The sequence below is a fragment of the Condylostylus longicornis genome, unplaced genomic scaffold (genome assembly GCF_029603195.1).
Source record: "Condylostylus longicornis isolate FDR11 unplaced genomic scaffold, ASM2960319v2 ptg000034l, whole genome shotgun sequence".
Lineage (NCBI taxonomy): Eukaryota > Metazoa > Arthropoda > Insecta > Diptera > Dolichopodidae > Condylostylus > Condylostylus longicornis.
The window spans coordinates 1,573,043-1,645,131 of NW_026578003.1; the positions used below are offsets into that span (position 1 = coordinate 1,573,043).

The following is a 72,089-nucleotide window of genomic DNA, read 5'->3' on the forward strand; positions in this document are numbered from 1 at the left end:
CCTGTTCGCTCCTATTTCTCAAGTTTCGTTAATCATGAAATACGAAAATTTATATCTGAGTTTACTTTGAGAATAAAATAGCTTAATGACCTTTTGGGATATATCAACTCCTTAGAACTGGATTTTTACTACCGGTTCATTTTAGATTTCTGATTATTTTTAAGAAAATAATTAGCCGATTTTATTAAAATTTTATTAATTCTGTCGTACAACATATATGAAATTAAATGGCTGAATTTACATTTTTTTAAATTTGAGATAAATGATGACATTTCTTGAAAATTGAAATTCGAGTTAATGGTTCTTAACGAAATTAACTGAAATAAAAATTTCTATAACAACATTATTGACTCTAACTAAATCACTAAATTACAGAATACTTGATTGGACACGACTTAAATATCTAAATAGTTCGTTTATTTTGGTAAAGACTGGCATTCCAAATTTGTTGATTTCTTTTCATTTTTTTATTTTGTTTTTGTTTTTCAAATTAATGAATCTAAAAATAAATCCCAATCAAAAATTTTTGTACAAAACATAAAAAAAAAAACGAAAAAAAAACAATCATAACAAAAAGGAAGTTGGAATGAACTGAAGAGATCATTAAAAACACGTCGTTCCGTCAAAAATAAATATAACAATGATATAGAGGAAAAAAAGAAGAAGAAGATAACAATAAAGAGGCAAATAAAAAAAAAATGAAGACAAACTCCACTTGTTGCAATTTAAAATCTCACTAACAACGACAGGAGTCGTTATCTTCCAATTTTCTTTTTTTTTTTGTTTTCATATTTTTTTTTTTATAAAGTTATGTAGTGTTTGAATATACTGCATCGTTATTTCTAATTGACATTTTGCATTTATATATAATATACACGTATATAACGAAGTTTTTCAGTTTCCCAATTAAGTGGTCCCATTCATTTATCGTGGGCAGTGTTTCGGTGAATATTAGGCGGATTTATATCTTAGGTTTTATATATAAAGGTTTTATATATGTATGTACATTACTTATATTAATTTTTTTTTATTATTATTGTTTTGCTTATCAATTATTCTTCTTTAAATATAAAACAGGGCAAAAAAGCCCGGGAGACTTACATACACATTATGTATATACATAATGTGTTTGAAATTTTAATGAACCACATACGTAGCATACTTAAAGAGGGATAATATGATAAAAACCAAAGAATAAAAGTGAAAACGCAGCAAAAAAAAAAAAACAATATAAAATCGGAAGAATTTTGAATTTTTAAACAAAACACTTAAAAAACAAAACAAAGAAAAAAAAAAATAAATAAAAAATAATCAAAGTTCATTTTTTACCCAAAAAAGTCATAATTTTTTAACTACTCTTTTGTCATTTTAAAGCAATCATGTAAGTATATATTATTATTTTATAACAGTAAAAATATTTTAAATTTGATAAGCAAGGCGATCTTTGAGTTTAAATGGAATTTTTCTACAAAAAAATAATTTCCTAGTTCAAATCAAAGAGAAAAAGAGCAGCAATTTCAATTCTTACAGCTCTCTTTATACTATTAAATTAAAAGTATGGGTTGTTTCCCCTATCTATTTTCCCCTTATCTATTGAAATCGGTAGTTATGTGGTCAAATTATAACATATAGGGAATCTCGAATCCAGTTATATGTAAAGTGTTGCAGAAGATTATGAAAATGTTTTTCGAATACTTCTTTTCAATTTTAAGGAATTTAGTAAATTTCAACCTAGAAAAATGTAAATTTGAATCTTAGTAGAGTTCTATTTTGTGTTTTGCGAATAACTTTCGCTAAACTAGGAAATACAAATTCGGCCGGTTAAGTTTCGGTCGTGCTGACTACATCAAATTTTTCCCTTTCATTCTTGTGATCCCTGAAAAGTTCATCAGCCAGTTTAGATAACAACCAGAAATTACTTAATTTCAAGAACTATCATATAATTAGTTTCGTAGATATAGTAAAAATTGTAAAATTGGCCTTTAATTCGGTTTTCGAGCTCTGATCTTCCCAAAAAATTTTGTAGGTTCATTGTTTTAGTACTCCGAATTTAAATAAGAAATTTGAAGGAAATTAGTAAAATTAGCCCGCAAAGAGGTTCAGTTCCCGAGACGTGATAATTTCCTGACAGACTGACATTATTCTCAAAATAGTTTCTTTATGCTTTTCTACCACGTTCGTTCCCAACAAAAACTCGACATCCGAAATTTGGTGCCATCCTACATAACCTCCCTTATAGAATACGTTACGATCAGTAAAAATTATATATAATTATATAAAATATTTTATTTCCTACTGATTTATTGTCAAAAGAGAAAAAGAATTGGTATAATCGACAATATATACAAAATTCGACGATTTCGACACTAAAAAACTAGCACATTACATGTCCGAGTTCATTTAACATTCCTATTTCTCTTAATTCCTTAATTAATTTTCTATTTGCAGTATTGAAAACGTTTCAAATATTTGATATTCACTGTTAATTCGGTATGAAAAGAAGAAAAAATACAAAGGTAAAAAAATAAAGTTTCACATCTCATAAATTGGATACATAAACTTATTACTAAAAGTTAAGCACATCATCAGAAAATTTTCCAAATTATTATTATTGTCCATTATACTTGTTATTGTTGTTGTTGCAGCCTGTTACTGGTACATATTATTTCTTACATTTTATTTTCTTGTTTTATAAAACAATCAGTGTTGCATCACGCTGTTATATTTTTAATATAGCTGATGACTGATGATGTTATTATTTTACTAGTTGATTTAATGAATTCTTTAATGCTTCAAACATTGGGAGGTTAAAAAAAAGGACTTCACTTTTTCTCACATTGTGAGCCTTGTTCTGAATTATTTTTCGTAATACATGATACAAAAAAATTTTTTTTTGGCATTTATCTCTTAGTTCTCTGAAAAATACCAATAAAACAGGAGGTAAAATGTTAAAGAAGAAATCTGGAATAAAAAAAAAATAAGTTTCTTTAATTTAATTTAAAAGTAAATCACATAGTTTTCAAGTTTTATTAAGATGAAAATTTTGATGAAGATTATTTTGTTCATAGATATTTTTTCATGTTAAATTATTAGTCCTTAATATTATTTTATACAGATACGTTTTTGGTTTTATTTATTAAGAAATAAATTATTTAAAAAAAAAAAAGTTTATTGATGAATTGATTAAGATTATATTTGGAGTTGATTACTTAACAGCCTACATAGTAGTAAATTAATAAAGAGTTAAGAGTAATAAAATAAATTTGTGATATCTACTTGATTTTAATGTCATTTTCCATTAATTAATTAATTTTAGAAGTAAAATTAATTAATATTGAGATTTCAGTACTAGTTCTAAAATTTATTAAATTAAATACTGAAAAAATACTATTTAGATCATCTTAATTGCTAAAACAGAATAATTTAACTTGAATTGAGGTTATTTAGCAGTAAGAGAGAGTGTTATCCCACGATTTCCCATATTTGACTTTGTGAATCTTTCAAAGCTTTTTGTTTTTGTTAGTTCCGCTACAAGATTAAATTTTAACCATAAACTTGCAAAAACTAAGCCTTCAATGATAATTAGTTAATGATTTAGATCTTCCAAGAGTTAGTTCCGAAAAACAAATGGTATGTAGTACAGGACAAATTTTTAGAAAAATTTTTCAACAATTTTTTTAACATTTATACAACTGACGATTTTTTACGAATTTCAAAGATTTTCAAAGCAGAAAAAAAAATATGAACCGAAAGTTTTACAGTTCTTTACGGTATTTGCATAATTGTCCATACTATATATAATTTAGCGACTTGTAATCAAAAGACTTCGAGAGATGTTAGCCCAAAAAGGAAGTTTCTTGAACTTTATTTGTTCGAAGTCTCCGATTTAACTAAAACTGTATCATTTTAATTAGTCAGCATTGAATAGAGAACTATTTACAACTGAGAGAAAAAAAAAGAGGAATAAATAAATGGCACTTAGCTTCAATTTAGCCCAAATAATTTGGATTTCTGTAAGAATTTCATTAATCAAACCTATCGAAAATAAAAATGCTTATGAAAAATCCTCATATCACTTAAAACTTTGTCCGTTGTTTAGTGATTACCTATAACAAAAGTATAAATATCGCACCAAGTCGCTATTATAGGAAAAAGTATATAACACGGCTCCTAAATTAAAATAATTTCCAGTACATTGATTTTCAATTCAATTTTAATTAGAATTTTATATGTACATAATGTATGTGTACTATATGTATAAGTATTAAATATTTTTTAATTAAAATTTCATTTTCAAACTAGTACGAAAATTAATTAATTTATTGTCAAATTCATGATTTATTTTTATGTCTATTTTTGACATTTCAATTATATAATACAAAAATAATAACTTCAATATTGTAATCTGTATTAAGATTTTTCAGATTTTACGAAAAACATTTTTTTTCTTAAATCATCATTATCGTTATTATTATGATGAAAAGTAACCAATGTAAAATGACAATCAATGCAAATTGATGTTTTGTTAGTAACAAATCAAATGAAATTTTATTATAAATTCTAGGTACGTTTGTGTATATGTACGTGCATGTATTATAAATAAAGATTTTCATATATATAATATATGTAGGTATATAGAAATATGTAGTAAGTTGCCTGCATTCACAAATATGTAATCAAAACTAGGTAGACAATTTGATATGTAGGGTGTGTGTATATTAACACATGAGCTTGCGTTAATATTGTCAAAATTATTATGCATACATTCATACATATGTGAAAAGCACATAAGAATATCATAAATATGTGCAGTGTATAACAATAGAAGAATTTCAAATATAACAAAAATAGGGATTTCTTTGATCAAACACAATTTGTGATTATGAACAGTAATGGCACTGAAGTTTTTAGAAAAGTTTCATCAATTTAATCGTTTGAAATTTTGGTGTTACTTTTTAGCACTTTTCCAAAAAGATTTTAAAGAAAAGTGCTTATTAGTTTCACTCTGTCTACCCGTCCGTCCGTCCGTTAGTCTGTCCGTGTGCCTGTTTACACAAAACTTCTACGCTCTTGTAGACAAAAAGCTAAAATTTCATACGAACATAGATCTTTACTAGACACTTATTTCCGTAGAAGACCTTTTTACCTATCTCCTCTAAAACTTATAGACACTCAAAGACCTAAAAATGTCGTTTTCTGACTACTTATTTGAAGGAAACCATAAACACTTTTATAATTTTGTTAAGGCAGAATAGTAGCGAGGGGCTTTTTCTACCGCTGCATAGCATAACTAAATATTTAAAAAACAAAATGGCTGTTAAAATTAACCGTTATCTCAAATCCGTTTTTTTCGAGTTTTTGATAATGTTTTTTTTCTAAACCGTACGGTTAAGGAGTTTGAAATTTAAGAAGTTTTTTGATATTGATAAAGAGTTTATATCGTTTGAAAAATTTTTTTTTTCCACCTCCAACCCTTCTTAAGTTATCGCCTCTTGAAATATGGAAAATTTTAATTTTTACCATCTTATATTTCCGAAATTGCAAGCTTTTTTAAATATCTATAAATGCAGGGAGCTAACGGTAAATATTATGTTATCAAAAAATATAATTATTTTCCTTAACTCACCTCACTTTTCCTTAATTTTTTTTTGTTTTATTTCAAAGATTGCTAGCATTGCTCATCCTAAATGTAGGCAATTTTAAAATATATTCGTATATGAATGAAGGTATACATACATAGATTATTTTTAAAAGCAGCATTTTCACTTGTTGAAGGGATGTGTTTCATCAAACATTCAAGTGCTTCAATACAAACTATTTGACCCAACTTTATTTTGTTTAAAATCCATATAATCTCGCATTGTTGTAGCACGAAAATGTTAGTATTTGACCGAGTTCGGGTGAACGAACATATAAAGTACATTATGTTCTTTTTTCCTTTAGTTTAGGCACTGTAAAAGTTTAAGACCACATTGGATAATACTGATATACCAAATTCTTAAAAAAAAACTAGCGTTATATTCGTGCTAAAATGGTAAAAAACTATGAATCTATTCCCTAGAATATTATAAAGTGTGAGAATTCATTTCTTTTGCTTCTGATTCCAAAAAACTCAGTTACATGCAAAACCGATTTCAAGTTTAAAAAAAATAATTTTTCATATTTTCATATAGCAGAAAATTCATTCATTTATTCGCCAATTTAAGCGAAAAACAGATTTAAGTTAATTAATAGAAACCTAAAAATCCTGATTTGAATTTCTCATTTATTTCCATATAATATTTTTGATTGTTATATATTTTTATTTATCGGGGGTAATGCGTACAATAAGGAAGGTATTGTTTTAGAATTAAATTTTCGAGTTAAAATTGTAGAAGAAATTTGCATACTTGGCGATGGAAAGCTTTGTTCAAACCAAGGTGGGTCCGAATGTATTAATACTACGGAGATTTCTGTAAATACCTCTATATCTCGGAATCTATTAAATAAAACAACCAGTATCCTACAGTACATTTAATTTAAGTTTTTCATTAATTTAGCATGCCCGCGATCAAAATCTCTATTTATTTCATTATCACGTTAGACCCGTCCTCGTGTCGTTCTTTATGCTCTGCTTTGTTACGTAGTATCTGCTCTTATCATGTTTACACTTCCGATCCGAAGTTGAGGTGTAAAATTTCGGTGTGTGCGGAAGTTTGTCTAACATTATTTTCGTATGTACATTGTTTGTACTGCCGCTTCTTTACTATTTCGTCCTTTGGAATGGTAAGAAATATTTGTTAATTAATAAACTTATTGCATTTTAATTGCTACTGAACGGATTTGAATGGAAATTTGTATAGTTGAATTTCTTTGTGGAATGTGGTAAATTTATAGAGTTTTGAAATGTACCCAGTCAATTCAGGGGTTTAATGTACATTATATTTTCACTATGAGCCGAGCTAAGAAATCGATTTGTTAAATATCATGCTTTTACTACCTACATATATATACTAATCGGAAAACTATATTTTGGATGATCATACGCTGTTCATGCCAAATAATCATTTTTGTGATAATATGGTCTTAAAATTAAACGGCTGGTCATTATTTCTTTGTAAATTTCAATTTTTATTCAATTTTATTTCATTTTTGAATTCATTACATTGAATTGATTTTTACACGTTCAGTATATTTTAGTAAATATAAAATGAATTATATTTGTTATACTATAATGTACATTGTGTGTATGTCTATTTATCATTTAGTTATATGGAATATATCGACAAATTTCTATTTTTCAAATATTAAGGAAGCCATATTATGTGCACTACACATAATTTGGGTGTGCACATATATATAACAATTATAATAGTTGCATAGTGCTTATAGTGACTACAGTAGCATATGTAAGACAAATAGAAAGTGCATGTTCATTAAGAATAATGAACTTGTAAATAAGAATTTTATAAATCAGTTGTTCTTAAATGTTATGTGTGTCCACATAAATTGTTCTTAAAAAAAAATAACTTATAAAATTTTATTTAATTAAAGAGAAAAAAAAAACGGGAGAAAAGTGATTTTGTTCGATGAATGGAGAAGCGCATTATAAATTGCTTAATTCATAAAAATACCTCATACTCACATATCGAATATAATGATACAAAGGAATTACAGACCGCATTGCATACAATAACGTAGGTTATGTGATGGCAACAAATTTCGGATATCGAGTTTTCGGTGGGGGTGTCTTTCTCTATAGTATCGGGAAGCGTAAATAAGCAATTTTTATAGAATGTCGGCCTATCTGACTGAGAGTTTACTAGGGTTCTTAAAATTGTAATGAAGTCTTTAAAACAGTTTTTATAATTTTCTGTATTGCCACTAAACTGGACTAAACGGTCATGTTAAAAATGTAAAATATTTTATAAAATATTGACCAACATAACGAGTTATACAATCTCTGCCTTCAATAAAATTCAGCTTAAATCAAAAATTCAGTGTTGCCACATTAATGTGAAATGTAGCTTGACAATTGTTAATTCTTAATATTTGAATAATCATTGGAATTATGTATTAAAATTTTATAATATTGAGAATCATTGTTAAAATTTTTCATATTTGTACATGATTATTTTCTAAACAATATTGTTTCTAACTTACTTCTATTTTGTTAATTGAAAATCAAATACACAATATTAAAAATCTAATGATTGAAAAACATATGAAAATTTTTCCACATTATGCAAGTCTATATATACATATATAACGTAGAGTACATAATGGACATAATGCATGTCTGGCTGTGTGTGTATTGAAAATAAATTTACTTTAATTTAAATTTAAACCAAATTTATTTGCGCTAGTTATGTACGAGTACAAAAAATTATGAATGTGTACTTGAATATTGTTAAAAGACTTATAATATTGTGCTAATGAATATCTCACATACATATGTACAAGTATATACATATAAATGTTAAAATTATGTGGATATGTTTTTATTTGTTATACTCGTATTGTTATACTGATTTTTTTTTCCTTTTGAGCATTACTAAAATTGAATAAAATGATTAAGAGCTATAAGATTTTTACGTATTTTGAAGACATTAAGCTATATAAGTAATTCTATATTATAAGTGTGTACATACATACAAACATGTGTTTATATGTTTATTATTTTTTGCTATACAAATTTATTTATTATTGGTAATCAATTCCATTGTTAAATAATTAGAGTTGCACGTATATTTCAAGCAAAAAACTCTTTTATTTTGAATCTTATAAAGGGACCGATTTCTCTCTAATCCTATTATTCGAATATGGTAATTTTAACTATTGTTTTTCAATATGTATTATTCCTTTAGGCTTTACGAAAAAAACCCTATTACAATAAAATACTTAGAAAATGATAAGACTTGCCTATGACTTGCAGAGACTGCGGCTATAATTTTTATTTCTATGGAAATAAATTATTGTGACGTATGAAGTTTATCACACTGCAGTTAATTAAATTACATGAATCAATTTTGCCATAATTTCGAAGAACCCACTTCTTTAAACATTTCAATCACTCATCATCTTAAAAATACAATTTTTTTTCCAATTTATTTTACCAAAACTAATTGCCAGCGAGATATGCCTGCTACCAAATATGTTGTGTCTGCTACAAAAATCGTTTATGAAAAATTTAGAATTCTATGTGTAAAATAGACCGAAGGGTCTCACAATTTTTCCATAATTATTTATTAATTAACAATAATTTAAAATTTGATTTTAATTTTAATTCATGTTTGATTTCAAGAAATTATAAAAGCCAAACAATTTCATTTTAATTTCGATTGAAATTTTCTTTACACACGCAAGTATAATTTTTATACCCTGCACTTTGCGAAGGGTATATTCACTTTGGTATGGAGTTTCTAAACACTTGAAGGAGTCGTCTCCGGTATAGACATGTATATACTCGTATATTCTTGCTCAGCGTAAAATTCTGGGTTGATTTAGACATATCCGTCTATCCGTCCGTCTGATCGCACGATAACTCAAAAACGAATAAAGCAAATACAACCAAACTTTCACAAGTTGCTTCTTTTGTGCCAACGACGACTTCTATTGTAATTTGACCAATTCGGGCAACGGATCACATTTTGCAAAGATATGTCCAATTACACTTTACATATGTTCTGAAACTTTTATTGGAATGGCTGCACTGGTTCAGGTAACTGCCATACAACTCTGAAAGTTAATTTTAAATATTTGAAAAAATAATAAAGCTAGATTCATAAAACTCGGCAAAAGTGTGTCCAATTTTAGGTCAGATATATTTCTAAAGTTTTGATGGAATTGCTTGACAGGTTCGGTTAGCTGCCATACAACTCGGAAAGTTAATTTTAAATATTTGAAAAAATATTAAAGCTTGTCACGAAATTCGATGAACGTGTGTCCAATTTTAGGTCAGATATATTTCTAAAGTTTTGGTGGAATTGCTTGACAGGTTCGGATGGCTGCCATACAACTCCGAAAGTTAATTTTAAATAAAGTTAGACAGTTGTGTGCCCAATTATAGGTCAGACATAATATTCGCGCAGTTTCTATTAAGTGGTTATTTCTAAATATTTCAAAAACAAATTTTGAAACTCAGATTGCCAAAGTAAAGGGTATTACACTTGTTAAAAATTAGGTTTAATCCAACATTTTTTACATAAAGGAAAACGAACAAAAACCCTCAATTTTAAAAATATTTTTTTTATGTTTTTTTTTTTCAAAATTTTAATTAAAAATATTACTTTCAAATTACTGCAATTACTTAAAAATAGGAAAAAAAATGAAAAAACAAATAATTTTCAAATTAAGGAATTTATTTAATTAACAGAATCCAAAAATACCGAAAAACAAAAAAAAAAGGATATAGAATTTGGTTGGCTTTTATGCCCTCACACACATATCACAAAATTTTCAATTATTAAATTCCCAGAATCCAGAACGATAAATTTTGTATGCTAAATGTGTACAAATGTACAATGTAAATGTATATACATACATATATTTAGATTCTATTATGTATAAATATATTTTTCATTTTTCAATCATTAGAGATGATATTATAAAATATTTGCACCTCATTGTAATTTGGAATTGAGTATTTTATATAATGTAATTTTACCATATGTATGTATATAGAGTGCGTTTGCATACTGAATTTACAATAGAAATTCTACAATATCTATAGTTTTTTTTTTTTTTTTTGGATAATCATTTCTAATCCTTTTGTTGATGAACATTTCGAGGAAAATATAATTGGAATTCTATACACACGCATACACAAACGTTCACGTTTCAATACATATTCAATTATGTGCCTCCATGTATGATTTAAAAATTCTTTCAACTTTTCTCCAAAACACATTTTTTTTTTTTTATTATTTACTCGTTTTTTATTATTATTTATACGTATATATAGATAAAATTATTAGCTTCCCACAATAAACACTAACTACATGAAGTAAAAAAGTAAAAATGAAAAAAAAAAGAAAAAGAAGTAGGATTGTTTTGTTTAGTCCTTGTTACAAAAATTTTATAATCAAATTCCGTACGCATATGTGAACATAAATTAACCAACCATCCATATGGAAAATTTAGTTAGGTATATATGTATATAGAATTCTAAAATATTTTTTAGTTTTGCTTTTCTATTCTTGTGTTCCTTTTTGTTAACAATTACACATAACATTCATAGTCAGTCAGTCACATCTGTTTATATTATTTATATGTTCCATTTCCATAATCCATCTGTTAAGGCCCAATAAACTACATCACCTTGTATTCATGTATGGATGTATGTTTATTATTATATTTAAATGAATGTAAATGGATTTCATCAATTTTATGTCCAAATTTATATATTATTGTTAAAAAGATTTAATGAGAGAATTTTGTTTTATTTTATTTTTTTTTTTAATAATATGTTAAAAAGGATGTGTTTTTTAGTTATACAATAATATTATAAAACAAGTAAAATATTGTGTCCGATATAATAAATTTCCTTATTTTTAATTGTTATATATAAATGATGTTGTTTATATTAATTATACATGATATGTGTATTACAATTTTAAAATAAATAAAGGTGTCGATATAAAGGTCTCCAATCATCAATGGATTAAATAAATTATAAACGACAATATCAAGAATTACCAATAGAAGTAAAATATGTTAAGTCAGATATTTGAGGAAAATAATTAAGGTTAAAATTTACTTAGTAGCAAATTAACACATCCTTTGCATTTTATATTTAGGACCAACACGAAAATAATTGAAAACGAGCACTTATTTAAAATATTTAACGTGTAGTTCTTTAAAATTTCATATCACCTGTTGGAGAATTGTCTGGGCTGTGGAAGATTTTTCAAATGTATACGACGGTTGAAATGAATGGCATAGTTCCGGCATTACTGCAAAACACTAGGCGATTTATAGTTCCTTGGCTTCTAAAAGTTTTTTAAGATAAATTTCACTGTGCTACGTACCCATATAATGGAAACGTTTCAAAGTGATCTTCATGCCAAAAACTGTAAATTTTAATTTGCTCCTTTCAAAAACAGTAAATATCACAATTTTTTTCTATATATAAAGCACACTAATCCAGTTTCCCAGGGAAATATTAAGTTCATTTTGACCCGTTTCCGTTCCGTTATATTAAGTTCACCTTAACTGATTGTCATTTTTGGAAAATTTGTACGTAAGTGTATGCTACCCTATTTGTATGGCAATTTGATGAATTTTCAGAATACGGTTTCAGCAATCGGAATTTCGTCAGTAAACATAACGATTTCGTGCGTATCTACGAAACTAATTAACAGCTTCATGAAGTAAACCTCTATCAATAATCAAATTCACAACTGCTTGTCGATGTGTGCCTATTCTACTAATTTTCTTAAAATAAGTATTCGGTGTTGACCATTTCAAATCTTATTAATTTATATTTAAAATAGTTCACTCATAATTTTAATTATGTATTAGAATTATTAAATTGCATCTCTAATTGACTTCAACTTAATATTAGTGATATTTTTCTTTAAAATGCGGTGCATTGATTTAGTAAACACACATACAAAAACACGCACGTTAATAATTTATTTTTATTATTTTTTTTAATTTTCGAAGTTCCCTTTAACTTTTTTCTTCATATTTTTTTTGTGTTTTTTCTTAATTTTCGTTGTTTTTCTTTACTTGTTCTTTGAAATTTCAGCGATTCTTGCATTTATAATATTAAAAACAACATGTTATTGCCGCGAAAAAAAAAAAAATAAATTAAATGCAATACAATCAGTTCACGTTCCATATGGACGGATCAGAATTTCAAGAATTTGATTTAATAAGTCTAGTCTTTTAAGAAAAAATGAAAATGAAAAGAAATGAAGAACAAGAAAAATTTATAATAAAAAGGTGTGCAAAAGAGCAAAAGGGTAAAGAAACAGAAAATCAAAATAATTAGTAAAAAAAAAAAAAGAACGCCAAATAATAAGAAAGAAAATTAAAAAAAAAAATTAAGAAAATCGCGAGAAATAATTCTAGTAAGAGCAAAATGAGGTGAAGAGAGGGAAGAATAAAGAAAACTTATAAATAACAGAAATTAAATACGAAAACTAGAAATAAGCTTTTTAAATAGATTTTTCAGGATCAAAATGGACTTTGAGTATTTAAAATGCATAAGCAATGCATTTTTCTTTGTTTGAAAATGGTAAGGGGAGAAATGCACTTTAATTTGAACTGGAACTCGTTTCTCTAATAAGACCATATAATAGTTAATTTAGTACTCTCTCTCTCTCTCTCTCTCTCTCTCTCTATTAATTGTATGTTTACATGTCAACATTAATTTTATATACACACAATGTCACACTGCTCTAATATTATGCGGACACTGACATTATTGTACATTTTTCTGTTTGCACTGCATATCGACTGCATTATAGTGTATTTCTAGTTGTATTTTGTTGACCTTAACTGGTTGAACAAAAGACGAAGTATCCGAAGAAGTAGGTAACATGATAAAATTTCGTCGTTTTGTTTTTTTTTTTTTCATTATTTTATTGAAAGCGTGGCTTTTATAAGATATTTCACTTCTATTTCAGATCTTTATCACCCCCTTTTAAAATTTTCTGTTGTGTTGTAAAAGATATTCTGGCGGATTCTTTTTGTTATATTTTTTTTGTTTTTCTTAAATGTTATTGTTTTTATTCTTTTTTTTAAAGGATTTATTTATTTCTTTGTTCTTATTATTGTTATTTTTATTATTATGGTTGGATTTTTTTTTTATCAGTGTTGATGTGATGTTGTATGTTTTGCAATTATTCTTTAGTAAAAGTTCCTTAATGATCTTCCAGTTCCTCTTTTGGAATTTTAATGAAAACATTTTGATATAATTAGAAAAAAAAAAGCAAAACAAAAAAAAAATTTTTTTGTGTTTTTTTTTTTTGAGAGTTTTGTAGAAATAATGAAAAATAATGAGATTTGTTGTGGGAAGAAGCGGTATTTTTTTTTGACAAACGTGGGCATGATATGCAGTTTGATATTTTGTTTATTGTGTTGTTGTTTTGTTTTTATTTTAAATTATTTTTAAAACTAATTGGATGAATATTTCATTGGATTTGGTTTTTTTTTTTTTTTGTATTTTTTGTTGTTGCTTTTTAAGTGCATATGATTTACATGATTTTTTGTTTGCAGTGTTAATAAACACGTTTTCCATTTTCTTGTTTCTAAAAACAACAATAATATAATTATGGACTCAAAGTGATCTAAATATTTACATATATGTATGAAAAGTTTATTTGATAAAAGATGTACTGTTTTATCTCCGCGAAGAGGAGTGGGAGGGGGAACAACCATCTAAGACATTTATTGTTGCTTGCAAAATTGTTTCGAAAAAATAATATTGGGTGCGGTATATAAGAAATATTATTCAATTCAGAAAATTTTCTTAGTCCTTAACCGAAGACGCTCGCCTCAATCGGATAATAATGGGGTATTAATGTTTACGAAGTCTAATATGAATAGAAAATACGTTTTAAATATTTAAACAAAAAATAGTTTTCAATAATAATAATAATAGTTTTGAGAAGCTTGGTTCACAAGAGAGCGTATTACCTATGGCTAACCTACAATAACCTCTAGTACCACATTAGAATTACGAAACTATTATTTAATATCATATAAATTGTTGTATACACTCTATGGGGCACCAGACCTCAATCCCAAGGAACATTATAGGATTTCTTAAGATATAGTCTGTAAACATAACGTAACTTCGAAAAATATAATGAAAAATACATACACCTCTAACAATAAAAGACTTACTTTGACTTTTTTTTTTTGTTATAATTTTTTTAAATAACATAAACTAAAATATTTTATTTTTGAAACGATAATAAAAAATTGAAAATTTGTTAAACAACATAATTAAATTTTTTCTTTAATGTAAAATGACGTATAACAGCGCTAGGTGTACGCAGAGCTTTTCTCCCAAGTATATTTGATATACAATATACATACATACATGCATATACATTATATAAAAAATCACACATTCTATATACATTATTACAAGTAACGTCATTCAATTACATCTTTTCATAAAACCAATCTATGTAGGTACTTACATACACTTGTTTTCCGTATCCAATAATTCCACAAAGAAACTAAAAAAACAAAAAGAAAAAGTGAAAATTTTAAAATAATTAAGTTCCTAAATAACTTCATTTTATATTTTAAAAAGTATTTGTTAAAAAAAAAAAGAAAAACAAAATATTTTGTATGCAAAAAATTTTATGGCTCTAAAATTTTCCTATTTTTAGCTAGGCTGCGATATTGAAAATATTTAATGAAAATATCTAAATTTTAAGATATTTTTGTTCGATAATAATGCACGCAGCCTCACATACATTCCAAATTTATAAAAGTATTTCTTAATTATAATTACCATCACGGAATTATGCATATCATATAAGTATGTATATATGAATGTTTGATTTGTTATATGTATGTATGTAAATAACATTAAAAATTTTCTAATTGAATTTCCACGAATATTATTGCAAAATTATATATATATATTATTGTATGTAAATATAAATGTATGCATAAGTGCCCTATAGCATATTTTGTATATTCATTATACTTGCATAATATAAACGAGAAAGCTAATATACACGAAGAGAAAACATATACGTGTAGGTATTATGTATAGAAAGTTCGAAAAATTTTACAAGTTAATCAAAAATATCTTCTATATTCATAATGTTAAAATTTTTTTTCTATATACATACATATTTACGTCAAAACATCATCATCATAATATTTCTGCGTTTTTTAATCAACATTCATTTAAAATCACAAAAACAAAAAACAAAAAATATCTGAGAAAATAATGATGAGAAAAATATTTTATCTATACATTGAAAATATCTTTTATATTTAGAAATTAACATTTTTAATGAACATTATTATTATCTTTTATAAACATTAAAATAAAATGTATATTAGTGTTTGTATACATACATATATAATGTGTAATATAAGTGAACACTCTAGAAATTTACCAAATCTAGGTACGGTAATTTCGCGTTACTTTCAACGAAAAACCAATAATTTCAATGATGGTATAATAAAGAATTCTTTTATCCTATACTATATATGAACGTAAGTATATATATATATAGAATATAGTAAAAAGCTTCCAGAAAATTACAATATACAAAAAGTTTTTAAAGCAAATAAAAAAAAAAATCAAATATTTTATATCCTGCTAATGGATAAATGAAAATCAAATGATGCCGTGCCACACATATGCAAAACAATGCAATTTTCTTTATACTTATTGCTAATATGCCATCTAATTGCATATAATCATATACAACGAGAGATATAAGATATAGAGAATTATATACAATGAGAGATTGTACATATTTGAATATTGTGAATATGATGAAAATATACAATATTATATCCACCATGTATATGATGTATAACAAAAAGAAATGAGTGTTAAAATTATATTAGAAAAATCTTATATTCAATCAATATAACGTGAACGTATAAGTTCCATGTACAATGTTATATACAGATAAATTTTATAAAATTTACTAATTTTCTCTATAAAATCAAAGTAATAATAATGATTATTACAATAGTATTCAAAAAAATTTATATAAATGCATTTGTAAATCATCTTAATTATATACTGCATATCGTAAAAGCACAAGTTTATTGTAAAAATAGATGTTATATAACAGGGGTGGCCAGACTTGGTCATGGTAAGAGCCAAAACTCAAAATTTTGAATTTTTTGCGAGCCGCAATGATATAAATTATAAATTATGTAATATCTGGTTGAAAATGTCTTAGTCCTACAAATAAAAAAGAGTTAGAATTAAAGAAAAAAATACGATATTTTTATACTTTACTGGTTGATGAATGTGGCTTGGTGTGTATTACAAATTTATGAAAATCTGGCTTATAATTTGTGAATGCCGTACGTATAAGCTCAGTTAAATGTTCATTTGTTAGCTGCGACCGGTGCTTGGACTTAAAAAATTTGATTGTAGAATATAATGATTCGCAGCAATATGTTATACCGAACATTGAAATTAACTTACTCAGTAAATATTGTGGAAATATGAAGTCTTCACCAATAATATCAATTTCAAATGGATTTACAAGAAAATTTATACAAATTTTAAATTTTTTTAAATCTTGAAATCGTAAATTAAAATTCTCCATCAACTCCTGCAATCTATCCACATATTCTTTAAGCTTTTCATTTTCTATTTCCGACTTTTTCTTTCAATCTCGGAAAATGATTGAAATTCATTGTCATTATATCATTTTTAAAAAGTACCATTTTTTTTGAAAACTAAAGATTGTTTGCGTGAGATCAGAAATAGTTTTCTGCTGACCCTGCAAATCTAAGTTGAGTGATTAAGAATTTAAGCTTTGACAATATATACAAATTATTTTTCCATATGTTAAGTAAGCGTTGACAAAATTAAAAACTGTGGGAAAAGATATACTCTACTGCGTTTTTACTTTTAGTCAAATTTCTATAAAAAAAACTTTTTTTGGGAATATTTTTTTTTCGACTTGAGCTGCACTAAAAATATTTGTTAATTTTTTCTTCGAGAGCCGCATGAAATTGGTTGAAGAGCCACATGCGGCTCGCGAGCCGCAGTTTGACCATGTTTGTTATATAATTTAGGCATATCCATAAAAAGTCTATACCTCAAAACTCAAAATTCAGATTATGTTAATAATGATGCAAATTGAAAAAGATTTAACGAGATTCATTTTTTTGGTTCTTAATTATAGTTAGTTACTTATATAAAAATTATAGAATAGAATTTACTAATTCCTATTTTCCTATATAATATGCGAGTGTAACAAGATGAAAGGGAAAAGTCATATGAAAATATTTTTACTATAAAATTAAGATATTTTTGTTTGAATACAGAACAATTTTAAATGCATTGTAATTGTAGTTTAAATTAAATTACGGCGTAGAACTTAGCGTATTTGTAATTAAATGCTTTGATTAAATTATTTACTTTCATCTCTATCATATTACTTAATTAACTATAGAAAAAATATAGAAAATTGAAGTCTTTATTTAAATTGAATTATGATAGTCTTGAATTTAGGTTTGTGTAGAATTTCTACCTTTTCCAATTATAAAGGGCTGTAATTTAAAACGCCAGTATATGAGAGGCAATTTTGACACAAAAACTAAAATTTGAAAGAATTGAAATATGAATTATTTTCTATTTTCTTAATCTCGTGCCTTCTTTTCTCATGGTATTTCTTTTTCACACCATTAAAAAAGATGCATTTAGCTTAAAAAATATAAGCAAATATGTTCAATTAGGCTAAACGAAGTTAAGTTCAATTGAAGTTCAGTGTTCAATTAGGCTAAGAGTTTAATTTCAAAACATTCTAAAATTTTCCAGTTGGAAAAATCCTTCCAATTTTATTTGATCTTAAAATACCTTTAAGATCGCTTGAATTATTGTTCGAAGATATTTTTTTTGGAAATGATATTTCGAAGTACAATTATAAAAACATTGTTGGATATTTTTTTTGGAATACTACTACGCTTAAAAGATTCTGAAGATTTATAAACACTTTGTTCAACTCCTTTCCAATTCTCCTCGAAAATTTCTGAATAAAATTTGTTTTAATTGCTAAAATATAGTCCTAAAATTTATATGAAGTTACAGAATTTTAGAAATTTAAAAAATTAGAAAAGGTGCTTACATTTTAAAGATCATAAGATCTATATTCTTACACATCCTGCTTCATATTTTTTTTCTTTCAACGTTATCCTTGTATCCATTTGCATTAAATATGCCTTTAAAATATAATCAACGGCATAATATTTTGTGAACATGTGTAAACGTATTAGATTATTTAATTAAAAAATTTTCTAAATAATTTTTAGTGTTAACATTTAATAATAAAATTATGGAATTTCGGCTTTATAAATTGAGCTATTTTATAAATTACATACATATTCATAAAAATGTATTCATGTATAATGAGTATAAAAGTTATAAAAGTTTTTAATTCTCTGTATCCGTACATTTCGTATAGATTACCTATACATTCCTCTATATATATATATATATAAAATTATATTATCAATTAATATTATGAGTCTAAAAAATTCCGTGAAATTTCGAAAAATTTGTATTAGTGAGAAAATCTATTTCATAATTATATAGAAACTAAAATGCAGAAAATTTTTTTTTTTAATGATTTTAATCTCAACACCTGATTTAAAGTTAATTAAATTGTCTAAATCATTTTCTAGAATATTATTAATTTTATAATTCCCTTTCTATATAAAATAAATTTTTTTTTCTTCCATTTTTTGCATTGCGCTATAATAAAATCTAAAATTCTTTTTCATAATAAAAATTTTCTAATCCTGCAACTTTCAATCTCTCAAAATGGTAAAAACAAAATTTGAAAAAAAAAAACAAAAAAAAAGAGACCATTAAATTAACATTCGATCCACTTTTGCATATTTTCAGTTTTTTGATCAAAATTTGGAGTAATAGTTTAATGGTTTAACATGGTCTGTCTGTCATGCCAAAATGAAAAGGAAGTCACAAAATATCTGCCCTCTATTCTAATAATGTTCTTCATTTCCTCTTCGGCGAAAATCTTCACTGAACTAATTATTTTTCTCACTTCTACTAGGTTTTTGTTGTCGTTATCAGCGGTAACATAAGCTCAAGGCAAACAGCGAAATTGCAACCAGTCCAAGCTGTAAACATATAAAAATTTGTCCAAAAATATTAACGTCTTAAAAAAAAGGCGTCTTGAGAAGCTCTTCATATTCGGACAATAGATACTCCGCAGTTTTGCTTTTATCCGTGTAAAGCTAACGGGTCTCATTCTCCGTTTTGCAAATTTCATAAAGATTGACCATAAATATAAAACGCGCATTGAGTACACCGTTAATTGAGTAATTTACTCAATTGAGTATATCTCAATGATTAGTAAATTGAGTACAAAATAGTTTCTGTTTCGAATACATGGTCATGGACCCGGGATTTAAATGTCTATACCTTGAAGACAGTTCCCAATAACAATCTTGATCAATCCGAATCAAAAATGGATTCAAAATTCGAACGTAAAATTGAAATTGCAGTCAACATCAATTTTGCCCATTATATTTTAAAATTTTTGCAATTTTAAATTCGGAAACCTACATCAATATACCAAATATAATTAACTGGAAATGTCCTTTTTTGTTTAAGTTAATATTACGTTCACTTATTGAAAGTTTAACTAAAATTTCATATTATAAAATCAGATATACGTAGATTTTTATAGTTTATATTATATTTTATTAATTATTAATATTTTATATACTCATAATTACATTATAATATGAGTGGTATGAGTATATGTGCATAAATTTATTATAATATGGAGACGGGATATATTTTAAATACACTATTATTCGTATATAATTATAAAGGTATACATACAATACAGTATTTTATTAGGATATCTTTATTCCGCGAAAATTATATCCTTGCTATAAAAATTCACAAAAAGCAAAAAAAAAGTAAAACAATAAAGTTATAAATTGTGAATAATTAAAAAATACAAGTATTAGAACAAGAGAATATTTTAAAGAGAAACAATAACCATAAATGAAAATAAAAAAAAGAAAAAAAGAAAACGCGGAAATAAAAGGAAAATTTTTCACTAACAACTATATGGTAATAATTTGTTCCAATAGTTATATGCATTGAATACACATACATCGCCACATGCATAAATAAATATATGAATAGGTACCAAAAATTTTTACTAATGCACTTAATACAAGAACAATATTAACAACAGCAGCAAAATAAAATTTGACGAAATATTTTGAATATAGAATAATTAAAAGGGAAAAGAAAAATGTGTAAAATAAAAAAAAAAATATCCTTTTATAGGAAAAAGGCAGCACGGGTTTTCCTATATAATATACATACAACAATATTATATAAGTATATGTATTCTGTATATGTAGCTTATAGTATATCAATAAAAAATATTATACAGATTCAATAGTTTTTCCTCTATACTTCTCTAAAAACTATAATATTATGTACATAGATAAAATGCGGATATTTTCTATTATATAAGAATAAATTATTCGTGTACATATATGTGATTTTTAATGCACTATATAACCATACCCCTAATAATGTACCCTACATACATATATATTCTAGCTCTAGTATAGACGCACAAATTTACAAAATCCAAAAAACTTGTCATCATTAAAAATTCTATTCATCAAAAAAAATATATATATATTGGTTGTATGTACTTGAATATAGTTGTCGCACATGTTATTTTGTGATGTGAATTTTAAATTTGTACACGTATGATTTACTTAAATATATATATATACATTTTATGATGGTACATGAAATATTAAAGACACATATAGATATTAATGCATACATTGATTTCAAATAATATACTTTATATATGAACGTGATATATAGGACTATAAAAGTAAATTAATTGTGATATATACTATTTAAATTGTAAATATTTTCATAAATTTATGTGTGTATGTATGCATTCAAATATATACAATCATACGATATAAAATCAATGTAATAATTTTATTGTAATTTCTATACTACTATATTAGAAATTACTATAACAAAATATATTATATTAGACACATTAATAGTATATTAGAATATTGAATATTATATATATAAAGTATTTTTTAAGCACAATAAAATTATCATCATCATTATTAATCAATTGAATCAACATCATTTACACATGTATTATATATGTAATAATTATTATTATTGTTATCAGAAATCATTAGGTACTATTATCATGAACAGTCATCAAGATCCTTCCATTTTTTTTTTATTTTTTTTTTAAATTTTTTATGTTTAACATATTTTGTAGAAAGATACAAGGTGCGGTAAAACAATATTTGGTATATATAGAAATTATTCTTTATTATAATATACTTCGTTTGTGTTCATCCATAGAACGGAACAGTATTACTGCGATGCGAATATAGTGAATGCAACACTGAAATATTTTTGTCAATCAAAAAATTCAACACAAAATATATTTATGGCAATATATGTATTGCAGAGTGTGAATTCATTATCTTTAATTTTTGAAAACTAACAATTGTATAACTATGAATATTATAATTTGGAATTTTTGTCGGACATCGTTTATACATTCTGAGAAATTTTATCGTCAATGCAATATAATATTATATCTCGCATATTCAAACTTTTTTAGAAATAATTTTCTCCTAAAATAATAATAATTTTCAAGCATTCTTTGTCATTATTACAAATAACACCATAATTCAATATGTCGAATACGTGTGCGGTTATTAAAAGATTTAGTTTATTTAGCTGTTTAACACAAAATTTACCTTATAAATAATTTGTTGTTTCTATTACAGTGAGAATAAATTGTATTAAATCTTAATATATGCGATAAATATTATATTGATTTTGTTCGGGGATTGAAACACTGACTAGATTATGGTAAATTTGATTCACTTGAAGAAAACATCCTTCGGAACAAAGTTTATCGGGAATTAGAATCAATTCGAAACTGCAAACGAATTGATTTTCTAATAAAGTGCTATACACTTTGTAGTTAACGGCAGAAAAGGCAGAATATTTACCGGTTTTAGGGTAAAACTAACAATTATCAGCCGTTACAAATTTGTGCATGTGTTAGGTCTATGCAATTAAGCCTGTGTAGACAACGATTACGAAAAATATGGCATTTTTTTTGAATATTTTATTTAAATTGTTTTTGGTCTCCCCTTTTCTATTTTGGAGATGAAAATTATTAATATGTAATGAAAGTTAAGTATTAGATATTAAGAAAACTGAGTAACCATAAAAATTTTATTAATTTTACTATTTCATCTGACTAGATCTATATATAAACCTGTCATAAATCTCATATTTACATGATTTTCGAGTTAAAATTCTTTTGAATTAGTTCTTTATTATATAATTATGTTCGAAATATTTGATATATATAGCAGATTTTAAAAACTTTATATAATTTCAAAATTTTTTTGTTTTAAAACTTCTCATACCGCACATTTAAAATATTTTTTATAACAATAAGAAAAATAAGTTTTATATTTTGTATAACATTATGCATATGATAATTATGTACATATAACATAAATGTGTATTCCACTAATTTTGTAAGAACATACAATTTTATATAATATGTAAATAAGTATACGAGTTCATGCACATGTTTACATGTGGTATATATATATACAGAATCGATAATGGAAATAAATGTCATTTTCATGTAACAATATAATAACAATTACATTGACAGAAATAGTATATTAAAAAATATAATATCTTGGTATATATGTACAACATATATATACAAATTGCAATACAACATTTATTATAAATTTCTAAAGAGTTACTTTATATAGATATATATCATTTTATGTAAGTATGTTATATTTAAACAATAATTAATTAACGATAACGAACTATATTCTCAATGAGACAATGAGACATCATTTAGATAATTGCAAATAGTTGTATAGTGGAGCATTATGGTTAATTATTAAAACAATTAAGTTAGTTCCCAGGCGTGTAAAAATAATTCTTCTCGTATATATTTTGTAATATTTTCCAATTTTTTCTTTTTTCTTGTTCTTAGTTGTTTTTTCATCAATTATATGAATTTATATTCACTATTGATAGAATAATGAGTATTATTATGTTTTCTTCATATATATGTACGAGTATATATATGAAGAATATATATATATATATATATATATATATATATATATATATATATATATATATAAGTAATTCATTATAAACTATAGAACATACATGAATATACCATAGATTTTATATATATATATACATACAAGGAAATAATAAGAAAAATCAAATTTAGTAATTCAAATTTTAAATTGAGGAAATTATTAATTGGTTAAACAATATTTTAAGAGTACCCGCATTAATAAAATTTAAAAGAAAAAAATATTTTCGAATTACTATGTAAATTTTTTTTTATGCACATAAAATATAAGAATAATATACTGTAGTATTTTACTACCTACATGGTTTAACCAATTTTAAGCCTCATTTTGTAAACCCACACTAGATTTTATAATAAACAACTCCAATTAATTCCAAATTTTAAATTTAATTATTTAAAATTAAAAATACATTTGCATAATTTTTTAATTTTGATCAAACAACCTTTAAAATCTGTTCTAATTTTTAATCTCATTTAATAATTAACTAATTACAAAAATTTATTAACGAAACAATTCCGAATTCTCCATTCTCTATTTACATTTACAATAATTAACTATATACTTTTTAGTGCATGAAAATTTGAATAAATCAAATTCACAATAGAATATATACGAATAATAAGTATATTCTTATATTCTTTTGGGGGATAATCATTTACTTTATTTGAATTGTATTAAGAATTTAATACAAATTTTAAATGTTTTTTTGTTTTTTTACAATATTTAAAATTATTATTAAGATTAACTTGCGACAATCCCAAGTGATCATGATTGTATTATAGTCGAATTGTAACAATGTGGTGTATTTTGTTATACACACAGTATGAAAAGTATATTTGTTCTAAATCTCGTAATAAAATTATTTAAAAATCGAATTTAAAAAAAATTTCATGATTTTTAAATTTTAAGAATTCGTGCTGGGGAATTGAAAATTAGCTCAGGAAATTAATTATAATAAAATTCGATAATATAAAATTTTTTGTCAAATTGTAATTTAATGGAGTGCAGTACAATTCACAAAGTATGTTTCTCATCGAATGAATATTTGAATAGAGTACCATAATTTATTTTGCGGTTTAGACTATAATCAATGCACTAGTAATTAAAATTTACTTTCATGTAAAACTCAAATTTCTTGTAAATTAAAAGCTAGACCAAAGAACTTTACTGCGAGCCCAAAAAAGAACCATACATATGTAGACGAAAGAAGTTATGAAATGAAGAGTGTAATAGTTTTTTGAAAGTACCTCCACAATAATAATATAAAAAAAAATTATTTTAATTTTTGGAAAAATTTCACCATTTGCCTTGCATACATTCTACTAGAGCTCAATTATTTATTTACCATAAAATAATAAGCATTTTCTTTTGAACAAAAGCCTTACCATATTCATTCAACTATACAATATAGAAAATAAAACAAAAAAAAAAGAAAAAAAAATTCTATATCAAAATATTTTAAAATATTTTCTAGAAAATTAAATATAAATTTGAAATATTGCGGTTTCACGGAAATTTACTCTTTTTAAAAAAAAATATGAGATTTAAATTTTGAAAATATTTTTACATACACATAAATAATTTCCCGAAATTCAAATATGTGCATCAAAATATATTATGCAATATAACATTCAAATTTTTGGATACGTACACAAAATATATAATAATTCAGATGTATGTACATATTCATAATCTATATACTATATTTATAATGTAAATCAAAATGAATAGATCGAAAATAATAAAATTGAATATACACAAAATATTAGAAATTTTCTGATAAAAAAAAAAAAAACAAAAATGAAAAAACAAGAATAAGTTGAATTAATTATTGTCTATAAATACTGTAAAATTTTTCATTATGAATACTTTGTATATAAAAGTATATGTAGTTGTATATAATATTCTTGTTTCATGTAATAAACACTCTATGTAAATATATAGAAAATATTGTAAAAAAATTTTAACAATATTCGTAATTAAAAAAAAAAATTAATTGATAATTAAAGAAAAAATATAAAGAAAACGAGTTGCATACTTTTGGGATGAGTAAATGAGAAAAATTTAGAGAAGCATTAATATAACAGTTAATAATTGAAAGGTTAAGTTAGTGAGTTAAGATAAATACATAATTACATTTTTTCGCATTTTTTCGTTTCCTGTTCGATTTTGTAGAAATTTTGAAAAACTTGTAGTTTCAGGAGTATATGGTGCCGAAAATTATAATTTCACGAATTTCGTGAGGCGTCAACTTTGAAGGGAGTGGAGGTGAAAAAAAGCATTCTCCAAACAAAATAAATTAAAATTTCAGTCAGTTATAGAAAAATAATTGAAACTTATCGTCTAGAGGATTAAAAATTTGGAGAAAAATACGGATTTAAAATAACAGTTAATATTAACGGCCATTTTGTTTTTTTTTTTAAAGTTCAATTGAGTTACATCACGGTAGAAAAAGTTCACTTCTAATTTTCTGCGTTTTCAGAATTGCAAAAATATTTGTGTATTTTGTAACAACAATTAGTTAAAAAAATGCGTTTTTAGTGTTTTGAAGGGCTATAACTCTTAGAGTGAAGGCAGGTATAAATTTTTTTCGGCTGAAATAAGTTTCTAATAAAAATCTATTTGTATATAAAATTTTAGAATTCTATCTTAAGGGTTGTAGAATTTTTGTAAACAGACATATATGCAGAAACACGAACAGACGAACGAATGGGCAAAATGAAACTAATAAGCACTTTTTTCAATTTTTTTTTTTGGAAAGCTGTTAAAAATAACATGTTATTTAAACACATAATAGAAGAACATAATATAAAGAAATTCGAACCGATTATCTATGTTTTTAAAGAAATTTGTAAAAGCTTACAGTTTCGAAATAATATTTAGATTGACCAAAAATTTGCAGACGATAAGTCGAGACATAAACCGTTTATTAATGTCTATGTAATTTCTAGAATTTTCAAGAGCTAGAATTTATATTTAAAAATTTTAATTAAGAATTAATTACATTGTTCTTAATATTGTCTACTGTATAAACAATTTCGAAACTGTATATGATTTCATTATGAACTGCGACAAGAGTGTTTTAAGCTAAACTACCATTATAAAATTTTTATTAAGTAATAATGCAATTATAACCTAAATATAAATTCGAATAGCGACTCAAGTATTTATTCTGGACTCGGGACTCTGTTTATTCTAGCATTTAATTAAAAAAAAATAATTATAGTTAAATTTTTTCTTACTTTTCCATTCGCAACATTGAGAATATTTTTTTTAATGCATTTATTTTTTCATAGTGCATTTTAAGTTCAACTTGAACAAAGTATAAATTCATTCCATTGCTCTAAATTAATAAAAACCTTAAAAAACGAACATTAAAAAAGAATTAAAATTTATGCTGTCAAAAATATAAAAATTATTTATACTTACATTATAAATATATTACGTACTTACATACACACACATGTACATATTGTATTCGTTCATCTTTATGCAATTTTATATTTGAAAGTTTAACTTTGATCCTTTTCACTTCTTTGAACCCATATAATGCTACAAAAATTGAGCTTACTGGTGTTACTGGTAATTAATAACATGTTTAGGTAAAATTTTGTGAAGTAATCATTTCCTGTTTTTTTTTTTTGGTTCTTGTAACTGGGTTGTTGTCCTTCACTCTTTATATATATATATACATACTAATATAATTATCATCAGTATTATTTTTATCAACACAAATTGAATGTTAAAAATATATGGTTGGTCCGGTTTTAGGGTCACTTTTTGCCTTTTATGTTCCACCTGTATTACTTTTATAATTTTTTCTTTCCGTGTTTTACTTATATTTCCTTATTTTTTTTGGATGTGGTTCCTTTTTGAAAAGATGAATTTTATGTAATATGCATATTTGGTTGTTGGTTATAGTTGGTACTGATATTTTGTAAAATATTGAAAACAAAATATTCATTTTAACTTCAGTTATATGAGAAACAGGAACCTTTGTATTAAAGAATTTCGGAGGTAAGTCAAATTATTTTGTTCCTTTAGCTTTTAAATTAACTTTTATTTTGTCTGGTTTTTTACAAAAATAAATTTTAGTTTTGATAAACGTGTAAAAGTATTACCGAAATAAAAGGATTTTCAAAAGTAAATTTAATTAAAAATAATGTTTATCTCGCTGTGCATCGAGGAAGGAAGGACATCAAAAGGAAGAAAAGCAACGATGTGAACAAAAAGTGAAAGTAATTGATTTTTTTTTATTCTAATTGTAAGGTATTGAAAACTTTTCTAATTTTGCAATTTGAATTAATTTTTCTTTTATAAATTAATAACTATTTTATACTTTTGAGTAAATCTCTTGTAATCCTTTGGTGTGTGAAAGATTTAAGGCTTATTTCATTAAAAAATTGTAATTTTTTTTGTATTTGGTGGATTATAAAAGAGAGTTTCTGAATTAGAATGTAAAATGAGCTCTTTAGACATCTACTTATATAATTACATATTATAATTATGCTAGACTCAACAGTTTATTCCATTAGCCCCGTTTATTTTGCTAGTCGCATCACTTGAGGTTTTGGGATACAATTGAAAAAAATTTTATTTTCCAGTATAAAATTTCGAATTTCGGAATTGATTTTATTCTGAAATTTATAAGATTTTTGAATAAAAAGCCATGACCAATAGGAAATGGACAATTTCCCAACACGGATATATGTACATATATGTATACATTAAGTTTGCATATAAGCATGTTCGACTGTAGTTCAAAAAAACATTTTGAAATTTCAATGAACTTGTAAAAAAATATTCGTATATTTTTTTGCTAATAAAATGTAAAAATTTTCAAAAAAATTCAAATTGAAGAGTTAGTTGGCAAGAATAGACATAGTTGAGCGTGAGTTTATCTGGTAGTTACCATATAAACTCAAACAATCCAAAGGAGTTTTACTGAAAATAATGGCCACATAAACAAATTCGTTTATTCAACATTTCAGCTTTGTAGCCTTAATAGTTACTGGAAAATGAACAATCACTGAGCTGACAAAGTTGGGAAATTTAAATCACTTTTATGAAATATAACCGTATTAATAATATATTTGCTTGTAATTTTTCAAGTTATATGGCAGCAACCGAAAGGAACCAAACAATTGGAACGAGTTTTATCAAACACAATAGCCACAATAACATACCATAGCTTCTATAATCTCTGGGACATAGTAAAATAAATTTTGAAATTGTTTAACTATGTCCCAGAGTTTATTAAATTTTGAAAATTTGGTGAGTTTAACTGAATTAGCTTTTGAGTTATCACTGGGACGGGCAACGGACAAACGGACAGACAAAAACATATAACCATTATTTCTTAGCTTTACAAACGGTAAGGCAAATTTAGTGTACCCTTCGAACATACATGCGTACGGGTATAAAAATAAAAGAGGTAAAAGTCTTTGTATAATTTTTCAAAAAAAAAAAAAGAAATTGTAAATAATTTTTACATATTCGGAAATTTTTTTATTTTCCAGAAAACAAAAAAAGAAAAAAAAATGTAAAAACAAAGAAAACGTGTAACACATGAATTCCGAATTAAATTCAGATCATTTTCAAAAAAGAAGAATAAATGGAAGTGAAAAATATTTACAGCATCTTGGATCTTTAGATCAAAGGATACAAAGATAGAAAGAAGAATATAGTGAAAATTAAAAAAAAATTAAAAACTTAAAAAAAATATTTAATAAATTCAAAAATAAAACTGTAAATTTCCAACATTTCAAAAAAAAGAAAACAGAAGTACAAAAGTTTTTTTTTAAAATGAAAATTGTACACAACGAGTGTCCTTTTTGCTATTTTTATACCCGTACGAACGCATGTTCGAAGAGTACCGTTTGTAACGCTAAGAAATAACGGTCTTAGATATAGATTCAAGTATATGTTTTTGATCGGCGTCGAATTCTGAGTTGATTTAGCTTTGTCTGTCCATTCGTCCGTCCGATAACTCAAAAACTAGTTGAGCTAAGTTCACCAAATTTTCACAAATGATTTATTGCCGTAAGTGCCAGAACCCTATTTAATCCCATTTCTCAGAAACTATAAAAGCTATGGTATTGAAATTTCACGCAAACGAATATATTAGTAGGGCCGATGTGTTTCATTAAATTCGTAGCTCTTTCTGGTAGCTACCATACAACTTCAATAGTAGTTTGGAACACACAGTATTTTGAAAAACACTGTACTGAAATTTTGCATAAATCAATATGATAATACGGCAACTTCAAGTCATAGTCTGTCCCAGAGTCAGTTATGGCATATTTCTTCGCACATAGGATAACAAATTCGTACGGGTATCACAGAGTTGACAGGGTCAATTCTATTTTTTTCTCGTTTTCTTTACATTTAAAAAAAAAAATCGTAATCTTCGAAAGTGTTGTGTTTTTCATTCCATGGTCCCAATATACACATACGTTGACTTCTTAATAAATTCATTTTAATGGAAAGTACGCTAAATTTCTTTTTAATAATAATAAAGCAAAAAAAAAAAATAATAAAAAATTGTAAAAATTCAAAAAGACCCAAAAATTATAAAGTAAAAAAAAATTTTTTTTTCTGTCTGGTTTGACCATTACCCCTTTTTCCGTGTAACAGTTTGTTACAAATCAATTTTCACTTCACATACACCACTGGCTATATATTGAATGATATTTACATATGGATGACCAGGTTCTACTGTATATTAAGGTATTGTTAATAATATTCTAGAATGGAAAAAGTTTTCATCCTGACAATTAAAAGAATGTGAAAAGAGAGAGCAATAAATAATTTTTTTGTGTATAAAAAATGCCGTTAATTTTAAATTTAAAGGCTTTATATTGAGAACCTGTAACATGATCTTAAAGTCATTTTTAATTCCTGCAAATGGTTTTGGTACTCGTATAGGAACATATACTCATATAGAATGAACATTTTTTTCTGAGTATATTTGAGTGAAATCTTTGAGGCACATATAATCTCGAATGGTGCCTCAGATAATGTGGTAGTTATTTTTTTGATTGCATACTAACTATTTGAGGTGGTGTGCTTAAATAATTACAATATAGCGATAATTATTTAAAAAAATCTATTATTGTAATAAATTTAGTAAAAATTATCTCTTTTTGTTGTTATTTCCAAAGTAAAGAAAGAGATAAGCATAACACCATCTGTGCTTCCTCTGTTCAAACAACTTTACTATATTCTCACAATACTAAGCAGCTGTGTTATATTTTATAAAAGGTTTTCTATTATCTTCAAAATTTAGTACAATTTTATTTTGCCATTGCAAACTGTAAAAGATTTCTTAAATTATTTCTAAAATTTTCTGTACTTCACATACCCGGCACATCATAACTTCAAGGGACTATACTAAAAATTAAAATTTTTTGGGATGCAACGGTATGGTAGCCGTATAATATGTATATTGTTTGAATTTTTTTTATTCAAAACATTTGGCAATATACGGTATAAAGAAATTATTCACTAGAGTTAAAAATACAAACAAAAAATACACAACAGAGAGTTGAAAAAAAAAGGATCATACAATCACAATATATAAGAATTAATAATAGAAAAAAAAGGATATTTATTGGAATACAACGACCTATTTGAATAGTCCTAATAAAAGTCAAAAAAGCCAATGATAAAATAGTAAAAAAATTTAATCGAAAGGAAAAGAAAAAACAAGAACAAAAATCAAAATATCATCGGCAGGTGCCATATGTTTCGAATTTTAAATTTTTGTCGGTGTGTATGTATTAAATGCTTTGCATCAGTTATCCTTCATATTAGCTCTTTATTTTTTTGATTTTCTTATTTCATTCTTTCTCTGTATATAATATGGTAATATATAATTTATGGAAAACTTTTCGAAAACAGAACTTTTGGATTTAAAGTATTGTAAGAGGTGTGTGTTTGATGAATAAATGACAAATTTTAGGGTGACGAACAAAGCGTTGATGAGAAAAGATTAGAAGATTTTGAATAATGAGCAGTGGTTAGCTTAATAATATATTTTCCTAAAATCTAGTGCGTCTCCCACTAGGAGCGTATCTTGACTTCATAGATGGTGAGTGTAGGAGAAGGAGTGGGGTTTTGTGGGCGGAGGTTCACACGCGTAGAGTGATCAAAACAATGTGGCCTATCAGGGACAAAAGAAGGACGAGGTTGCTGTTAAGGTATAGTAGGGCTGATCTCAGCACACTGGTGAGACGGGGCATTACCTTTTGGGGAAAATGGTCAGAAGGCTTGAAGTCGCTACGACGGATGGATGTCGTGGATGTCAGAATGTGTCGGAGATGGAGGATTTTGAGCATGTTTTCTGTGCCTGTCCGTCTTTAATGTGGAAAAGAAAATGTGTCTTGGGGGCTTATTTTTATGACGGCCTGGGGGACCTGTCCGGGGTGTCTATCGCGTGGCTTTTGGGCTTCGCAAGGGAGGTTGGCTGGTTTGGATAGGGGTCTGGGGGTCGGATTGCATGGGAGTTGTTGAGTGTTGGTTTTGTGGGTTGCCGATGGGCCTTTTTTGTTGGGTGGAGCATCCTCTCTTACTACTACTACTACTACTACTACTACTACTACTACTACTAATACTAAAACTTAATTCTACTTTTGTCAGCAATATTCTAAAGCAGAAAATTTAAAAACTGAAGGAATCAGTTCTTCTTTTAAAAATAGTTGATAGCACTGCACAAATGACAATAAATTTTTGAAACTTTATTTAAAATAATAAGAAAATTTTTGAAAATTTTATTTAAAATGATAAAAATATTAACTAACATTGACTCCTCCCTCTTAACTTTATAATTATAAATTTTAAATTGTATTTTTAGGTTATGTCAGTTTCTGATTATTGGCAAAATTAGTTTTCATGCTGACAATATATGAGTAGAACTTGGAGAATATGGAAGTATATGAGAGTAGTATGGGAGTACTTGGAGATCTAAATAAGATCTGCCAACATGAACTGAAGTGTACAGCTTTTCCAGTTAGAATATAAAAAATTAAAGTTCAATATTATTTATCTTTGAATTCCGATAGTAAAAATAAAAAATAAACAAGAATCTTTAAGAGAAACAAAACATTTAACACAAAATTTATTCATAATATAACAATAACAATTTCAATAATATTTATAACAAATTCTTATTGAATGGCGACAAGACCATTAAAATAACTGACTATTTGTTTTCTTTTAATATTTATATCTATATCTGTATTTCTTAACAGTTTTATAACGATAACCATCATCAGCTAAAATATGAGCTGGTTCTGCTTCAGCTACAGAATCAATTTGTTCTCCAGCTTCTTGTGGTGGTAAATATTCACTAGATGGTGCAATTTCTTCTACAATTGGTGCTGCTGGAGCTGGTGCTGATACAATAGCATCTTGAACTGGTGGTAAATATTCTGATGATTCTTGTATAGCAGTTGGTACTTCTTCATGATGATGATGTTCTTCTACAACATGTGGATAATTATAACCATCTTGACCAGCTAAATGTGAAACATCAGCGGCAACAATAGTAAATAAGGCAAAGGTTGCAACTAAAAGGAATTTCTACAAAAAAAACGTATGTATATGAAAATATTTACAAAAATTTTGTGTTATCAAGTATTTATATTTTACCATTTTGATATTTTTTTACAGTTGTTTCTTTAAGATAAGATCTTTAATAGAGAAATTTCGTATTTGAACTGATACAGATTGAAGAATTCGCGTTGTTATTTATACTCATATCAATTCGTAAAAAAAAAAATTTTAATCTAATTCAATTGACCTTAAAATTTATAACTATATTTTATTTAAAAACAAAAAAAATATTATGAATCAATTAGTAATGCCTTTGATATCGACTTGAATTAAATAAAATAAACGAAAAGAAAAGTAAAGCTAAAAATAGATTGAGACAAGCCCCTAAAATTTTGTTTGAAAACCACAAATTTTATAGCCTTATTTTATAATATTTCAAAAATTAATTTTTATTTATTTATTTTTTTTTACCATAATTATTCATGTTTGAAATTTAAATAATTGTTATAATTTAAATGTGATTTTCAAGGTGGTAAAACAAAAACGTGGGCAATTTTGCCATCATTGATACAAAAATTATTTTTTAAAAATGATGAACGGTTATTTTAATTATCCGCTATCATTTCCTCTAAGTCTTATAGATCTAAATAAAATTTAAATTAAATTATAATCTTAATGTTACACAAAATAAATTCAAGTTGTAGAAAATTAAACTAGAATCGACACAATGTATAGATACTTAGTAAATAAATTTTACTTTCAAAATAAGCTTCTTCGTTGCTACCAAAATGAGAACAGAAACCAGTAAGTTATATTCTTTTACACTATAATTTAACTTATCATTTAAAAAGAGCGATTATCGACAGCATTTCCGTGTTAAAATTCCACAGCTCTATGATGCTAGCTTAACAAGTTACAATGGAAGACAAAGATGAATTTTTTCCTTATATTTCTAAAAATTCAATGCAAATTTATTGAAATATATTTTCCGAGTACCATCTACAATATTAAAATATTTTTAAAATTAATTCAAAAAATTTTAATTCTCAAACCGTCAACAGCAGATAATTTCCTAACATATGTAAAATGCCTCCTTATAATTTCTTATATGTGTGCTTAAGTTGAAATCAATCATTCAATTAAAATTTTTATAAACGTCAATAAATTTGCGTAAATTTGGAAGAATTTATAATTAATTTTAGTAAACAAATAAAATTTTTATACCCGTATAAACGTATGTTCGAAGGGTATACTAAATTTGCCTTACCGTTTGTAACGCTAAGAAATAACGGTCTTAGATATAGACTCAAGTGTATGTTTTTGATCAGTGTCGAATTCTGAGTTGATTTAAATTTGTCTGTCCATTTGTCCGTCCGATAACTCAAAAACTAATTGAGCTAAGTTCACCAAATTTTTACAAATGATTTATTGTAGTAAGTGCCAGAACCCTATTTAAATTCGATCGGGTTACTGGTTCGGGCAGCTGCCACACAACTTCAAAATTTATTAACTATAAAAGCTATGGTATTGAAATTTCACACAAACTAATATATTAGTAGGGCCAATGTGTCTGATAAAAGTCGTTGAAATTACTTGGCTACTTCTGGTACTTGCCATACAACTTCAATAGTAGTTTGGCACACACAGTATTTTGAAAAACACATAGTACTGAAATTTTGCATAAATTAATATGGTAAGACGGCAACTTAAAGTCATAGTCTGTCCCACAGCCAGTAATGGCATATTTATTCGCACATAGAATAACATATTCGTACGGGTTATCACAGAGCTGACAAGGTCCACTCCATTTTTTTCTCGTTTTATTTATTTTACTTTTATTTACAAAATATTATTATTTAATCGTAAATATTATATTTTTTTATGAAAATTCTAAAACACTTTAGAACGTCATTCTGCGAAATAATTCGAAAGTTACAAAAATTTTTGAGTGAACCTGTCAGTATAATAATTGCTTTGCATACACGTAATTCTTGTACAATTTAAGAAATATTTAGAAAATGCAATTTTTAGATAATAGACTGGGGTACAATTGGCGTAGATGCAGGAATTGTAACCTGAACTTAGAAACTCTTTCTATGTTATCTACATTTCGAGTAATGTAAATTTTATTAAATGTAATTGTTGTTAAAACAGAAAACTATTTTCCTAATAAATAAATATTGAATTATTACTGTAAACAGTTACTGAATGTAAGTAAATATGTGTAATTGTAGAAATGTTTTCTGAATGGTGCAGATAGTGTTATACTGGCAGAATTTCTAGAAATAAACAACACCTAAAGCAACATGTTTTAAGAATCTCAATTTTTAATTCAATTAGAAGTGCAGTCTTATCCCGTTGTTGAAAGCTGTTTGTTTAAGTTTGTAATTCTGCAAATTTTCTGCTGTAGAACTTGCATTAAGAAAAATTATTCATGTGTTCAAGTTTTTTCTTGTATTTTTGATTTTCATATTAATTTCTTGCAAATAGACGTTTCTATTACTGGTAATACTCTTTTTGGTTACAGTCGAATTCTAAGTATATAAGATCCGTCTTGATTAATTTTCTCAATGAAAATTAATTTTATATGTTGCAATTCAATCGCTTTATTAAATACAAAAATATTTTAATGCAATTAATTCATTAATCAATTTGTATCACACATACATACATAAATATTTATCATTAATAAAAGCGTACGAGTATAAAGACCAATTACTAATTAAAATTTTTACGAGGAACATTATTTTTTTCTTATCTATTTAAATTGTCATTTTCATTATATTTACGATTAAATAAAAATGTTAACGAATAATTTTTGTGATCTTTACCGTAAATTTATTAATTCATAATAATAATTTTTACCGATCTCATTGAATACAATAAGGGGGGCTATGCGATGGCATCAAATTTCAGATGTCAAGTTTTGATGAGAACACATTTCTCCATGGTGGGCAAACGTAATTAAACAATTTTCAGCAAGATGTCGATCTGCGGTTTGTCAGTCTATGTGTGCACGCCCTTATTACGATTTTATATAAATTTAAATACGAGTTTATTTTATGGTTATGGCACGAATTGATCAACTTTTGCGATATGTCAGGCCCCGAGGACTGAATCTTTTTACGGGAAGATTTTACATTTTTCATCATTTTTAAGAAAATATTCATCAGTTTATTTAATAAATAATCAATTAATGTATCAGAAAGAAGACGGTCGGAGCGCTGAAGAAGTTTTCCAGCGCTGCGGCAAGCCAACGAGCTCCTGGGAGATTATCACCAGAAAATTATAGGGAGGGGCAAGAATCAGATGAGAGTCCTCACCGTCATTTTGACGGAGCATTGTAGACTTAGGGTCTGGAAAATGAGGATACTTGCGAATTCTGTGGGGAGTATAAGGAGACCTCGGTGCACCTCTTGGGGGAGTGTGATGCTCTTGCTCATAGGAGAGGAGAGGTGCTGGGGGATCAGTTGCTTGAGTTCATGAGGAGGGTGGGTCTCGAGCGTTTGTTTTAGACAGACGAGGTCGCGTTGCACCGTTGCCTCCGTTGTACAAGTCTACAAATCTACAATATATAAGTTCAGGGCGTTACAACAATTAACTAATGCATTTTTAACATATATATATTCGCAAACCGCACTAGGGGCCGCATTAACATTTTGTAACATATCAAAGGAAATAATTGATAGAACGTGTTGAAATTTAATATTTGAGTTCTATTTACTACTGAAAGTAACTTTCGAAATTTTCTACCGATTTACTACCGGAAAGTAGCTGGAAATTCGGATGGCTTAAAGTGAAATTCTACTAAGAGGTAAATTAAATTTAGTTCCTTAAAATTTGAAAGAAGTATTCAAAGGGCAATTTTATAATATGTTGAAACACTTTCGCTAAACTATCTAATACAATTGCAGTCGATTATGTGCTGATCACATCAGATTTTTTTTAAAAAAATTCTTTGCGATCGATTTTTTCTGACTTAATTTTTGAATATAATTAATTTTTTTTTTCGTCATTGTCACGTGAGGCACATCTTTAATACCTAATATATAAATAGTTAGAGATTAAAATAAATAATATGCTTTAATATAGACTCTCATAATTAGAAAAAAAAAAAAAACAGAAAACGAGAAACCGGTTTAGAATGTGACGCATGTTTGCAATAAAATAATTAAAATGGGCAAACGATATTAAAAAAAATGTTGCCGAATTCAAAATCAGAGCACAAAATGTAAATATAAAAAAAAATATCGTAAATAAAAGTTAATTGTGAATTAAATGAGATTTTTTTTTTTTTGCTTATTTTAGTTTTCTTTTTGTTTGTTTGTCAAACTTTAATTAAAAATTCAAATTGTTATTTGTACAGAAATATTTTTTTTTTTCTGAAGATTTTAATTTTATAGGAAATTCAATGTAGATATTCAATAATTTTATGTATACATATATTATTTATTATTTAACTATTCAATTTTTTGATAGCCATTGGTAAATATACAATCTAAGGTCAGAAAAATTATATTAAATGGGGAATTTATTGTGAAAAGTAAAGATAAAGTAAAAAAACTTTTATTTTCTTTCTTTTTTTTTTACATAAAAATTATTGTAAATTTTTAGGCTTTTATTCCGTATATAAATAAGTTTGCAAATTTTTTAAATGGTGTCAATTTCAAATTTACCTTCATTCAATCAACAACCATTTAAAAAAAAAAATCAATCAAAATGGTAATATTTTATTTTTATAATAGTTTCATTTTAATAACCTTAAAATATTTGAAATCATTTAAAACAAAAAAAAATGCAAAAATTTCAAAAAATTAATTTTCAATTTATTTTAGAAATATTTATTAATTGCAATTGCTGTTTTTGCCACTGTTACTGCTGATGTTTCACATTTAGCTGGTCAAGATGGTTATAATTATCCACATGTTATAGAAGAACATCATCATCATGAAGAAATACCAACTGCTATACAAGAATCATCAGAATATTTGCCACCAGTTCAAGATGCTATTGTATCAGAACCAGCTGCAGAACAAATTATTGAAGAAATTGCACCATCTAGTGAATATTTACCACCACAACAAGCAGCTGTAGAGCATATTGATTCTATTGTTGAAGCAGAACCAGCTCATATTTTAGCTGATGATGGTTATCGTTACAAAACTGTAAAGAAATACAGATACAGACATAGATATTAAGAGATTGTTATACATATGTGTATGACATTCTTTAAATTGGTATTATTTGTCGAAATTCCCATATCACTTAATAATATTATTGTTAATAATTTGTTTTTTTCAATTCATTTGTTAAAAAAATCTGTTAAAAATTCTTAATTCAATATAAGATAAATGAAAATATTTCAGTTTAAAAAAATCTTAATTATTTTAATTGTAATGCAAGAACTGAAATTTTGCAGTTTTATACATGCAGTTAGTTGGATTAACATTTAAAAAATTTTAAATTAAAATATCAAATTTAATTAATCACATAATTAATTCAACAAGACCACATAATTTTGAATCATAAAATTGTTTAATAAACGATTCTAAAAAGACAAAATTATTTGAATTACATTAATTAATTCTATAATTGAATAAGGTTCTAATTGATTCTTCCGAAAATTCGTCAATTTTAGATGAAATTTGTATGATTTATGATTGGTAATATAATAATTTCTTAATTATTATTCATTTTCTCCGAATTTGACGGGAATATATTAGAAAATTTTATAAGATTAACAATTAGGTGCAACTATTGTGCCTACATTTTATAGGTCTAGTATACAGAAGACCATTTTTTTTGTTGTAACAAAGTGTAGTTGTAATTACATACAAGCTACTGTTTGACTAGCGCCTCTCTACTTGAAAGGCGCTAGTGAATATTTAATTTTTTTTAATTTAAAACAGTGCCATTCAAAAAAATAAGTAGTTCTATTATGTTATTACAATAATTGTCTTCTGTATATCACTATAAACTATATGTACACAATATTGTGCTGCTTAAATTTTTGCTTTTCCACATTACTCGGAATACTATTAAATATGAGAGTAATATTAGAAGAATTTTTCTTAAAATTTTTATTCCACAAAAATGTTAGATTACCAACCAAATTGGAACTATTATACAATTTGATCTAAAAACACTATTTTAAACAAATTTTCCTGATTAATCTAGTGAGAATAATTAGCAAAATAAAGTGTCATTCTTCTATAGTTATTAGATTGTTTATATTAATGAATATTAGCAATATTTGTCCTATATATCTAATATATTAATTTATTTGAAATTTTTTAAATGAAAAATAAGGGTAAAAGTGTAAAGGATTTCGATAGATTCAAAAATTTTTGGATATTTTAATATCATGATTCTGTAAATGAAAAAAAACTGTCGCATATTTTAATTATTATTTATTGCTGATATTTTATAATAAAAACCGCCCCTCCGTAAATATTTAGAAATTTAAATGTAGAAGTAATTATTTTTTTTTAGAGCGGATCTAGTTATATAGGCATACAACCCAGTATTAATAATATTGACTATCAAAAATTGTTCTTTATTATTTTAAAATTGCGCTGAAATTTTCTTGACCAGCTCAAATAGATTTTTAATAATCCTTAAATATTTTTCTTATCACGTTAAAAAAAATTGCAACTGTTATATTTTACCTTTTTTTTTTTATTCTGAGAACATATAAAAAACAATAACATCAAAAACTCTAGGCTGTCTTTAAAATATTTCGAATTTTTTTCTTTAATTTCTCATTTTAAGGATTATTAAAGATTAATTATCATTAATGAATTCTTTCAGGAAAGGAAAAAGTTATTAATTAAAAAAATTTTGTTAAATTTTTTTTTTTTATTTGATGACTACAAGTTTTGCTTACGGCAAAATGTACTTGTGATGTTCGCTTGTTCGTGCCCACTTTATTTCTATTTTTTTTGTTAATTTTCCGTAATTTCTATCATAATATAGTCTACATATTCTACATGCTCTTTATATCCTGAATCCTGCTTTATTGGAATTTTTTTGGTACGGATTTTTTTTATAATTTTTTTTTAGTACCAAATTCTCTTTATTGTATCAAATATTTTTTTTTTTTGTTTTTCGATTTTGCTTTTGCCATTTTTCACGACAGGATATTAAAAGCAAATTTTTTAATTAAAAGTTTTGTCCGCGGCGAATTTTTTTTTGTTTTTGTTTCGTTTTTTCATTCATTTGTTTTGATTTTGTTGTTTTGTTTTTGTTCCTTTGTTGTTATTATTGTAAATTTTTTTATTTCTTTAATTTTCCTCCGACAAAGTTCAATTATTATATAGATGTTTTTTTTTTTTTATATTAAATTTATATAATTAAGATTATTATTGAAATATCGAAAAGTAACAGAAATGAGTTATAGCCCCCCACTCTCTCTCTTCTCCATATTATAGCCAGCAAATTCGTGAAAAACAATTTTTAAATTTTGTGAAAGCAGGAAAGTCATCGCAGAAATTACTATCATAAAATTTATGGAATATTCTATCATAAAAATCCGTGACCAAAAATTGCGGACCGTCGAATTAATCTTACAAATTAATCTCGCCTTCTCGCCCTCGTTCTGTCGCTGATTTTCAGATCGGCTTTTTCCTGACACGGCCACTCTGAAGAATCTTAATTTTTTATGTAGGTATAAGTAGTAATAAATAAAAGAAGCAGAAAAATATTAGCAATCCTCTTGTTCAAAAGAGGGTATTAACTACACTCTTGCTACTTAATCTAAATTAATGAGCAATCAAAAGCTACTTTATTTTGCTAATTATTCTCACTAGAATAATCAGTGTTTTTAGATCAAATTGTATAATAGTTCCAATTTCGTTTTTGGTAGGGTATCTAAGATTTGTGGAATTAGTGTAAAATTTCTGAGAATTATTATTTTAATATTTCTCCTAAATTTATGCAATTTTTCTTTAAATTTAAAAAATTAATTTAATGAATCATTTTCATTATTCATTAGGAGCTAAAACTGTATAAACACATCTCCAGACGTCGATTATTATAATAAGCGAAAGTAAACGACGTGTGCTGTTTTATAAACCAAGAGCTTTATTACAAATTTTATGAAAAAGAATTCCATTCGAATTGCATTAATAAATAAATTCAAAACGTGATACCAAATTTGTGAGACTACTCAAATAAAAATTTTCATCACTTGAAAAATTGTTGGACAAAAAAAAAATATAAAAAAGTTTTCATATTTTTTTTTTTTTGAAAGATGCTTGGTTTCGTATTATATCAATAACAAAAACTGTTAAAAAATTAATTTAAACAAGAAACAAAAAAAAGGATGAATACCAAGAACTGAGAAAAAAAATAATGAAACTTCCTTCTTAAGTTTGAAAAAAAAAAAATGATGTTTTTTTTTTCTTGCTCTATTATAGTTAATTGTTTTAAGAGACAAAAATATTACAGCAACAGATAAAAGCTAAAAATAAAATGAAAAATTTTTTTTTTTAATAATTACAGGTATACAATAAAAGCAGGTACTTTATCTTGAAGAAAAAAAGGAAATTAAACCAAAGTGAAAAAATTTCAATTACCAATATATGACGTGACCCCGATGAAGGTCACGTTGCTTCACGTGGCTGCTATACTGCAAATTTGTAAGGGGCTTATTATATTGTGCTAATGTAGACGGGGATTGGAATCACAAAAGATCTTATAAGTCAATTTCAGAATGGTTCCTGGGAACCTTGGTCCCACATGGGAAAAAAAAACTACACAAGACTCTTAATATAAGAGTTTGTTAGATTTTGGGAGGTCTATGGTTCTCGGTACACAAAGCAAAGAAAAAACTATATAAGACTGCTGATATAAGAGTCTGTCACCGGCTTCGATCAATTAATTTTTAATATCCTCTTTACTAAAATCGTTGCATTTTAATATTGGCATTAAGCATTCAATTTTATTTGATTATTTCAAAAAAGTTTACAAAGAAATTCTAAAATTGATCCCCATAAATGCTATGATATTACTCTGTCGTGATTGATCTCTGTCGCTGCTCGATCGTAGTTTTGCATAGTATTTTTACATTAAACATAATTTAATTTAAGAACTAGGAATAATTTTAAGTATAATGTAAGAATCTAGGAATAGAATATCTATGACATTAAAATATAATATTGAATTTTTAAAAGTTAAATTGGAAAAACTCGATAAAAATTGTTCGAATACAAAAAAAAATTAAATATTCGCCAAAAAATTCACAAATACCGTGTATATTTGAATTCTATTATTGGTTTCCTGTTGTGGCACTAAGGCATGAACTCTATTATTTTTAATGCTCACGAAATACGCACTATTCTTCAAAAATTCTCTTTCTTTGAAATAAATTCTCTTTTTAATTATGCTCTCTAAAACATCAACAATGCTCTTTACGTACATTATGTGATTACCGTTTAGTTTTGAATTAAGAATTAAGTCTTACATTAATTTTCGGCTCGAAATAGAAAAATAATTTATAACAAAACTTTTTACTAATATTTTTCATATAAATTTCTACAATAGTCACTGCTAATTGAATTCATAATGTTCATATTTTGTGCTTCAATAACATTTTTTAGCTACAAACAATAAATTTTTCAAATATCCTTTTCTTTACATTAAATTGATTGTTATTAATTTCTGTTATCACATAATTAATACATAAATCATTTTTTACATGAATTATTTTGTATATACGATTAGTGATTTTTTTAATACAACATCTACTTATACATAGGTAAATTAATAATAAGTGCATGTCATATGATGTATATATGTATGCGTATAAAATTATATATAAAAAAATTGCAACACTTAAAAATATGAAAATTTCTAAAAACAATAGAATTTTACAAGTTCCTATATAATACAAAAGGAATTTTATAATAACAAAAAAAAAAAAAAAGGATAACAAAAAAATTCAAATATTTTATTGAATTTACTATGAGAACAAAAGTGTTTTGTTTATTTTTGATTTTTGAAAAATTGATTGTTATATACAAAGCTTGTTTTACAAAAATTAATATTTCATCAGGTCACAAAAACAAGAAACCGAAAAAAAAAACAAAAGGAGAAAATAAAAATATTTTTACCCTAATATGGAATTCTTCAATATTTTTCACTAAATAAAATTCACATACAAAATTTCAAACCTATATAAATTCATTTAATGCCATAGCACAACAACTCTCTATTCCAATCCAACTCATTCCTAGTTTACTCTCAAAATTAACAATATTATACAACTTAATTCTTTTATACTCTCAATACTCAATTCTTTTGTTTTTTCTTTTATATTTTGAATTTAAGCCCTTTTCTCCTTTCCATTTCTACTATACCCAATGACTTTTGTGTATGTAAAAGCAAATGTGTACCTATATACATAGTACGAGTATAATAAATTCGTATCAAAACAGTTTGATTTGTAAAGTAGCATTTTTCTCTTGAATCAGTTCGTTCAAATACTTTTATTAATACACCAATATTATGTAAAATTATTGCATACATCTAGGATGAGTAAAAAAAAAACATAACAAAGAAGCATTAATATAACGCTCAAATTCGACGGTTAATTCAGGGCTTAGGCAAACATGCAATTTTTAGTTTTGCAAATGTTTGATTGCTTTTGCAACAAGTCTTGCAAATGTTTGATTGATGTGCAATTAAGCAATCAAACAGTTTGTGATTATTTACAATTTTTGTAATAGTTTTGTAAATTTTGTAAAGATTGCAATTTTTAGTTAATAGTTTAATTGCTTATATGTGGGCCCAACAATTTTACAAACAAGCAATAAATGCAAACCGCAAAATTGTATATTTTTTTTGTCTTGAAAAAAATTTTGAAAAATTTTTTGAATTCCGGGGGGAATATAAGGCGCCGAGAATTTAAAAAATTCCAAAAATTTTGGGAGCAAAAGGAGAAATGTGTATAAAGATTATATTTGTATATAATAATTAATTTTTGTAATTAGATGCGTGAAAGAAACTGGCATACCGAATCTAATAAGAACTTTTCTTTCTATTTCAATTGGAAACGTACTTAAAAATTGTTATAAAAATATTTTTATAGTTTGATCACCTAACGTAAAACTAATAAATTCTTTTTTGTTTTTTTCTTTTATTATTTTTGTATTTTTGGCAATATAATAATTAATGATTTATAAAATTTTCATAGCTTTGCTAACAATGTTTCACTTTTACTCAAAAAAAAAAAGTGTTTTCTTTTTTTGTTTTTATGTCGGAATAATAGAAATTGTGTTTTTTTCTTTGTGTATTGTTTGTATAACAAAAGACTGGAATAAAGAAGCAAACTAGGGGGTAGAGAGTGTGAGAGAGGAAGCGGTGCACTTTTTGAAAAAAGGAAATTTAAAGTCTCTCAAAGTCCTTACCTCATATATTTTTATATTTTGTTACATTTAATTTAATATGCATGTATGCATGCAATATTTTAAGGTGTAATTTGGTATAATCATAAATGTTTGTATGAGTATTGTATGTAAAAAATAATATAATACCAAAGTCAAAATTAATAAAATATCCTAGTTTATTTTTTTTTTGTAAGAATTATGAATGTTTATGGTTTTATATAACCAGGCTTTTAATTTAAAAAATTCAAATTCTAAATTTGATTTTCCATTTTTAATAATCGGAAAATTTTGTTGAATGAAATGGTTTGGTTTGTATTCGTACAGTTTTTCAGTCATTGGTAGTAATTTCCGTAGGATTTTCTTTAGTACGTTCGTTTTCTGTTTTCTGTTAGTGTCACATCTATAAATAAAAGGGAACCTGACAACTATTTAGAAATGGTAGCATGGGCATGAAAATTCTGCGTATTTTCAATAATATAATTTCATTCTAACACTAAATGTGTAGTAACTTTGAAAATTGAGGACCACGCAAATTGTCTAAAAAGCATTTTTGAAAATGCAACAATATTTTAACAGTATTTTCTGTTTAAACTACATATTTGAAAGCTAAGATTTTAAATAATTCAGTGGATAATTTTAATTTTACTATTAAAAGTTTTGATTTTTGAAAAATTGATTGTTATACAAAGCTTGTTTTACAAAAATCATTACGCAAATTTAAAAATGTCGAAAAATCAGAAAGTATTATTGTGGTAAGTCATGTATTAAAAATATATGACTGTGACGGTATGCATTTCAAAAATTGAATAAACTATCTTTATTTTAAGGAGCAGCTCTGAAGTTTTTGCAAAATTTAATTTTTTTTTTTTATAACTAGAATTTCTTAACTACTAAATGTGAATTGCAAGCGCAAACTGCATTTTCGAAATTAAAATATACAAATCAATTAAATAAAACATTTACAATTTATACACTCACACCAATACCTAGGTATTTTATGATATTTTCATTTTGCATACTTCAGGGCGTATAATCAGAATTTGATAACTTTTTATATTAAAATGCCATAATTGTTTGTAAAATTTTTAATATTAATGAATTGTTCTTGAAAAATTTTAGAACATTTCCTATAATATTGAGAAATTACCTAACTTTGAATCAATTAGAACAACTATGTACAATGTCATTTTTTTTGTATATCAAATTCTTTCTGTTACTATGCTAGGGAATATATATTATTTCTGTTATACATTATAATAAAGAATAAATTTTTCATATAAAAATTTAAAAAAAAAAAAAGAAATTTAAACTGCTATATAAAATCACTTGCATAGTATTAAACATTCTCTTTCTAACCATGGAAAATACTCGACATTATTTTAGTACATTTTATTATATTACCTATATATTAGCATCCGAATTACAAAAAAGAAAAAAAAACAAGGAGCACACTGCAAGAAACAAAAAAGTGATATATAAAGGTAACTTTAATATACCTGTAATAGTATAATATCATGTAACTATAGTAAACAGTAACAGTAACAGTAACACACCATCATCAACTATTATATTATATTGTGTATTGTATATAATAAGGTTTTTTGATGTAATAAATTTCAAACAAAATTTAATTAAAATTTTCGTTTATGCAATATTCAATTCTCTTCCTTAAAAAAACTTCACCCGAAATTATTGCAACCATAGTGTAACTTTAATATAATAATGATCTTAGATGCCTGATACCCAAATATATATACAATGTATACCTTTATATATTTATTTATTTGTAGTTGTGCATATTTATAGTGTTATTATTATATTATTATATAATATAAAAGTTATAAATAAAATTATTTTATATGACAAATTCTACACGTACATAAATTTATTAATGTAAGAAATAAAGGTGATCCTTAAACTGTTATACTAAGAAAATTTTAATTTTCTACGAGTACACAAATGATATAAAATTGCATACTTTTAGGTCAGGTAAAACCTATACATAAATTTAGGTAAACCTATACTGAAACAGAAAATGCTTGTATATAATATGAATTGTAGCATAAATTTTGGAATAAATTTTTCAAAAACAGAAACAGTTCTTCTTTTAAGTTGGAAACACTAAATGCTATGTATCGATGAATTGGCAATAATTTTTTAGCCAAAGATAAATGATACAGACCCAACCATTATAATCAATATTTGATTTCAAGAACGAGCGGCAAGTCAAGACATCACTTTATTGTGTGACTGTCATAAAGTAATGTCATGGTGAAATTCATCTCATAATTTTATATTTAGCAAGAAATTGTGATTTAATTCAACTTGATTATTTTTTACATGGTTATTTATAAAATAGTGACTGTATACAAATAAGTGAGAAAGTATTTCCGATTTGCAAGCTCTGCATTCAATAACGAGAAAAAACTAATGCTGGATCTACCATATATAAGTAAGTATTTCGCTAAAAAGTAGGGCTGCCATGGAAAGCTTAACAAAAATAAGTAAATTTTAAAAGATAAAAATTTTTTCCATATTACACGTTTTCCAAAACTTTTTTTTCTTTCTACTTATAGCGAAATTAATTTGATAACATGTACCTACATACAAAAATTGCAAAACAAAATGTTAAAAGTTTAATTCGAGACTTTAATTTTATCACTAATCTTCAATTTAGTATACGATAGAGTTAAAAAAAAAAGTTTACACACCACAATTTTTAGTGGTTTATTGCATATTATTTATTGCTTTGAAAGCGGAAGGGAAGTGGTCCTTTTTAAAAATCGCGTGAGGCACCGAACAAAACTGAACCGGGCCTGGATACTGAACGCTGTAATCAAAATATGTTACCCATAATATTACATAAAATGACCAAAAATTTGATTAATTGAATTTGTTTGAATAAGCGCAGCCAGTTTTAGGGCATCCAAGTGATATTCAGTTCCACATACAATAAATTGTGATACATTTAATTAAAGATATTTTCCCCGTAAACTTAATAAGGCAATTGTGTTCCTTAAATTCACAACTTCAATATTTTTAATATACAATTAAAGTTTTAAAACCTATTTAAAATTTATTTTAAAAAATTTCCATTTGCATATATTAAATATCGTTGTTGTTTAAAGGTATCCTTTAAAATCCTTTTTTTTTTTGCATAGTAAAAAACAATATAAATATATTATATGAATGCATTTATTTATACATTTTTATTATACTTTAATATTTATGTTGGAAAATATGCATTCATAAACTAATTTCAATTCTTATATAAAATATTGCATGTATAAATAAGATTAAAACATATAACTATATCTATCTATTTACATTTACCATATTATATATGCACATACTCTTGTGTATTATGTGTAGATAAAATTCCAATACAAAGAAGAAAAAATGAAAAGCTGACTAAAGATACAATGTCTTTTGTTTCTCTTCTAGGTAATTGAAAATTTTTTATTGAGGTGCTTGGTTAAATTAATTATTAATACAATTAAGGAAGAAAAACTTTTCGTCTATAGTTTTTCCTCTGATTTTTGTTTTTCTTCTTCTCTTTTTTTTTATAATTTTTCTTCTTTCAATATTCAATATACATAATATAATTTTTAATATTTTTATACCCGTACGATATACTAAATTTGCCTTACCGTTTGTAACGCTAAGAAATAATGCTCAGAGATATAGACTTAAGTGTATTTTTTTGATCGGCGTCGAATTCTGAGTTGATTTAGCTTTGTCTGTCCGTTCGTCCGTCCGATAACTCAAAAACTAATTGAGCTAAGTTCACCAAATTTTCACAAATGATTTATTGTAATAAGTGCCAGAACCCTATTTAAATTGGATATGATTGGAGTACTGGTTCGGGTAGCTGCCATACAACTTCAAAATTTATTTGACTATTAAAAAACCTGTGATATTATAATTTCACACAATCGAATATATTAGTCGGACCGATGTGTTTGATAAAATTCCTGCCATACAACTTCAATAGTAGTTTGGAACACAAAGTATTTTGAAAAACACATAGTACTGAAACTTTGCACAAATTAATATGGTAATAGGGCAACTTAAAGTCATAGTCTGTCCCAAAGTCAGTTATGGCATATTTATTCGAACATAGGATAACAAATTCGTACGGGTATCACACAGTAGACAAGGTCAACTCTTTTTTTTCTCGTTTTTGCTATCTTTGTTGTTATTTAAAATTTTATTTTTTAGTTCTTTTTTTTATAATATTTATAAAATTTTAATATCTAAAAAAACAAAACAATAAAGTTAAGCAATTATTTCAGTAGTCCAAGGTATTCTTACAATTTTTCTTTTTTAGTAAAAAATAAAAATTGTTTTTGTTTATTTTCAATAAAAATAAAATATAATAAACTTAAACAAATTGTGTGTGTATACATGTATGTATAGTGATTTCTTTAAAAAATAAATAAATAAAATAAAAATAAAGAAATCAATTATTGATAAATTGAAAAATTTAAAAAATAAAGGAGTAAATTAAATTTTAAAACAATCAACACAATTATTATAAATAAATTTTTACAAATTAGGATTTTTTTTAATAAAAATATAAGAATTTTTGCAATATTTAATAATTTTTGTAAAAATATAAAATTCATTTAATAAAAAAATAAAAAAAGTTCTTGGTTTTTAATTATAATTTTATTGAATTTATATGATTGTGAATGACCCTGTACAAATTTATACATAATCAGTGTTGTTAGTTTTGCTGCAATTGAACTTTTTTAGTTGAATTTACCGTACTAGTGCAAAGCAATTTTTTACTACTTTTTTGCATTTATACTAGAAAATGTCATTATTTATATTTGTTTATTAAAATGTCATTTGTATTGTTATGAAATTGTCATTTATATTGCTACTACAAAAACTATTTGTACTATAAAGAAATTAAATTTTGGAGCCATTTTATTAAAAAAGTTATCGCGACAGAAAAGTCAGACGTTGAAATGTCATATTATACTGAAAACTCGCTTCGAACCCAATGGTTTGCTAAGTCCAAACTATTATGCTGCTTTAATACTTTGTTTTGGTGTTAAATGCTACTAAAAAGCAAGTTGAAAATAACAAAACTGTTAACCTTAACAATATCATTAACACTACATTATTCGTAAATCGTATGGCGCTCGTCATCAAGCATCGCCGTATTCTTTCCTCAATTATTCGGAAATTATTAATCTTTAAATCGTTACCTATTCTATAGATAAGTTAGCAGCAATAGATTAATATATATTCTAAGACAAGAAGTAACGCACGCTTAACACCAAAAGTCCTGATCAATCTAATTTCAAAAAACAAATTTATTATTACTTATTAATCTATACTTACATACTTAATAATCAAATTTTATTATGAAAATTTTCAAATGTCAAAATATGTAATATCAAAATGTCAAAATATTTAATAATCAATTTTTATGCATAAATATGAATATTGAATTATGATGTAATTAGTCAGACGCCAACCACAATTTTACCGTGTTAACTATTTTACTAGAGTGCGTCAGTTTCGGTAGTTGTTATTGAGCGAAATCTCATTGAAAACAAAAATTTTACAGTGCTTCAAATAATCTTAAATAATAAATAATCTTATTTGGAAACAAAATTGATTTGGAACTGAAATTCGGTTTTCCTACGCACAAAAATAATTACAAATAATTACGGAGTCGTTCAATGTAGAGAATAATAATGATATATATGTATACTTGTTTTATTTGTAATTTATTGCTCTTTAAATAATAAGATTTTTGTAATTTAAATCCAAATTATAAAGACGAATTTTTTAAAATCTTATTCGAAATAAATTATTTTGGAAAGGCGCAAAAGATAGTTTAATATCTTAAATATCCTTATAAGCTTGAATTTTGATTAAAATGTTGATATCTTTTGCATAATTTAATTAAAGCTACTATAGTCAATCCATGAATTCTAATTTAAATTAATTAAAATCATTAAAATTTACTTTAGAATAAATACTGACCGTCAGCTATTATTAATAATTAAACGTAGAAAGACAGCATATTTAGGTCATATAATGCGTAACGAAAAATATTATATTCTGCAATTAATTCTGCAAGGTAAAAGAGAAGGCAAAAAAGGCGTGTTGGATGAAAACAATTGTCGTGCCTGCGAAACATCAGGCAATGGACTGGCCTACAAAAAATCAGGCAACTAGTACACACCGCAAAGAACAAGGAGAGCTTAGCAATATAATCGCAAACATCAAGTAGTGGATAAGCAGGCGAAGAAGAAGAATTAAAATTTAAAAAATAAATTTAACCAAATTTTCTACATTATAATTTTAATTACGGATAAGTTACCTTAACTTGTAAAAGCCCTTTACAATTAAAATTTACAAAAAACGAGAAAAAATAGAGTTGACCTTGTAAAAATATTATATTAATTTATAAAAAATTTCAATATGGTGTTTTTCAAAATACTGTGTGTGCCAAACTACTAATGAAGATGTATGGCAGCTACCAGAAAGAGCCAAGCAATTTTAACGAATTTTATCAGAAACATCGGCCCTACTAATATTTCAATTTTAATTTCAATTTTACAGCTTTTATAGTTTCTGAGATATAGCCAAATAAATTTTGATGATGTACGGCAGCCACACGAATCAGTACCCCGATCATGTCCAACTTAAAAAGAGTTCTGGCACATACAACAATAAATCATTTGTGAAAATTTGGTGAACTTAGCTCAATTAGTTTTTGAGTTATCGCTGGGACGGACGGACGGGCGGACGGGCACTTGAGTCTATATCTCGGAGCATTATTTCTTAGCGTTACAAATGGTAGGGCAAATTTAGTATACTCTTCGAACATACGTTCGTACGAGTATAAAAATTACAAATATTAAAAAGCAGAAAAATTTCTTTACAAACAACAAAATTATTAAAAATTCCAACAAAAACAAGAGAGCAAAAAAAAAAAACAAATAAATTTTAATTTCCTAAAAAGATGCAACTAAGGCAATTATTTTTGATGCAATTTTCAACATTCATTTCATTTATGCGTACACATTATTTGTACAAAAATATCCAATTTATACTCCTATATATATGCAATATTGTACTTACATACACTTAGGATATTTTCAAATGTAATATTCAAATTTAAAATTCTAAAATCTACATAAATATGTGCATATATTTTGGTATCATCTTATGTGCTTATCAAAAAATTTTCCCAATTCTTCCCATGATGTTTTACACAAAAAGTAAAAGAAAAGAATAACAAAAAAAACTCTTAATTTTTTAACCATATAGAAGTTCTACTGTATTTTTCCTATAAATTTTTTTGGTATTTTGTTTTTATTGTTTTTTTTTTTTTTGTATAAAAGAACTAGAAACACCGAAAAAGTATAATAGAAAAGAAAATAACTTTGGCACATCACCACTTTTCATTTTATCTTAAGTACCATTTAAGACTTATACTAAAAAATTACAACACACAAAAAAATAAACCATAATGTACTTTACTACATATTCATATTCATATATATAAATAATATTAGTTATTACATGTACAGGTATGTGCATATGTGCTTCTAATTTATATAGGGTGTTCAAGCTTTGCTGATTCTTCGGAAGAAAGGACATAGTCGAAGTTATAGAGCAGACACACATGAACAAGAATAGTAAAAAAATGTTTAACTTGGTTTTGTTTACTCAAATTATAAGGCCACAAAGTAGATCTTCATGGAAAACCAGATTTTTTCCATTTTCTCTACAACTGTGGGAGTATGGTAGGAATAGTCGACTCAATCAGGTAATTCTTAAAATCAGTTCCTATAGCGAATTTTTTACCTCACGAAATATTTAAGAATAAAAACTAAAAATTTCCTTCAAAAATTTTCTAAAGAAGCGATTTGACCCTAATTTTGAATGCATTGCAAATTTTAACCTCGGAATTACTTTGCCTAAAATGAAATTTCATTGGTCTTATAAACGAGTATCTCAGGTCAAATAATTTAGATGATACGTAAAGAAGGAAGGTCTTCCTTATATTGTTTAGTAGCTAAGTTTATATTCTATCATTTCTACTTTTTTAATAACATTAAATATCTGACACTGTGTATATATATCTGCAGTACAAATAGCATAATGCAAGTTAAAAACATATTATTGGGGTTTGCATATATATACATACATACATATGTGATATGTACAACTTTTTAAAAATCCTTAACCAACCAAAAATTTAATTTGAAGAAAGTTTATTTTTCTCTTTTTTATTTATTTTGTTGTTTTGTTTTTTAATGTGAAACTTAATCCAGACAAGAACACATTTTGGAAACGTCCGAATAAACTGTGTAATTAATTTTCCATTTCAAGAATCATTAATTGTTTTTGATAATAGCTATGGGATGGCGTACAAAATACTAATAACAAAAAACAAAAACAAATAAAAACGAGGAAAAATAGAGTTAAACATGTCAACTCTGTGATACCCGTACGAATTTGTTATCCTATGTGCGAGTAAATTTGCCATATATTTGCTGGTGCGAAATTTCAACACCTCGGCTTATAGTCCCCGAAATATAGTCAAATAAATTTGAAAGTTGTATGGTAGGTGCTCGAACCAGTACCCCGATCATAATCAATTTAAATAGGGTTCTGACATTTATTATAGTGTGAAAATGTAGTGATCTTAGCACAATTAGTTTTTCAGTTGTTGTTGGGACGGACGGACGGTTGAACAGATAGACAGTTAAAACTAAATCTACTCAGAATTCGACGCTGATCAAAAGCATATACTTGAGTCTATACTATTACAAACGGTAGGGCACATTTAGTATACACTTCGAACATACGTTCATACGGGTATAAGAAGCATAAACGACTCTTTGTAAATTATTTTACTTTTGTGGGAAGTGATTTAGAATGAGAAGGAAGAGAAACAAAAGACGGACTACTAGTAATAGTAAGTTGGTCTATGGTAAATTTTATATTTTACTTTTGAGTGTAGTGAGAACAGAGGCATATACAAATCTACATTAATTTGTAAAAACCGGAGAATATGAAAAGTGTAGATTTGGGATAAAAATGTTTAGGAAATTTTTTTTTTAAATAATAATTGGGGAAAGAAGAAATTAGATTTTTCTATTACATGTAGTCGAGTGCGGTTTTGAATTTTTAGATGAAAACTGAAAGGAAATTATGTAAGGTATACATAGGTTTTTCTTCTTATTCATATCTGTTTGCGTTTAAAACTTAAGAGAATTCCCACCATTTAATTGTAATACAAAAATATTTGTATGTAGGTACTCCCAACTCAGACAAATCTGAGAAGAAGGAAAAAATTTGTTATAAGTTTTACTTTAAATTTTGTGGAATATTAACCTTTATGAATTGGTTTAGATGCTGATGAGATGATGGTAATAACAAAATAAATATTCAAATATTATTCTACTGAATACATAATACTATGTATGTGTGTACTTGTATATTAAATGTTCAATAGAATATGAGTAGAATACATACAGCACTGTATGGCATCCGTATACTACACAAAATAAAGCACTCAAACATACATAAACATGTAACAGGCAACTAATTAACTTTCACATAGCAAGAATATAAGTATATCGTATGTGATTTCTGTACAATGATGCCCTATAAATGAACGTGTGTATATTCATAAACATTGAAGTCGTGCATAGAATTTGAAATGAAATTAGAAAATTTTTTTCTTTAAAATTTATGAAATTACTTTTGTTTTTCATTTAAATTAAACTTAAATGCTGAAATTTATATGTTAATATACTTACATATATTTACGGATTTATGTATAGACATAATAGACTACTGCAATTTTTTATTCTATCCGCCATTCTATTTCTCCAATATGACTTTCGAAAAGCATGAAAGACCATGAAGACTTGAAAGCTAGTTATTTAAATCAATTTATTAAAGTAAAGGCAAAAATATTAATTGTCTGAGGAACACAGAATAATGTTCTAGTTGATTAGAGTTCTAGTGCTGTCGCTAAGAATATCTGATCTCGTCTACCACTTTACTTATATGTGTTACGCACATATTTCGACACATATATGTGATATTAAACTGTATTAAAAATATTTTTGAATATTTGAAAAAAATTATATTTAAAAACTTTAAACACATTTTCTGGCTAAACCAGAAATGATGTAGCTATTCTAAGTTAAATAAAGTTGGGTCAAACCAATGGTTTGTATTGTTGCACTTTTCTCTTCAACAAGTGAAAATACTGCTTTTAAATACAGTCCATTTATACTTACCACACCATTAAAATTGTTTTACTGCAATAAATAGTTCAAAAATGGCATTTTTAGAGTTTTCTGCTGGTATAACTTCTAGAGGGGGCAAGTAGGTAAAAATTTTCTTCTACGGAAATAAGTTTCTAGTAAAGATCTATTTGCATATTAAATTTCAGCTTTCTACCTTCAAAGGTGTAGAAGTTTTGTAAACATATCTGCGGACGGACGGACGGATAGACGTATAGAGTGAAACTAATAAACCCTTTTTTCAAACAATTTTTGGAAAAGTTCTAAAAAGTTCTGATATTTGCTATCAATCTGCAAAACTTCCATTCATTGTCGTATAATGTAAGCATCTTTTCGCAGTATTCTTTTTCAAAAACCTCTACGGATACCTTGTTTCCCTATGGACTATATCACAAATATGTCTTAAAGGTGCTAATATTTACAATTAGCTTGCTGGCCAAACTATAGTACATGTATTTTCCCGCCTTCCATCGAATACTAAATATTCAGCCCTTCCGGCAGTTAGTGTTGCATTTAAATTTATCCTCAAATCCTGTTGATATTCCTATATTTTTATTGTTTCTTTTAAGAAAATGTTTTTTTTGGAATTTATTTCCATTGCGGATGATAATTTTTATTAAGATTAAATAAAATTGGTTTTTACTGTATGTTCCTTATTATATACATTTACATATCAATAAAACAAAGAAGAAACAAAAAAAAAAACTAAATAATTTTTAGTAATATGAAAATTCATGAAAATTCTTCAGTGATAGTTGATTATAATTAGAAAATATTTAAGATTTCTTGTGTTTATCTATATGTTTCTGGGGGAAGTCAATTTTAAAATTCATTATAGGATACAAAAAATATACAAAATATCTAACAGGATACATGAAATATGTGTTTGTATATGCAAGTATGTAAAAAAAAAATTTATAAAATTCTCAGAATGAGTTTACAAAATTTTTAAATACATACACATATTCTCTGTATATCAGGGTAAACATATACAATAACATACGTTTATAATGTACTAGATTTTCGAAGAAAATAAAACTTAAAAACGAAATTAAAATTTTTGAATTTTCTTGTAAATTTTTAATTAAAAGGAATTTTAATTGAAATTAAAATTTATGTAAAAAGTTCTTATATATTTCGTCCTTTTTTTTCACTTCAAAATAATCTCCTATATTTTTTAATTTATTATTATAAATATTTATTTTCTATATGTGTAATTAAGAAAATTTTTATTCTTTATACAAAATAAAAACCTAATAATTATTAATAAAATTTTTTATGGTATATATTGCGTAATAATTATTGGAACATGCCTTAAAAATATTTTCAAAAAAAAATTTTATAAATTTTCATATTATTTATTAATATTATATAAATTTTAATATTAAGGATATTTTATTCAGTAATGTGGAAAAATTTTTATTACCGAAAACGAACTGGTGGTAAATCACATATTTTAAAAAATTTCAAATTCAAATTTATTGATTCAAATTTATTTTTTAAAAAAAGCACTCATATTCAATTTTAGTAATTGTTCCGCTATAAAAAACAACACTATTACTAAATATATACTGATAAATTTCGCTAATACCCTCTTCAATTGTTCAAATACTGGCATAATAATGATTAAATTATTTTCGATATGATTTCAGTATTTATACTGATCATCTTTATACTATATTATACTAATTATACCCGTATGAACGTATGTTCGAAGGGTATACTAAATTTGCCTTACCGTTTGTAACGCTAAGAAATAACAGTTTTAGATATAGATTCAAGTGTAAGTTTTTGATCAGTATTGAATTCTGAGTTGATTTATCTTTGTCTGTCCGTTCGTCCGTCCCAGCGATACTTCAAAAACTAATTGAGATAACTTCACCAAATTTTTACAAATGATTTATGGTAGTAAGTGCCAGAGCCCTATTTAAATTGGACATGATAGGGGTACCGGTTCGGGTAGCTGCCATACAACTTCAATAGTAGTTTGGCGCACACATTATTTTGAAGTTTTTTTTTTTTTTTTTTTTCCTTATTCACTCCTAGAAGGAGCATAGGGCTAGTGCATGATTTCTCATGCACTAGTTTCATAGCGTCATAGAGTTTAACTAGGTAGGTGACTAATCTGCCGTAGTTTTATTTATATTAATTATTTGAGGTTATTAATATTTACTGTTTATTTTTCTTAGTTTTTTTTTTTTTAATATCGAATATTAGGAATATTTGAAAATTACTTGTATAATATTTGGGGTTTGAACCCGAGACCCTTCGGTTAAAGGACCGGTGCCATAACCACTGCACCAATGGTCAGATATTATTTTTGAAGTATAAGTACTAAAATTTTGCATCAATTAATATGGTAATACGGCAACTTAAAGTCATAGTATGTCCCATATTCAGTTATTGCATATTAATTATTCGCATATAGGATAACAAATTCGTACGGGTATCACAGAGTTTACAAGGTCAACTCTACTTTTTTCTCGATTTATTCTATAAATATGCCATAAGTAACTTCGATCTGAAAAATCAAAATAAGATTCAAGTTTTAGTTATAACAATTAACAAACCTTTTTTAAAATTTAGCATGTATAGGAAGACAAGGCTAAATCAACTCTGAATTTAGACCTACATAGCTATACTAACTGGTTGTAAGCTTAAAATTTAATTTCTTACAATTAAAATACATAGTCACATACAATCTATAGCACCGCATTATTTTCCTTTAGATTTTTTCCTCAGTTCTTCAATTCAAATAGATCTTTTATAAGAAAAGTGCATAAGATTAAAAAATAGAAACAACAATTCTCTCAATTTTCGAATTTTTGGACTTAAAAATATTTTAGTTTTATTTCATCTTTATTTTATAAAACTTTATAAAAAGGACTAGAAAAATTTTTTTTGTTTAGAAAAAATTTTATTCTCTTTTTGATTTTTTTTTCTAATTTTGCTTCTAATATTATTAAAACTAACTCATATTTCTTTCGAATTCAATTACAGAAATTCTGAAGTATTTTAAATAACAATTCAATGTATTTAATTTGAAAAGGAACATTATAAATAAAATTGGGAAAAATGTTAATTTTGATGTTGGCCAAAGTTGAATATCCGACAATATTCTAAGTTGAATTTATCTTTCTCAAAACTTTAAAATTTTTACACTTGGCAAACATTTCAGACTATTATAAAAAGAAAACTTTGAAACTAGGGTACAATATTAAAATTTTATTTTTTAAAAGATCAGAACCTGAAATCGTCGAAGACTGATGTTCCAAAAAAATTATCAATTAAAAATTGTAGAAATTTGGCTATATTTGGTGAATTTTTATAAAGCCCCTATCCGAATCTTGTACAAAATATACCAATTTCAATTCGACTCTTGTAAAAATATTCAACAATGTTAAATTTCAAGTTTTCAGGTTTTTCTAAAATGACTACTTCAACGAAAGGGCGGGCCTAGCTGAATCGACTTAGTTTTAATTGGTTTCAGATACGTCGTCGAAAAATTAAGGATATCCTTTACATAACATTACTTTACTCCTTTGAAAACAATAACAAATAAATTTTAAATTCCTGATCTTGTAATTTTTTGCCCATTCCGACAACAAAAATTTGACTGATCTCACACAACTGCCATGGTTTATGATTTTAAAGGATTTATTTTTTAAAAGCATTATTTTTCTTACCATTTTCTAGTAAGATTTCCATCTTACCGTAAGTGTCTGCAAAAAATGTGTATCCTTTCACGACGCACCAGCTTAATTCAAATGTTGTGCCGGCAACTTCAAAACTTGATTTATAAAAAAAAATCTTTTTAATTTTTCATGAAATAAATTTTCATTTAGTTTAAATTCCGAAATATTGACTAGATAGTTTAGTATATGGAGGCGAAAGTGCATTTCCTCTATATCAGGTCATAATATTCACAAATATAGACGTTTTATTAAATTTAGGTTTTTTCCAAATAATTTCCTCATAATTGTCATAAATGTAAAATTTAAATTTTGTTATGTTTTGGATCCTTTAATTTATTGAATATTTTCTGGTAAATGGAAAATTTTAACTCACTTATTTATTGAATACATAAAATAAAATTCTTTATTTTAATTCTAATAAAAATTTTATTATAGTAAAGTGTTTTTCTTTTGAAAAAGCTTTTAAAAATTATTTTTTTTTTATTTTCTTTTTTGCATTTTACATGCGGTAATAGTAGGTATGGGTTAATTTCTACGCGCGTAATAATAATTTGCACTAAAGTACAATATGGCTGTGTGTGTGTTTGTGTGTGTGTGTATATGAAAGTATAGAATTTTTGCCTCAAAAATTTATCTAATTATTCGTAAAATTATTTTAGTCAATATAATCAAATTATAATTTATTGTTGTATGTTTTTTTTTTTTGTTATTTTATTTTGTTTTGCATTTTATATTGTAATTTTTCCGCCTAAAATTTTACTCATCATTTACCAGCCAACCATATTCCGGTAATAGGTATTTCCTAATTGAAATCAAGTGGTCTGTAAAATGATAATGTTTATATAGTCGTCATAATTGTAAAATTTGTGCTTTTTATTCTTTTCCTTTCTTCTTCATAATAATAAGGATTTTATATATTTTATACAAGTATTGTTTGTTATTTGTACATGGGTTTGTGCTCACTGTAAAAGGACTAAATTATTATTATTTTTATTGTTATTATGAATTTTTCTTTTTGATTTTTAATATTTATTTTTATTAGAAAATTTTTATTATGATTTTTATTTTCTTATATCATTGTTGTTGTTGTTCTTGGTATATTGTGCTTTTATGGTTTTTCCGCTAAGTAATTTTCCAGAAAAACGATTACCTTTTATTAACTTTAAATATTATATGTTAGATACGGGTGATATTTATCTATAAGTAAAATATTTTTTTTTTTATCTTTTATATTTCAAATACAGTTAAATTAAGTATTTTGTTCTCTTTCCATTTTATACACTACTTATCACATATGAAATAAGGGAAGTATTGTTTTCTCATCATATTTTTCATGTATTTGAGAAAGTCTCTTTCCATGTAAGTATACAAATAGTGAGAGTTTCAATAATGAGATCTATAAGAGGGAATTATTTTTAGTAAAACAATGTTTGGCACACGTCTTGCATATCATTTTCAGCTACATTGATTTATATATAAAAACATTTTCGTGTGAGTTTTCTCTATAAATGACAAGGATTCAAAAAATTAGTTTTTATAGGGAAACTTACTAAAAATGGAGATTTTTATTTAATCAAAACAATATGTTTTTGAGGAAAAATCGCTGAAATTAGATATTTGCTACTTTAAATCTCTCCCCATATCTATGACAATAAGTAACGCATTTTTTTCGGAATTTTATATTTGAATTCGGTTAAAGGAAGAAACGGAAATATTTAAGAAAATTGAGCTAATTTTCGAATAAGAAACAATTTTATCCATTAATGTTCGTCTAGGCCCTAGGGTAATCAGTTATCTTAAAATTTAAATTAAATATACATAGAGCATTGTCAATGCTTTTGATGAGAAGAGTTAGTTTGAATTCCAAATACCCATTCTGAAATTACACGGGGCGGCCGGTTATATGTTGATCACCCTAATTTATTTTTTTTTTTTTTTGGAATTACAATTCCTTGTTTTTGTTTTTTGTTTTTCTTTTTTGTTACTGGGTATTGTGTTTTTTTTTTATGTTTAGAGTTCCTTTTTATTTCATAAATAATTTACAAGTGAGTCAAAATTCACCGTTATAATATTTGATTATTGTTCTTTTTTTTTTTTTTGTTTATTTTCATTTCAATATCCTTTTTATCTGGTTCTGCTTTGTTTAAATTGAAATCATCTCATTTTTTTGCTTCCTTATTTCTGTTTGCTCTTTTGGTTTTTCCTCTTCTGAATTTATTTCCTGAATTCATCTGAATTTTCCATTGTTTTTATTTTAGACCTATGATGCAGACACTTAATATGTTTGTATGTTACGCGGTATATTTGTTTATGTACAATATAAAAATTTATATTTTCTATATATATTATGCATTGTGTTTTGAATAAAACTAATCACTTAAGTACATATAAGAAGGGCAATAATAATTTTTTTTTTTGTTAATTTTTATATCAATGCCATCACAATATTTTATAATATGAAACTTATATGGGAGAAAAGTAATCTAATAATTGAGAGAATTAACAAAATACTGTTTAATTTGAGAATATCCGGGAATCATTTATACATTTACATCATATAACAGTAAAGCCCAGAAATATTATTGCTATAACTCGAAAAAATTTATTTTTTAGAAAAAAACTAAATGGTTTCTGGATTGGACGAAAATCTGGTATTACTAGGATCGAAAAATAACATTAATTTTAAAAAGTTCATTTGGAATTCGTTTTAAACAGGTTTAATTATATTAAAAAGAACATAAAGGTATCAGAATATTAGAATATTAAGAAGCCTAGGAGAATATTGAGATACCTAAATATATGCGTTTTAATCATTTAATTAATTCTGTTATAAATTTGTAATCACGAAAATTTTGTGTCTGAATTACGTGGCAACAGATGATCAGCTTAATTCTATATTTTTATCAAATTTTAATAACGAGTTTACGAAATTCCGGAGAACTCAAATTTCCAATAAAATTAGAAATTTACATTGCTTATCCTAAAAATTTATGAAGAAAACTTAAAATTCGTATAAATTAGTGAGAAATTTGGGAATTTATTACATTATTGATGAATTTTGTTTTGTTATCCGAAAATTTTATAGATTTTTTAAATTTTCATGATAAATGTTTGAATTGAAACTAATTAATCAATGTTTCATTATCAAATTATTTTATATATAAAATTAAATTTTTTTCATTTTACATTATTATTATGATTTTTCATTAAAAAATTAAAAGAAAAAAGAAAAAAAAAACCATACAATAACAATACTTTACATCACCATTCCACCACCACTTATTATTATTGTTACTTTAAACATCATTACCGCCACCACTTAGCAGCACAATATTCTACTGTCGGAAGAATTTATACTTAAAAACTTAATAATAAAATTTATTTTGTTGTACCCACAAAACCAATATGTTTGCTATATTAACGCCGAAAAGAATAGTACAACCAAACCGAAAACACCATCAAAAGTATTGTACAAAAAAAAACAATTCTCAACATAATTTTTTAAATTGTTTTTCTTAAGATTTTTATTATTATTATTTTCATTGAAAAAAAGAAAACCACTCACTAATATTTTCGGTTATAATGTCAGAATTTATTTCTTATTCATACACCCTCACTCCTCAATAATTGCTTTCCCAACTAAATAAAATGAAAAAAAAAAACGGCAAAATAAAAATATTATAATATTATATTGGCATTCCCTTGGTGTAGATGTCAGACTTTAATAACATTACAATTGAATAAAAAATAGAAAATAATGAAAAAAATGAAGAAAAACAGAAAATTTTACGGAAGGAACACTTAGGCTTATGAAGAAAAATAAGAAAAAACAAATTTTTTTTTGTTTTTGCTTTTTTGCCTGCCCTCTTAAATAAAAATATTCCGACACACATACCCATCCACATTGGTACATATGTGCATATAATAACGTCATCCTTTATTTTTACATTAAGGATAATATAAAAATTGAAAAAAATAGAACCAGAAAAAAAACCTCCCATCTATGCAAAGATGTTTAACTAATAATAATAATTGTTTTGTATATTATAAGGATAATAATAGTACATCTGTACATACTATATGAATAAATGTAAGTGTATGAAAAATTTTGAAGGAAATTCGTTAATAAAAATGAGGAAACCCCCAAAGTTATATGTATGTATAGTAAATACCTATCTTACATATGTAAATAAACAAAGGCATATGTGAGTATATATTATACATTTGCAAAAATTATATTTGTATATACACAAATTTATATGTGTAGAACAAGGTGGCTTCGACGGTACTCCAGAACAGATAAAATTAAACATGATGAATTTTTTATAAACTTTGTGAAACTTGCTGAGTCATAGCGGAATTCAAAGAAATTCCAGGGAGAATGTGATCGCAAAACATGAAATAATTCTTGGGGCCTTACTTGAAAAAAATTATTTGGGGAAAAAATTAGATGGAGATAAAAAATTACCTGACCTGACCTCACATTTTGGTCTTAGTTAGATCTGTGTCGCATGACAGATTTTATGTCTCTCTTTCTCTCTCGGAGTGACAAACAACTATGACAATATTATAATGGAACACTCTCTGAATGGTGAACACGCCAAGTGTTGCAGGAAGTGCCGTGACGAGACTAAAATCTTTCAAATAGTACAAAACTGAGGCATCCTATATTACAATATAAATATGCATATAATTGATGCGAACATCATTATAAACTGAACGCTCAGTTCATTTTTATATTATATTGTCCTCTTATATTTGCAAAATGATACTATATATATATCAAATATAAAATAAGCTGGAGTGAATTAAATATTAAAAAAAAAAAAACACTTAAAAATTATGTAATGAATGTCACATGTTACAAAAAGAGAATTTTTCAAAATTTCAGTCAACTTGTAACGACTCGAAGGTCAACTTGTAAGAACATTAAGTTTTATTTTTCATTTTACCATTCAATTTATGATTTCTTAAATCGCATACTTTACAGCGGTGTGATAGTTTAAGCCAGAGGCTCCAAAACTTTTTTCGCTCGTTGACCCCTTGTCGTGTTTTTGAATTTTTGATAGACCCCTTTAATACTTATTTAATTAAATGCATATTTTTTTTTGTAAACCCCTAGCAGGTCTTCATAGACCTCTGGTGGTCTATATCTAAAGCACTTTAGAAATCACTGGTTTAAGCTAAGCATTATACAATATTCTATTTAAAATATTTTAAATTTAATACATTACGGAGCTCATAACTCCGAATCTCTATACATTTTTATTGAATCTCTATCCACTTTTACACTTTTGGAATACTAAAAATCCCGCAGCACAAAACAAATGACACTTACTAATATTACTTGCATATTTAGGGTTATTTTATTCATCGGCCTATTATTCAATATTAGTGCAGCTGTATACAATAATTGTGACATTATAGAGCGTCATTGCATTCTATCTAATCAAATACTACAACACATAGTACTAAGTACCATTTTACTTAATGGCTTACTTAAATTCTTGCGTGTAGATTTCTTTAAAATAAATTTGAAAAAGAAAATCACAAATCATCCATCCTTAGTTAATGAAAATCTCTTAATGATTTCACGAAAAAAAAATTTTTTTATTAAACTAATTTGTTTTTCTTTTTTATCTAATTTTCATTCCATCCCAATAATTTTTTTCTATTCTATAAAAAATTATTAATAATAATAATAACAAAAAAATATAATTTACTTGATTCACTTCAGTTATACATACGTATATGTACATACAATATAATAAAATGCAAAAAAGAGATAGCAAAAAATAAGGATACGATAAAAAGGAGAGAAAAATTTAACAATACCAAAAAAAAAAAAAAAAAAAATTTATTCAATTCTGTATTTTTGATTCAAAAAAAAAAATGAATTTTGATTATGATGACGACGACATTGATATTGATAATGATGATGACGATGATGAGTAACAAAAACTCTTCTAAAAATTAAAGGAACATTCATATAATAAGTAATATTGGATTCTAAAGAATGAGAATTTATAACTGGTATACAAAACATATTCACACACATTGTCACATATTTATACTGCCAATTTCATAAAAGAAACAATAATAATATATAAATGCATATGTACACAAACATACACACAAACTATCGTATATTATAGACAGGTTCAAATATCTAAATATGTATTATGAAGATAAACAAAAAGTTTATACATGAAGGTAACAGAGAAAGAAGAAAAAATAATAATAATAATAAGAGTAGCATCACAATAGGGAATGAGTCTGCCACTTATGATGATTGACATTCGTAATCCTGTTAATGGGCTATAAAATATGGCAAATTATGTTCGTCCTCGATCTTTGCCATTTTGTAATTGTTATATACATTTTTATATTTTTTATTTTTTCTTTCCTCTTTTCTTCTTTCATCTTCTTATACATTTACTACTTATATCGTAGAACATTATTGTTCTCTTATTGTTCTTTTCTTTCTCTTCTTTTGCTTCTTATTTATTGTATTTTTTGTACTTAACATTACTCTCATTTTAGTATATCAACTATTCACTAGTTAGCTACTTATATATTATTATATATTAGATTTTTTAAAGGTTTCTAGATTTCAAAGAACTGGCATTTTGCCTGACACTCTTAACATGAAAATTTATTAAGTTAATGGACAAAATAACAATTGCACTTTGTTAAACTATTTTAGAATATTGTATAATTTTTATATACTTATACCTATAACATGTATGTATGTATGTAAATAATAATGTTTAAGTATTATTATATTAAGTTTTATTATTATAGTTAATGCAATTGCATATATTGCTGTTATACTTTGTATATTAGAGTATAGATAATATTCTGGTATAGATAGAAAAAGACTGATTATATACTAGTAGAACAAATTTAAAATTACATTTTATTTGATTGATTGAAAATTTACCAAAAATGAAACATAATTGAAATTAAAAAAAAAAAAATTTTTTAAATTAAATTGGAAGAAAATTACAAGAATATTTTGTTAGTAAGCACTCTGCAATGTGCATTCGAGTAATTTCTCAAAAGTAATGTAAGAATTGTGAAATTAAAAAAAATTTTAGTTAAGTGACTAATCTCTTAATTCACTATAAGGAAATAATAATATAATATTATTGAAAAATTGGATGTATCCTTATGGAATTATAAAGAAATATAAGAAAAGTACGGATCAGAAAATACTTTGATTAAAAAATTAAATTATGTTGATTATCTGTTCATTAAGCTAGGCGGACAAAAATGAAGTAAAATCAAATTTACTTCCACATTTTTATCGAAATGTTGATACATTTCGAAAGAAAGCCGGTAAATCGAAAATATGTAAATAATCGGCTGCATTTAACAATTTCATATTAATGCTTAAGCACATATAGTATTATATTTATTTATTATTAGTCTAGTGAAAGAGTTGCACTGCAGGAGATATTTGCAATGCTTTACGCAAGAATTACTTTTATATAACATGTACCACTACTACTTTTATATAGACTGAAAGTCCGTCATTCACGGTTAGAGTTTATTACACCATTCCCACAACGAATAAAATTTGGAATAAATATTTACCATTATTCTCTAAGGTATGGTTAAAAATATCAAATTTAGCCTATAGTAAAGATTTAATTCCTAGGCCTCAATGTGGTCGATGAGAATTAAGTACTTGAGGACATTTTAAGCAACAATTTGTTTTATTAGATAAAAAAATTTCTTATTTTCTTAATATTCAAAACTGTATGAATCTGTCCGTGAGATTTCATTTAAATTTAGTATTATTACTAAAGACTAAGTTATATGTGTGTACCTATACATACATTTGATATTTTTGTATGTATTTCTTCTATATTTGAATTACATTTTAATATCTAATACCATTTATATTTTTCATATTTTTCAATTCTTAAATGTGCTAAACGTCCATATTCAGCATTACTTGTTTTCGGTAATACTAATGGCCAATTTGCAATTTCATTAGTTTCAATTTTTGTTCGTTTTTTCGATAAATATCTTTCATTTAATTTTGAATTATAATCCCATAATGGCAACAAATCATTTTTATGATCTTCATAAATTTTTTCAATTTTTTTCATATAATCATCATTTATTTTAGATTCCAAATCTTTCCATGATGATCTCCAATGGCGTCTAATGTTACGTTCTTTTATTAATGCTTCCTGATAGGCATAATCAATTTTAGCATAATCTGCTGGCGCTAATGAAGCTGCACGTGCCATATATTTAATCTAAAATATTTTAAACATAAAAATTTTGGTTTAATACTCGGATAAAAGTTGAAAAAAAATTTACAAATTAATATATTTTTGAATTTTCTTGATTTGATGTTAAAAATATTTTAATAATTTATTTGACATGAAATTTTGAAATAAATAATTCTGACTTTTTTTAATTTAAAATTTTTTTTTAATCGAAAATTGAATAGGCTACCAATCGTATGTCTATTGCAGTTTTGCGCAAAACATGGTTTGTGTCCAAAATTTAAATGTTTTCTTATAAAATTTAAATAATTATTAGATGAGTGTGAATTACAAAAATTACGATTGCGCTCATTCTAAAATCAAGTCGCTTAATTTTTCAACCCGGTATGAAAATTCAAAATCAAGTCTTATTAGCGTATTAATTGATTAAAACACCATCCCCTTTTTACTAAATTTTATTTATTTTTGTAGTACAAATTAGTTATATTTATTTAAAAAATGGTTGCATAGCCGATTTTGTCACATATTTAACATAAATACATGGAAATTTTTCAGAAATTTGATAGTTTCAAAATTTAATATTGCAATTTTGAAAACTTCTATGATAAGCAATACTTAATTAACAATATTAACATTACTGTTAACTTTCAAAAACTGACAGTTCTTATGTACATATGTGACGTGTAAAATTAATTTTTATGTATTTTTTAATTTCCTAGACCTAAGCTATTTACATATTTAAATGTTTTCTAAAAAGAATACCTGTATTATTAGAATTTAAAATTATTAAGAAAGACATGAAAACATTCCTAGTAAACAGAAATAGAAACATTTTTCTTATGGCATTTTGCACAAAAACAAAATGCCACTGTAAAACTATATAATTAAGAATAATTAGCGCATCTTTTGTTTTCTAATTTTTTTTTTTCATTTTAATAAAACGTGCAATTAAATTTATTTACCAATGACATATAAACACTAAAACCTTCAGCAAATAATATAGAATGTAATTAATGAATAATTTGCTTTAATGAATGAATGAATTGACCTCAATCACTAAGAAAATTATTGCAATTATTAAATGCTTATACTTGATTATCATTTTAAATGCAGACATAATATATGTATGTATGTGTATATTTGTTGATAAATATCAAAAATCGTGATTTAAATTTTTGCATATCTTATACTGCGATAATTTGACATTTTATTGAACAATATCGGTGACATTTTATTAATAATAAAATTTTCAATTATGTTTCAAAGATCATTGTGAATGTTAAAAATAATAAATAAAATTAATAATATTGTTAGATGAAGTCACAATAAGTAGATTTATTAAAAATATGAAAGAAAAATTACAATTCGATACTTAATGAATTTAAATTTGTCAAATTTGAAAAAAAAAATTTCTGTACAGAAATTATTAAAAATAAACAGTTAACATTAATTTATTTACACACATATTATATTAATGTGGTAAGTGTACTGAGACCTTAGTGAGATTTTAAATAAAATATGCAATAAATTAGTTTTGTAAATACTTTTCACAAATTCAAATTAAAATATGTACAAAATTCGTGTTACATTAAAAATTTGCATAAGAATATGTGAAAGATCCGACATTGTGTATGACAGGTGGAATAAGATGAGTTTCATGGACAAGTTTTGAAGATTGCGCTTTTGATTTCAGGAATATGTGTCGAAAAGCAAAAGTCACATGGAGTTCAGCAATATTCGTATTTTTCTTTCTTCCAATGCACACTTTCAAATCCATAATAATTGTTGAATTTATTAAAACATCAATGCTGCATTCACATATGTATGTATTTGATATGAAATTGTTGAGTATAAACTTTTAATAATAAAGTCCTTGAACTAGAATTTTGTTTTTGTTTTCTAAATAAATAAATGCATGCAATCAAATGATGTAATACCGTGACATTTGTTATAATTCTGTTAACTATCATTCTTTGCAATAATTTTCTTTTTATATACAGAAAAATTAATTTTCTTATACCTTTTATACATATTTAATTTCAACTAAGTATTTTAATACAATTATTTATTATTCAAATGCACTTAAAGGTTAAACCACAGATCACGCTATATTGTTATATTGCATATGTTCTTATAAATTGTTTTGGAAAAAATTGCATTTTAAAATACTTTTAATCAATCATAATAAATTTAAAATAAATGGCAAATTATATAAATTTCTTTAAAATTGCTTTTCCAATCAAATGTAATTTAAAAAATTTTTTAAATCTATTATACAATATTGTATAAGAGTTTCTCATAAATCTATATAATATTTGATTACAAACCTTTTTCAAGATACCCGGAAAATATTCTTAGTTTTCAATATAATTGAATTAATTAAATTGGTTTTTCCGACTTTTTCACAAGTTGTGTTTCTAGTCTACAACTTAAACTTGCCTTACCCAAACAAAATTAAAAAACTCACTAAATAAGAATTTTCTATTTTACATTTATTTATTAATTTGCAATTAAAAAGCAAAAAGAAATCTGAAGTTATCCTTCCAAATATAGGACATATTGCAAATTTGTATAGCAATTCAATTAGTTTTAATGCGCATTTTGCTGAAATGGTTTTTTTTTTTTTTGATAGGAAGAAATCATCGAAATGAGACACACCATCATGTCACACCCGGGGAGCGCAGAGCTGAAGTACTGTACCATTCGAAAGCACTAAAACCTCCTATCAGATCTTGCAAATTTTAACTAGTCCTAAAGACTAACCATTAATACAAATTTGACGGTCGACAGGTTTTTAAGATATCTATGATTCACCAATATTCCAGTAGGAATATTTGTTAAATAATAGATAATATCCTAACACAGTTCAAACATTTAAGTCGTCTTTGAAGTTGAACGAAATTTTGATTGTCAGCTAATCGTGCTTCTTCGTTATTGACGTGATGAGATAAACGAAATCTATGGCGTGAAGCCGTCTTCTTTATCTCCTCCGTTATCTTTATCTTTTTTATCTCATGGGTTTGTTTGGTACAGCCCCATATCTGAATACTGTATGCCCAGAATGGCTTCAATATTTGATTGTAGATCAAAATTTTGTTATACGTTGAAAGGGAGGGTCTTCTGCCAATTAGTCAATTCAACCCAATGTATTTGTACACGTGCATGTTGTATGGTTACAAAAAAACCTAATTTATAAGTTAATGTATTGGGCAACTGCTCTCAGGAAGAACAGCTTGGGGAAAATTTCTTTCTATTTCTTTGAGTATATAAGAAGTCTGAATACCAAATCATATGTTTTTTTTTTTTGAAAATTTTTTTTTTTCGAATTCACAAGTACCATATGAATTTAAGAACTCATATAAATCTTTTATTAGAAGTCTTCAAATCAATCAGTATCTTACATTTTCCATTTTTAATCTAAACAAATATTATAAAAGGAAATGAATTCTTAAATACCAATGAACTCAGTGTGTGAATATAGAAATAATAAAAAGCATTAAAAAAAGAAACTTTTTGAAAAATATGTGCGTGTCTCCTTTTTATATTTTCTTGAAATCCATAATTAATTAAACATATACATTATTATTAAAATATGGCTCGCAATTTAGATCATTAAATGTGAATAATGTCATACTGTCGTTACCATTACTATAGTATTACGTGTCTTTTATTATGTTCAATTATTTATAACAAAACAAGTAAATTATTTATTTTATTAAATAATATAATATGTATATATGAATGTCATTAACTTGAACATCATCAAAGTTTTTAACTTGAAAATTTATTACATTTAATTGTGCAAAATAAAAAACTTTAACCATTATTCAATATAACTCATATAATATAATAATATGTAAAAAATCAAGGAGAATACAATATTCTTTAAAAACGGGTACTACTCCATTTTCTATAATAAAATTCTTGTTTCTTATATACAGTTGAAACCGATATACGTAATTATTTGTAAAATTTCAAAGGAAATATGAAGTCAACTCAGCAATTCCAATCGTTAATTGAAAATATACGATTTCTAACTCCTCTCATACGGTAAGTTTGAAACGTTCGGTGAAGAAGGTAGTAGCACAAATCCGATTTGAATTTATTCACAGTAACTTTGAGAAAGATGAATGAAACAACTTCGTATAATAGAATTACTCCGAAACCCCTCCGTTCCCCCGAAAGTTGGAATATCGTTTAAACAGAGCAGTAAGTCTGCTCCAAACTAGATTGAAAGTATAACATAAGCCGATTAAAGTGTTAACCGCACTGCGTGATTAAAGTGACAACGCCGCACTGTTATATGAGGGCATGTGAGTTTTACTATACAGCACATGTGTATTGCACGTACAGTACAATATGAGTCAAGAATTTAAAAAATTTCACAAAAATTCCACCGCCCACCGCCCACCGTCATTAAAGACCTTTCATTTTATTGAATTATAATAAAAAATTTCTTAGAAATTTTGTAATGTGATTTTGCACTCACATTACATTTCATAGTGATATACATATTTGTTCAAAATGTATTAAACATTGTATTAAACTCAGTATTTTGAATCCATTTCAAGTGTACGACTCAAATTTTTCAAAGATTTATCAAAGATTTGATGACAATCTGACAAAATAAAATTAATGAATTCAAATTTTTATCTTCCTCTCTCACAAATCTTATATACAATAAAATTAATGGATGTAAAACTGAATTCAATTACATCATCTATTCTCTTTATATAATGAAAATAAATTAAAATAATAACAAAAAAAAATTATTTTAATAAAGTAATTTTTATCCCAAATCATTCTTTTAATAAATCCAACCCCTCATCATCATCATAATTATTGTTTTTTCCGTGTTCTTGTTCTAAATTTTTTCAATTATACTTCACAAAATGAATCCTATTTATTGCACACAACATTTATGTTTAAAAACTAACAATCCTTCTTAATTTCAATACACAACAATATTCTTATGAATTGTACACGGTATAATGTTTTTTTTTTTTTAATAAGCTTAATTACCTCATTAGCACTCATTTTTTCTCATAA

At 25.6% G+C, this 72,089-nt stretch overlaps 2 protein-coding genes across 2 annotated transcripts; one reads left to right on the forward strand and one right to left on the reverse strand.

The window, feature by feature from the left end:
• Nucleotides 1-33,075: 33,075 nt before the first annotated feature.
• LOC129608745 (uncharacterized) lies at nt 33,076-36,743 on the reverse strand. Its single transcript, XM_055520421.1, has 2 exons — nt 36,738-36,743; nt 33,076-33,441 (listed from the first exon to the last, which is right to left on the reverse strand). The coding sequence occupies exons 1-2, from the start codon at nt 36,741-36,743 to the stop codon at nt 33,076-33,078; spliced, it is 372 nt and encodes a 123-aa protein (XP_055376396.1).
• A 1,335-nt stretch (nt 36,744-38,078) lies between these two features.
• Nucleotides 38,079-38,612, forward strand: LOC129608780 (uncharacterized). The gene is made up of 2 exons (XM_055520491.1): nt 38,079-38,136; nt 38,250-38,612. The coding sequence occupies exons 1-2, from the start codon at nt 38,134-38,136 to the stop codon at nt 38,610-38,612; spliced, it is 366 nt and encodes a 121-aa protein (XP_055376466.1). The 5' UTR covers nt 38,079-38,133.
• The last annotated feature ends 33,477 nt before the right edge of the window (nt 38,613-72,089 follow it).